Source organism: Hippocampus bargibanti, linkage group LG14 (assembly GCF_051943395.1).
Source record: "Hippocampus bargibanti isolate YZ-2025 linkage group LG14, ASM5194339v1, whole genome shotgun sequence".
Taxonomy (NCBI): Eukaryota; Metazoa; Chordata; class Actinopteri; order Syngnathiformes; family Syngnathidae; genus Hippocampus; species Hippocampus bargibanti.
Window position 1 is genome coordinate 9,551,128 of NC_142747.1, and position 72,089 is coordinate 9,623,216.

The 72,089-nt window shown below is 40.6% G+C and overlaps 2 protein-coding genes across 2 annotated transcripts in view; both read right to left on the reverse strand.

Annotated features, from left to right (window-relative positions):
- Positions 1-5,859: 5,859 nt before the first annotated feature.
- si (sucrase-isomaltase) lies at positions 5,860-59,632 on the reverse strand. The gene is made up of 49 exons (XM_089012984.1): positions 59,564-59,632; positions 59,222-59,284; positions 57,386-57,509; positions 56,993-57,078; positions 56,435-56,555; positions 54,707-54,816; positions 54,330-54,481; positions 52,991-53,162; positions 52,712-52,811; positions 52,512-52,624; positions 52,185-52,310; positions 49,236-49,367; positions 48,724-48,843; positions 45,997-46,110; positions 44,913-44,997; positions 44,306-44,423; positions 43,792-43,963; positions 39,876-39,992; positions 39,087-39,241; positions 38,556-38,640; positions 33,406-33,462; positions 30,870-30,994; positions 29,910-29,998; positions 29,419-29,468; positions 27,531-27,722; positions 26,179-26,328; positions 25,898-26,104; positions 25,444-25,598; positions 22,197-22,365; positions 21,363-21,459; positions 20,160-20,272; positions 19,488-19,613; positions 19,263-19,391; positions 18,952-19,065; positions 18,779-18,841; positions 17,999-18,115; positions 17,802-17,892; positions 17,558-17,696; positions 17,052-17,185; positions 16,856-16,890; positions 15,253-15,369; positions 13,269-13,417; positions 12,997-13,081; positions 12,846-12,902; positions 11,541-11,665; positions 11,181-11,269; positions 9,514-9,563; positions 6,287-6,454; positions 5,860-6,173 (listed from the first exon to the last, which is right to left on the reverse strand). Exons 3-49 carry the CDS (start codon positions 57,507-57,509, stop codon positions 6,096-6,098), a joined length of 5,472 nt encoding a protein of 1,823 aa, XP_088869110.1. The 5' UTR covers positions 59,222-59,284; positions 59,564-59,632; the 3' UTR covers positions 5,860-6,095.
- A 12,150-nt stretch (positions 59,633-71,782) lies between these two features.
- slitrk3a (SLIT and NTRK-like family, member 3a) overlaps positions 71,783-72,089 on the reverse strand; it is a 7,970-nt gene continuing 7,663 nt past the window's right edge. Inside the window, exon 3 of the mRNA XM_089014158.1 lies at positions 71,783-72,089. This exon is cut by the window's right edge and continues 3,522 nt beyond it. The gene's annotated coding sequence lies outside the window, so the exon portion shown is untranslated.

The following is a 72,089-nucleotide window of genomic DNA, read 5'->3' on the forward strand; positions in this document are numbered from 1 at the left end:
TTACAAATAACGATGGAAAAGCGTTCAACATTTTTTCATGACATTAAATGAAGGATAATTTTAGATATTTCTGACATGAATAATTGCCTTTACTTTTTTCAAGCACATCAACTTTGTTTTTTTTTTGGACGAGTATGTGTTCATGAATGGATGAATTATTGAATGGATACATGGATTCACGGATGAATGAATGAATGAATGAATTGATAAAGTTGTCAGTAAATACTTGAAAGAATGGATGAAGGAATGAACAAACGAATGAATGAAGAATGAATAAATGAAATTCTGCCTGTTGCTGAACTTAACCTTGAATTCATAAATAATTATATTAATCCTTGACATTATATTATTGTTATGTTTTGATGACGATGGTCAATATTTTGTATTTCAAATCTAGTTTTAACCTTCCCGTGTGTTTTTTGAGCAAAATGTCTTTGCATTGATTGGCAGATACTCCCTGCCATTTTTTTTTGTATTATCACGCAAGTGCGTCCCCTCCAATCTCACCTTGTTTTCAGTTCTCTTATTCAGGCTCAACCTGTCACTCATCTTCCTGTTTCGAAATTGTTTTTACCCACTTCCACTGACCCAATACATTATTCACATCCCTTTCCATCCTTGCTGCCCGCTACCTTGAAATTTTGTGTGGCCACGACGAAGTAAATTGACAATCCAAGTCTACCATTTATCCTCATTTGCTGTCAAACATCTGAGTGATTCCTATTGAGGTTGATGGAGGAGGGTGGATGCTTTGGAAGGAAGGGGATGCGTTGGGTCAGGGAGCTTGAGGACACCTTATCTTTATCGCTCTCCACCAGATGTCGTTTCGCTCGTCTACCTTTTCAACATGTGAAATGAAGTCTCATTGAGGTACCCAAAAATACGACTTGATATGTAGTTACAGAGGAGGATAGAAAAGTGAAAATCCAACATTTATGTTGTGATTTATTCCCCTCCCTCATGCTCCTTGAAGTTATAAAGCTCAGAAATCCCCCTTGAGTGATTATTTGCAAGGCAAAAGTGTTTGGATTGGATTGGATTTGCCTTTATTAGTCTTGCAGTGGAGAAATTTACATTTTACAGCAGCAAAGTTATGAAAGGAATGAAAGTAGAAAAACAAAATACATGAGCTGATGGAAAGGCAGCCACTCTTGAAGTCAAAAGAACAAAAAAAAACCCAACTCGGAATTAACACACAAACAGAGGCACAGACACTCACAGCGCTTGCCTCGTCACTATTTTCAACACCAAAAAAAAAAAAAGGATTACTTCCAAATGGGCATGGCGACCACTGGCTGACACATCAGCTACCTATTTGTAAACAATTACCGGTACCCATAATTTCACATCAATATTTTCTGCCACCATTTCATGGTCATTATGCCATAAAGTTTGGCCCGAGTCTTAGCCGAAGACATTTAAATGCAAACTCCTACTGTACAAAGTAATCCCCTTCGTAAAGCCACATTCCCTGAATGCACATACGATGGCACCCATCTCAAGGTTAAAACGGGGACGGATGCACTCAGTTTAACCCAGCATGATGAATAAAAAATTATAACTGCACTCAGTAAACAAGGAGCATCCTGTCATTTTGCAATGACGCGCGCACACGCACACAAAAACTAAAAAGATGTTTCCTTTTTCCGCTCATGTGGACAGCTATGCGCGAAATCAACCACAAATCTACAAGTCAGCCATTAGATTAGAAGAGATGAATTGTCACAATGTCACATCTAATTACTCAGACATTTCAAGTGCCAGGTGGCCCAGTAGTCGAGTGGTTAGCAAGCCGACAGAGTTCACGAGTTCAAGAAATGGTCCGGCCTCCCTGTGTGGAGTTTGCATGTTCTCCCTGGGCCCGCGTGGGTTTTCTCCGGGTCCTTTGGTTTCCTCCCACATTCCAAAAACATGCATCTCAGGCTGATTGAACACTCCAAATTCTCTCTAGGTGTGAATGTGAGTGTGGCTAGTTATTTGTCTGTTTGTGCCCTGCGATTGGCTGGCAATCAATTCAGGGTGTCCCCCAACTAGTGCCCGAAGATGGCTGAGATCGGGCACCACCCTTGACCAAAGTTCCCTCCAAGCAGCGCGCTTGCGCAATTGCGCACTGCTTGCACAATTGCGCACTGCTTGCACAAGAACATCTATGCAGCGCACATTTTGCAATGTAACTCAATGAATGACAGGTGTCCAGCCAATAATGCCGTACAGTTTATGGAACAGAACTGGCGTGGTGATACTGGCGTTATACTGGTGTGTGGCCACAGTGTACACATCGATGTTATCGATGTTATCGATGATATCGATGTTGCTCACAGTAGTCCTCAGTGTGCTCAGGGAGCTTGTGTGTCTGCTCAGACACATGAAAAATTAGAGGGAACATTGCCCGCGACCCTAATGAGGATCAAGCGGTCTGGAAAGCGGATGGATGAATGGACTTCAAGTTCCTGCGTTTTACTATCCATCTATCCATCCATCTTTCTATCCATCCACCCATCCATCCATCTATCATCGACCATCCATCGTCTACCATCCAGCCACCCATTCATTCATCCATTAACAATTCATTCAGTCAAGAACCGTCGCAACGACATGACTTCTGTCATGCATAAAATGTATGTCTGAATGCATGTCCTTGTCCCATAAGTTAATTGTGTTGTAAAGCTACAAGACACGGTGCTGTTATGTGAATTCGCAATAGCATTTAGAAAGGAGGCACTTTCTTGCCCCACCACTTTCAGACATTGCTTTTGACAAACGCCTCGACTTACACGTTCATCAGCGGCTGAGACAGAGCGAGTCTGTGTAATGGGGATGTTATGAGATGTTCTGGTGGAGTGCAAGTGAAATCAGGAGTTTACGCTAACTAGGCTCTCCATTGTGCTATTGAAATTTAATGATGTTGTTAATGTTGCACAAATTAACGTTTTATTTACTGAGAGACTGGCGAGTTACTTAGCTTGCTTGTGCTGAGCATCATTTTAATCCTTCCAATTGTTGAGGAATGCATGTAGCCCTCATTTTTATATTTTCAAATTATTGTTAGAAACCCAACACTGCTATCACATATCATCAGTGGCGGGCCGTGGATTTAATCTCTGGGCCTTCAGTAGTGCTACGTCTGAATCAATCTAAACTGAAAAAAGTGTGCTGAGATTTACCACTAGAGGGTACCATTAGCCAGGCAATAACTGACCGACCTTTCTTAGATGTCAATTTTTTTCTTGAAAAGTTCATCTCGAAATTTTCTTTAACAGTAAATCTCCAACCAAATCCATTTCTTCTCATCCCTCAGCCATTGTGAGTTGACAATTATGCAATTAAATCAACACAATATATTTGTTTATGCACCTCGCTACTGATACACTGTGCTAGCTCTGGCCAATATGCTCTTGTCTCGGCTTGTGATCAGAGCAATTTTCACAAATTATGATTGACTAGTGACTAGCCAATCATAGTTTTCGAAAACTTTGAAGTTGACCACCACCTTCAAGAAGGCGTTGGTACCCCTTTTGGGTTGCCAATTCGAAATCTGATTATCTGAGAATAAAAATATCATACTGCATATTTTGGGTATTTTAGATGCTATAAAACGTTTTTTCTGATGTCAGTTAAAAAACAAAAAAGTGACGTTGGTTGTCCTTTAAGATGGTGGTATGTTGATCAAAGATATTGCCACAACCCTATCAATATACCTACACTGTAATTTCTCAAAAAAAACGTGTCTTTGCTTGTAAAATGTACCCTTTCAACTAAATTATCTCCACCTGTAAATGTTCTTAAAGCCTATTAGCCAATTTGCTGTTGATGGATTATGCCCCTTCATCTGTATTCTCGATTTAAGTGTGAGAAAAGCATGTTTAGAAACCACAACCACCTCCAAATATTGTAGAATTGATCTCTTCTGAAAAAATTCTGCCTTTTTTCCAACCGTCCCTTGCTCGTGTGATGACACCCCCTTCCATGGTGATGAAGCAGACGGGGGTGATTAAAGTGGAGTCTCAAAACTGACCTCAATCACAGCCATTCTAGTAAGAAGACATCCACCTTTTTTCCCCTTCATCCATGACATCCCTGACAATCATCCTCGTTCCTTTTTTCCTGACCCACTTTGTCACCATTTGATTGTTTTTCCACGTCTCATGTCCCCTCTTTGGGTTTCCACTCTCATTTCTCATCTTTCAGGATCCACTCTCGGTGATCAACCTCGATTTGTCATCATTGCCTCTATTGTCTTGTGATGTTAATCTGCTCTTCTCTGGAGCAGAAAAGAAAATCAACTGGCGAGGAGATGACACGAACAAAGCTTGTTCCAATTCCTAAAATGGAGATGGTTTGAGTTAACAGTGCAGTGCAGCTTGGGTTTCGAGGTTTATTTTTATGCTCTATATTCCTTGTTTTATACTAACATTCACAGGATATAAATTAAACTTCTAAAGTCGAACAATTTTCTTCCAATTGATGCATCAGGCCTCGTCTTTGTTATCCATCCTTTTATTCTGTTTTTTTAATCCATTTATTCTCACGAAGGTCTTGGGGCAAGCAATCACTCTTGTTTATTGTTACTTTTTATCAGACTCTATTTTGTCGGTCAGGAAACAGTCTTTTCTCGGAGGAGGTTTATGATAAAGATGCCTGTCCTTCCAGTTTACATTAAATTGAAATTCATAATTAAGCAGAAATGCCTGATACAGTATAATTATGATCATCGGTCCTGTGGGATCTCTCAGTTTCCTGGTGATAACAAGTGCAATGCAGGCTTATTTTATTTATGTTCATTAGATTAAATGAAGTATTGAATTACTCGGTCACCAGAGGCGTTTCAGTATCTCTACTGAGCCGGAAGTGATGCAATCACGCTGGCCCCATTTCCAATGATATTTAAATCATTTTCTGCGTGGATGGTCGAGCCAAATGGCAAGCAAGTCGTATTTTTTTTTTTTGCTTAATTTGATTCGTAAAGCATGTTTGTGTGAGTGTATAAATACGTGGAAGATGCAGTTGAGCTATTTGATATGATTTAAATAGATTTGTATGTGTGCGGCTATCCTGTTGTACTTAATCCACAGTCTGTACAACCTACTGCCAATATTTTTCTTATTTGGCTCATGCAATAAAGCTATTTTTAAAGCAATTTTACTTTATCTTCTTGCTTTTACATTGGCACTAACTGCACGTGAAGCGCAAAGCATTCCCATAGAGCATGGAATCCGTTATAAACAGAATTTCGGTCAGTACGCAATGTCCACCTCTGGTCAAAAGTAAAATGCCACTGCTTTCTCTCTGTGAAAGCCGGATCATAGTGGAAATGAAGGACCTACAGCTAATTTAATGCCCTAAATTTAAAAATCACTCAACCAGTCATTTTACTACATTACTAATCAGAGCACAAAAATTGGTCGATGGCTGAAATTAATTAATCCATTGAAAACCATTGGTCCAATGAACAAAAGCTATTTGAAAAAAATCAGCCAGTAGGATGGTGACCATACAAATGTATGTGGTTGACAAGACATGACATAACCCAACCTGAGCACTTCTGATATTTTAAAGCTCACTGAACTGACTGGTGTTTTACTGTGAGTATATTTGCCCATAATTATCAAAGCATAATTAGTATAATGTTAAGATTTCTGGAAGAGCTCCAGTACTTGTGTTGAAATCTGGAGTCCATGGAAATGAGCAAATTAACATTTCCTCCATGGTAACGCTTTGCCGACGGAATGATGTGAACATGTGAACATAACAGCCTCACAGTGTAGGTGGGCAGGTTTCTATCCTGGCTCTGACCATAGTGTGTTGGGTTTGCAAGCTATGCCTGTGCCTGTGTGGGTTTTGACAGATAAACGTGGAAAAAAGTCCCCATTAAATAATTTTTAATTTCAGAAGGTCTCTATTTGAAGGAAAGCACTAATTAATTGGCAAATTTCAGCATGTTTATTCTTACAAATTGTCATTGTCAAGATCTACATTAACAACCTCAGACTGGAAAAAAAAAACTAAATCCACCAATTCGTAGAGAAATGTAGAATTGTATCAATTGACTCATGTACAGGATGTTAAATATTCATCAACTGAACAGAGAATATAATTCAGACATTGGTCCTCCACGTGATAGTATATCCTTGGTGGACACGGACTGAAGTTGCAGTTGCATCAATAATCAGCTCCTGTTGAATTAAGACAAATACAACCCAAAAATTTAAAATTACACTACAGCTGTAAAAGACGGAAAGCAAGGCAGGTATAAAGGAAGGTGTGTGTGTGTTGGAAAAATACTCACCTCAGTGTCAGCATTATACTGTGGTGTCAGAGGATACACCGTGTCAGTCACATCTTTCAGAATCACTTCTGTGACATTCGCGCTGATCCCCCACACCTTCACGATGCCAAGCATCAAATGGTCGGCTTCGAACAAGCCATTGTGGATAGTTTTACTCGACAACGTGTTCTAGAGATAGAAAAAAAAGATATATATATATATATATATATATATATATATATATATATATATATATATATATATATATATATATATATATATATATATATATATATGTGTATGTGTGAATGTATGACACTATGACACGCATACATTTGCATTGCCAAATACATGTTTATTTCTTTGGAAAAGACAGAGTGCTTACAAATTACTGACAACATCATCAAATCTCTATGGGCACTCGCTTTAAGTGTTTGCGGCGATTATAAATTAAGTTACATGTAAACCTTGACATAGTGATTTCTCGCATTTTCTCAGACAAGCGTTGGATAAACGGCACTTAAATGTTGTTATGTACATGTAAGTTCGTGTGCTGAGTGGAGGGCGGACGTGTGTTTGTGTTGGGTGAAAGTTCCTTGCACTTCAAAAAAATGCTTTCATTTGCTTGCTTGTTTTTCCATACTTTGAACTATGTTCCCTCAAGTATAAGCAAGCAGCAGGAGGCAGCATACACTGCCTCCGAGTTACTTCGAAGAGACGATGGGCAAACACCGGGTTGAATATGCATGCACTTGACAGGATCCAGCCAAATGCTCGTCACTCAACTAAAGCTGTAATCGCTATTGGCCTAACATTGCACGCTGTCTCACTTGGATGAGACCGTCAACCCCTAAAATTGACTTTGGCAAGACAAGAAAAAAGGCTGAATAAACTGTGTACGGTGTCTGACAAAAGTGAGACATTTGTAAATAAATGGCCATCCAAAGAAATTGGGAGCACACGCTCAGCTTCATATCCCAATTTTGGCAGAAAAAAAGCCTTTTGAGAGTTACCCGCATAAAGGATTTAGAGCTTACACAGGGGCTAGGGTTACGTTTTATAAATCCCAGCATGGACTGCGCAGTACTTCTTCTACACGGGGAAATGGAGTCAGTGGCTGCTGACAGTAGTTGCGAGACCTATTGTGGCTCAATATTACTTCACGTATAAGGGGCACCAGTGTATAAGCCGCAGTGTCGTCTTTTGAAAAAGAAAATTAAGGGTTTTGTGTGCAACTTATACATATACCGCAAAATGTGGTAATACTCAGTGACATGCAGTCAGGGGAGGCAGGTGAGGCAGTGCCTCACCTGTCATCATGGAAACCTGTCATGGGAATATCAGATGAAAAAATAAATTAAACCGTTATATGTATTTAGTGATTTGTACTTTAAAGTTCTTGTCCGTTTAACTTCACTGTTTCTTCACTGTTGATTCCAGAGACACTTGCGACTACACGGCGATGAGATTGTCATTCTCAGCACTGAAAACATACAGTCGGAACAGGACTGATCAAGGATCACTTTCTTCACTGGCAGTGATCTCCATTGAGACAGAGAGACTTTTAAGGATAAGGAAGGCTTCTACAAAGAAGATATCGATGCCTTTCTTCAGAAGGAGCGGCGCATGGACTTCATTTACAAGTAAATGTAACACGATAATGTTTTTTTTATTTGTTTTTTCTATGCTACAGTTTGTATAAAGAATACTGACATGACATTTTGAACAAAACACGTTAACTGTTGCCAATCAAATGGTGACTAAGCTACTCTGTAGAGTTCATATGTTTGTAAATCTGACTATGATGACGTCAGTGCCTCACCAGCCATGAACCTCACCGCACGTCACTGATAATACTTCTCATTTACAATATCATTCTATGTTCTTGGTCCAAAAATATTAAATCAAATCGACAGAGGAATGGACACACATTTGTGGAAATAAACACACACACACACACACACACACACACACACACACACACACACACACACACACACACACACACACACACACACACACACACACACACACACACACGTACGCACACACGGGCGCGCATACGGTCAATGTTCAGCATCCTCCAAAATGGCATGCGACGTGCTAATCTGCAAGGCAGCTTTGGCCCCGTTGTCCAACTTTCCTCATCTCCTCACATCTGCCCGTTCATACTCATCGGCACCCAAACACGCACACATCCACTGAGTCTTTCTTTCCCTTTCCCATCCCCTTTGGCTGACAGACAGTGTGTCTGCTTTATCGCTGTGTGAAATTGCTTTGGAATGAGCCTGATGGTAGGCAGAGGACAGCCACAGATGTTTGGCACTGGTCGCTGCATGTGTGTCTAATATAAAGTGCATACGGGTGTGTATATTTGTGTACGCCAATCTGTGAATGTTAGAGATTAAATGGATGCTCATTAATGTTTTATGAATCCCAGTGGATTTGTGACACGTTACATTGAAAAGGGGGCATACTGAAATCACTCGTATTCATCTAAACATGCATTTGCCATTCACAATATGCTGTAAATGTGGTGAGCAATTGTTGTCGTTTTGTACAATGCCTCGACTTTTGGACTCGGGTTATACATATAACATTGTTACACCATAATGATAATGTACTTTTGCAAGTGAATATCAAAAAAGGATAATAACTAAATGTTCATCCTAAATCTTCTTTTTCTTTAGGCTTTTCCCTTCAAGGGGTCGCCAAAGCGAATCAGTGTCCTCCATCTTCGGAGGTTTTATCCGCATGTTTGTTTTGGCCAAGCTTTTATGTCGGATGCCATTCCTGACACAAGAAGACGTATGTCCCTTTGTGGCTACAGAACAAAAAATGTTCATCCTAAATAAGAAACATAAATCAGGATTGCTGCTTCACAATAAAGATGATATCAAAGATGATATCACAGGGGAACCGCTGATCCAGCACGATGACGACAAACCGGAAGCTTTGATGGCAAGATTGAGACATTACAAAGATGTGGCAAAGCCCGTCATCGATTTATACAAGTCGCAAGGAATCCTAAACTCATTTTCTGGGACAAATCAGGCAACTTTGAACGTGAAAAGACGCCACATAAATGCCATTTCCATCGTTTGGACTTATTTCTATGAAGGTGACTTGCGACCATTCACATTCATCATCCACTGCTCTGTGGGAAATCAATGAATTAAAGTCTCACTGTAATAACAACAGCGGCAATGAAGAAAAGAAGAGACGTGGCATTTAGCCTCTGAACTCACCGATTCTACAGCACACGAGGTCAGCAGATATTGTCCTTTTTCAACCGTGTCTGAGGGGAGAAATATAATCAAGTGTGAATTGCGGAAACTAAAACTGCCAAAAGTGAGAAATAGATCTAACTACATCGTTGTATTAAGTTCATCCTGTCTACTAGATACTACCTTCGTCCGAGGACTCGGACGAAAGCGGAAGTATACGCCGAAATATGTCAGGTATTTGAACACCTACAATACACTGTCTGTAAGTAAAGAATTTGTTTTAAATTAGATCTAACTACAGTCTCAACGGTACTTTAACCGTGGACATTTTATTTTCCAGCTTCAGAAAATGTTTACAATAGAAATACAAACTTATAGAGAGTTATCAATAAAAGAACCGTTGACAGTGATAAAATGGATAACCTAACACTTGAAATTCATGCTGAGGGATACGATGCACATCGGCCCGTCTTTGAGTTGTCTTTTCATTCTCACACAAAAAAGGAAATATCCGCACTATTTGCCACGTTTCTCTCACCACGCTCCCTACCGTAGATCTCTTAAGGCTACAACCAGGCAATATTTATTTGAGTTCTTTCGGCTTTTTATTTGGATGCTAACATGCACAAAGTCCAGCCCGGAACCACCGGTGGTGGCTCAGTTTTGGTTTCTTGTCTCGTACACCACCACAGCATACATGTGGCAGTTTAGCCGTGATTACCTGGCTGTTGGGAGCTTAAACTGAAGCAACCAGGTATGGCCTGGATGAAACTGAGAAGAAACACTTTTGTTTTTTTTGTGCCCTTCCAGCTACCTCTTTTTTTCTTTTTATTTATCTTTTCTTTGTCTTTTTTTCTACCCTCCCTCATATGAGATTCCGCTGATCGAATACAAGTGGAAACTTCGCAACCCACCGGTGCTTGTAGTAATTGAACGTACCTTTTATCAACTGAATGGAGAGCTTTGTTTGTTTGAGTTTGCACTTCCTTTGACATGAGCATCAAAACATGAGGGTATACTTTTTAATATGACATTATTTGCCTATGGCGTAATGTGGATGGAAAGTCAAAATAAGTATAATATTATAAATAATTATTGTATATTTTTTGTTATTACATTGTATTTATGATCCCTTTTCAAAACTCTCAAGGACACTTCACCATCACAGGAAAAGAATTGTGAGCTAATAATGGATTTATGCATTTCTTTAGTTCATGAAAGGGGAGCAATTAATTAGTTCCATGGACTTGAAGATTTAAATGCATTGCTTATGTTGAAAGTGAGTGGAAAGCCAATACATAAATAAATAAATAACATTGATTAAGAAAAAGACAAATTAGTCCGGATATTGAAAAGGGAATAAGAGGAAGAGACACAGGAAATTAATTCATTAATTTCTATAACTACCTTTCTTTGCAAAAAAATAATTCTTCACATATTTTGAAAGGCATTGAAACATGACTTCACGCGCCTATTTATATGTGAGTGCTCTATAACCACTTGTGGTTGCGGGAGGAAGGGGGGGTGCTTTGAAAAAAATAGACAAAAATAAATTACCTATTAATGTTCATTCATTGGCAAATGATTCATTGGAAAAGAATGTGAATTTTTTTCTTGGTTCAATTGCGCTCAGCCACACTCAGGCCGTGAACAAACCAGCGAATCGCTTCAGATCACCTCAGACTCACCTATTCCGTCGCCGTCATCCCAGAAGAACGATCCGTGAGCCGTCCCGTTGTCACTCAGGGCAATGATCAGTCCCAAAGGATTCTTTCGGCTAAAAGATATGTGACGGTCAGGGTTGCAGCGGTGAAGGGCCACTGCTGAATCTATAACATTGCTGTCAGGGATGCACCTGAGCTTGATTTCGCTCAATCGCTGAACATGTAATTTATTGGCTTTCTCAAGCTTGCTATAACTATCCTCTCGTGATCAAGCAAAATATTTCCTTTGTTTTTGGATGATGCGTTAATGTGGCAAGGCAGATTATTTAGCCACCCATCCATTGTCAACATCAATTATCCTAAACAGTCTTGAAAATATGATACCTGTGGTATGTTGTGTTCTCTGGTTTTTGCCAAGGTAAGATGTATCCTCCTCTTATGTGAAGATTGATATGGTCCATAGGAGTGGGCATCAAAACCTTTTTTCCACGCACTTTCACTTCTTTGGCCTAATAAAAAAGGATGATAGTTTCAACAGTTGTTGATTTGGGAGGAATGTCAGTGCCATTTGAATATCATCGCTGGAGGGCTCTGGGGAGATTCTGCTTTTTTTGTGCCTGCAATGGGCAGCATTTTCACAGCCCCGCATTGTTCAAAGCAAAGGTTGGTGTTGTTGGACAGTCTGCAGCTGGATGGATGCATGGCTTGAGGAGCCCACGATGAGAAGAAAGAAGTGTCAGCGTAGAGCGCCGATGTGTATGTGGAACTGTCACGGCTTGGAAATGAAGTGGATTTACGAGGGACAGAAGTTGTGAGACAATTTATTTTCGTCAATGGATGCTACAGCTTCATGTTTGCTTTCAACATTTAGCTTGTAGCAGATGTGCACATTTCACCATGACATCCCTGAGCCACTGGTGAAAAGGACACTTTGATCCTCTTTTGCGTTCTCACATTAATTGTTATTTAAGTTTGTTTTATTGTTTTGACTTCAAGATGGCGCCGCGAGAGTGGCTGCCTTTATAGCAGGTCTTGTATTTTGTTTTTCTCCTTCTTCTTTTCTTTTCTTCTTACTTTCATTACTTTGCTGGTGTAAAATGTAAATTTCTCCACTGTGTGACCAATAAAAGCTAATCCAATACAATACGATCCATCTCATGAAGTATATCTACAAAGTGGAATCTTCAAGTTCAAGATGATCGATGGCAAAATAATGATCAAAAAGCCATTGCAAGATAGGTGGTATATTGTACAAGTTTAAGAGGATAGCAGTCATAGTACCCGCCGGTTTCTTTACTCTTCAATCTATTATTTTGCACAAATCGGATTACACGCATGTTATATTTCGAGTGAAGAACTGAGTTGAAACTATACTGTACTTTGCCCCCAAGTTGGTCAAAGCATTACGAGGTGACAATGTTAGAAATACAATGATACCAACTGCTCACAAAAATGAAGAACATCTGTTCTCTTGGAATCTAATCATGCAACAGAAAAACATCTGCAACAAATCCCTCAGGTTTTTTTGCCTTATAAAATGTTTTGAACAAATGCGCTTGACTTCAGATGTATTTTAATCCTCATTTATGATTAGATATCACTGTACAGTATGGATAGCTTTGTCCATTCACAAACATTTTGTTAGAGAGTCACTGCATGATGTACAGGTTGCTTATTGTTTTAACTCACCGTATGGAAGTTATACCAGCGTGCATCAGGAACATAGGCTTTGACAAGCATAGCTCCCTGCCAATCATAATGTCAGGTGAGTATTGAAAAAACAAACAAACCAAAATCAAGGAGAGAAAATAACACAATAAAAGCAGAACTGTTTACATACCGGGTCAAGAGCAGGGGTGATCAGAAGAGCAGGTCCCCAGAGGAACTGTTTGTAAATGTCCCATGTCATTCTATCATTCACAAATCTGTGAAACAACCGCAAAATGTAGGTTGAACTGGACTAAACAATTAATTACCAACAATTACCATTCAAATATAAAGATTTATCGGTTCCCATTTTTAATTTATGAGGTGCCTTGAGTTTTCTGTGTTGGCGGCATCTATTTGTCCATCCATTCGAATGGACACCAAAGCGAAAAGTAGAACACTTACTCGTGCAGAAGTGGCCTGACGACTGTGTTTCCTTTGGTATGCGCTTCATACATCAGCGTATACAAGTATGGCAGAAGCGTGTAACGGATGTTGAGTACTTTCCGAGATGCCTCCGCAAAGGTGGAGTTCCAGGAAACAGGATCTTGTCTCTGAAAACAACAAATGCTCAATAAATCTATCTATAAATAAATAAATAAAATAAATACATAAATACACAAATACATAAAGAAATATATTATAGTAGTCGAGTGGTTAGCACCCCGGCCTCTCTGTGTGGAGTTTGCATGTTCTCCCCGGACTCGCGTGGGTTTTCTCCGGGTCCTCCGGTTTCCTCCCACACTCCAAAAACATGCGTGGCAGGCAGATTGACCACTCCAAATTGTCCCTGGGTGTGAGTGTGAGAGTGACTTTTGTATGTCTTTGTGTGCCCTGCGATTGGCTGGCAACCAATTCAGGGTGTCCCCCGCCTCGTGCCCGAAGACAGCTGAGATAGGCTCCCGCGACCCTAATGAGGAATAAGCGGTACGGAAAATGAGATGAGATTATTATTATTATTATTACTATTATTAAGAATAAAAATAACACATAAGAATAATATGACTTATGGATTCACTGTTCCTTCTGTTTTGAAATAAATGAGGAAAGTCTGATGATGATGTTTTGTTCAAAGATCATAGTTCCCGAACTTGTATGGGTGACAATGTAAACATTATCCTTTTTATGTCTGAAAGCAACTTTTACCAGGGGATGAAAATCATAATTCAATTACTCATCTATCACTATCAAGTATGATTAGCCTAGTGCAGTGGAACATATTGCCTTCACAAAATCTTAGCATGACTACTTCTCTTCAATGGCTCGATGAAGATGGTGATTAAAATCATTGCCTTTTAAAAATTGTTGATCCAAAGCATCCCAAAGTGCTGACTTGGTGCGGAGAGTAGTTTTTGATAAGATGTTTGCATAATTTTCCCCAGCAGAGAAGTCCAATGATTACTTACTGCAGACATAAACATACAGTAACTGAATGTAAAACAGTTCCTCGGACTTCCGGCACAATTTGAATGCCTTTATTTTTTTAGGTCAAGTCTTATCTGGAGTGGCATAGTGAACCAGTGGTTAATATGTTGGGCTCATAATGCTCAGGATGCAGGTGGTTATTGAATTCCTTCCCTCCTAAAGCATAGAGAAGGGTTTCCCCATGTTGCTTTTCTCTCTGATTCTATTTACGTACTGCATGGCTTTCTTGTTCTTTTCCTCAAAGTTATTGATTCCAAGCCAGAATCTGATATCTACGTTATCATCCTCCAAATGTTAACCCATTTGCAAGCGGTTACAAAACTGCTGGAATGATGGGGTTCGTGTGTGTGTTGGTAGGGGAGTGGGTGATGTGCAGTGGCGCTCGGATCACCTTGAGAATTCAATTAGGTTCCTCAGCACCAATATACGTATACGTACACACTGACTTAGACACACAAACACACGCGCACACGCACACACAAAACACACACACGCTCACGCACATGTGCAGTCCCATCGAGTACTTCAGACTCTATTTCAGAGAAATTTTGCCTCGTGGGATCGATCCCTGGATGGACCTTATTGGATTTCTTAGATGTGTTCTAAAGCTCTTAAAGGTCACTGGAAAAAAATGAATGCCAACAACACAACATCAAGTGTATCTCTCTGGAGGTGTATGTCTGTGTGTACGCAGCTTGATATTTTTTTGCAAACAATAGGCTTTCTCCAAGGGAACAAGAACATGCTCTGTCAGGCTTTCTTTTTTTTCATTGAGCACTTGTGCTTAAAGTGATTATTCAAATGGCGTGGAACATGTTAGGTCAAAGACAATCCAATCAGGGCTGCTGTTCGACCTTCATTTTGTTCAGATTTTAAAACATATGCACCTCGCATAATGCACGGGGAAACAAACAAATATATGAAAGAATTAATTCATTTTGGTGAATTAATTGAATTTACTCACCGGGTTACCCTTGCCGTTATGGTTACGTGAATAAGGATAGAAGGCACCAAGTTGCATCCAGCGAAGGCACATCTCATACTTAGCTGCATTGAAGAACCCGCATATGTCTGCTCCAGTCTAAAACCGACATCCCATGTAACAAAAGACAATGGTAAAATAAACAATGAATAACTCATTTACTGCCGGACTTGGAAAAATGCGTCCACTCAGTGCCAGGGTTTTTGTCATTGTCACTCGAATTCCAGGACGCACAGTATATTGGGTTTTTGGACTACAGAAACATTCAATGCAGTGTAAACAACTTTATACTCTCTTATTTCATCAGGAAAAAAAGAGTTAATTCCTAAATGATATGGGTCTGGAGTTACATGAAATACTTGAAATGAGGGCGGCTGTCCAAATACAATGCAATACACACATATTGGTTTAAATAGTGCTTTAACAACAGCTGAAGCTGGAACAAAGCGCTAACATGGGAAAAAAAAGGAAATCCTGCCCCTTGTGGAAGGGAAAATATTGCCAGGGGCCATGGGCAGCGCTTTATCGGCACCAAAACAAGAAAAAAACAAAACCTGAACAAATTCGGGAATGGTGCCCGACGTCATATGTTCCCGAATAAATTTGTGAATGGCTATGAATGAGTAAAAAAAAAACTACCGTATTATCCAGTGTATGAAGTCCACCGAAGTATAAGGCGCACACCCAATAATTGATATCTTTTCAAACCAGGTACACTGGAGTATAAGGTACACCTTCAATGACTGACATATTTTAAAAACCTTCCATGCATCAGGCACACCACGTTATAAGGGGCTACAGTAGAGGCTGGGGTTGCATTTTATATACACTATCTTAGCAGTTTTTTTGACGACGATACTAGTGCAGCGTGTTCTACCGGAAACAAATTCCTTGTGTGTTCTACATACTTGGCAATTAAGATGATTCTGATTCTGATTCTGATTCTGATGGACCGTACACTGCTTTTTCTACTGGGGGTGAAATTGAGTTAGTAGCTGCTGACAGTAGTTGCGAGACCTGTTCTGGCTTAATCTTACTTCACGTATAATGTACTGTAAGGCACAACTGCGTATAAGGCACAGGGTCATTTTTGAATCAAATGAAGGCTTTTGGTTGTGCTTTATACACCAGGAAATATGGGAATCAAAATTCAAAAGTTGTCCCTCAGATAAAGCTGTTGATTGACAAAACAACTCGTTAAATGAATAGGGGGGAAATTATTTCCACCCTTGTAATATAAAGATAGCATCAGAAGAATTGAAGATGATTTCAGACACCTCCCTTCCCCCCGGGCGCCCTGCCAACACACAAACACACCACCTGATCATCTTAACGCATGTTTGTAGCAACCTGCTTTTGGAAATGTTATTTTATTGGAGAAGTGACCTATTTTTTTCTTATGTTGACTGACAACATTAAGATCCTTGTCCGCTCTTATAATAACATGCCATACAAGATGTCCTTTGATCAAAGTGTCCAACAAAATGAAATAACATCTCTATGGCCATGTAATCTCCTTTTAGCAGACAAGGTCACATCAATAAGATTATGTCTTATCGAAAAGGAACAAAATGGTGATACTTACATAAGGGATGCCAAAAAGACTGAACTCCATCATGCCTGTGAGAAAGGAAAATCTTGTGTGACTTCTACAGTAAAGGTTCTTTTTTTCTTTTGACACAAAAGGTTTGGTTGTGCAACATTTCTTTCTAACCAAATATGTTTATCGCGGTTTGTTAAATGCTTAATTATTGCATGTGTTTGTTCCTCCTGTACAGCACCTATGATGGATTTATACAATTGGTCCCAGCTGGCATTGTTGTCTCCCAGCCAATGTCCAGCCCATTTTCCAGTGGAGGGGTAAGTGGACCTGGTCACCACGATACCCCGTCTCCCAGTTACATTCAGCAGGGCACTGTATGAACCGGATAAAAAGATGACGCATCCACAGTTATGAATTTCAGAAAAAAAATACTCGTGTACTTATTACGTATTAGTGAAAATGTCATTATCTGACATGATAAATATTGTGTGGAACACTACACTGACAAAGGACCTGTTTCTTTCATGAGTGTAAAAAAAATGAGCTCAACAATTTTGCTGTTAACTATTTATGCCTTCCATAATAACCAAGTCATGTAATAATTATCTCATTCATCAATCCAGTTTGTTTTCAAGGATTGCATCGTTCTTAAAATTGTATGTCATCTATGACATACAATGTCATAGAATCTATGATACAGACATTGAGAATCAAATTCTGACAAAAACACACAATATAGCTCACTCATAAGTCGGCTTTGTGTGGGACCAGCCATAGATGCTGTGGACATCGTAGTGCCTGACTGCCGTCCCGTCACTGAGGATCTGTTCGCTGTTCATGCACAGAGTCTTATGATTTAAGCCGAGATGTTTAGATTCCAAGGCTGTGAAGACAAACCCACAAAGCACATGTAGAATGAAGTTATTATTGCTAACAACAACAGAATATAAGCATAAGATGCATAACGTGTTGTTGTCCATGTCCTTACCTGGCATATATGGAGGGTTCTCAAGAAGTGGGTCACCCAGGCACTTCCCCCCGACTGTACCATGTACAAAACTGGCAGGCTCATTCATGTCCTTGAGGGAGGGCAAAACATTTGAGCACAAACGTCTCAAAGTCAAGTGGATGCATTTAGGCAGCATAAAAACAAGGTAAATTGATCTTATTTTCCATTTCACTCACAATCCATAGGCCATCAAATTTCATCGTGTTCTGATAGAAATCCATGATTTCTTGATGCCACCACTCTGCCGTTGCATTACGGAAGAAGTCAGGGAAGGCAGTGTAAGCCCTGTAGAGCTGAGAAGACACGGTCACAAAGTAATGAATTCCGGAAAGTTAGGTGACGCTGTAGAGTTCGATGAAAAAACATGGTTTGGAAATGAGAATAACGGTATTGCATCTGACATTATTGATTCAATATTCACCATAAACTAAATAGCCAGTACGTCGGCGTAAGTTCTCAGTCGTATAGGAGTGGTCCATCGATGAAAAGGTTTCTTCAGCCATCATCTGTACTTCTTTGAAGGTGTCGGACGTTTTTTTATATATATATATATATATATATCCCTACTGTCCAAATATGGCGGTACCGGACTCTGTTATGATAGGTCCCTGCTCTCAGGTTGGGGGGAGTAGAGGACTACTCCCTGCAGCTGCTCCACTGATAGTTCCTGTCGTACTGACTAACGACTGGCCTGATTGCCCGACTTAGACTGGTATCACCTCATCAGTATTACTAATCCTATGTTGCCTAAGCAGGCTATTGTATGAACGATCAAAATTGAACCTCACCCCAACAAACTGGTTTAATGAAGGATTTAGTTGTTTTATGAAAATCGCTTCTTTTACTCCCCTTTCAAACCATCTATGTTCTTTCGCTAAGATTTTAACCTCGTTGTCGTCAAATGAGTGGTTGCTAGCTTTTAAATAGCCAGTATGCTCATTCTCTTTGAATGATACCTCTACTTGGGTGTCCCAGTCCAAAGACTCATTTACTGTGACATTTGGGTAATCTGGCCAAACCTGCAAGGCAAAAATACCAATGACATCAATACATATGTGTACACATGCCTTATATAGTGAATGTATATTAGCATTTTTTTATTTATATATGGCTATTCAGGCCAATTTACCTTTCCCCACACAATGTCGTTGCTAAGTGTTTTGGGCCATTTAATGAAGACATCTTCTGCATTACCCCGATCAAATGCAGGGTAATGAGTCTCATTGCCTGAAATGGCTGGGTCCTGGAATTTTAAAATAAGCAACATCGGATATCAAAAAAAAAAAAAAAAAAAAACGGCAAGTATCATATGTGTGTACGAACTATTTTTACTGTATGAACTATTCAGATGCAAAATACAATACAAAGCCGACGTGCTTTTATACATAGTTATGTGCGGTTTTCATAAGTATTAAGAATGATTTAAATTTTGGGTATTACCAGAATGAAGATGAACCTCATGCCCTCTTTCCTCATGGCATCAACTAGGGAAGGTAGTTCAGAGAACTCTGGGTCCAAAACAAAATCCAGCTGCCGATTCATGTAATCAATGTCCGCATACTGTACATCCTGGAGTTTCCAGTTCGAAAAAAAATAGGTACATAAGACATATACATATAGCTTATATATTAATGTCTACTTATGCATTAGTGTCAAATGACTTACATAGGGAATACCTGCAGCCCTCATTTGAGAGTATAGATCTGCTATCTCTTTGTCATTAGCATATCCATAGCGACAGAGCTGGAATCCAAGGGACCAATAAGCAGGTAGAACAGGTCTTCCAATCAGCTATTATGATAGCAATCAAAGAAAGAAGTCCAAACTTATCAGTGGAGAAAAACACTGAAAATGAGTGTGTGTGTGTGTGTGTGTGTGTGTGTGTGTGTGTGTGTGTGTGTGTGTGTGTGTGTGTGTGTGTGTGTGTGTGTGTGTGTGTGTGCGTGCGTGTGTGTGTGCGTGTGTGCGTGTGTGCGTGTGTGTGTGTGTGTGTGTGTGTGTGCGTGTGTGTGCGTGTGTGTGTGTGTGTGTATGTGTGTGTGTGAGAGAGATAGATAGAGAGAGAGAGTGAGAGAGAGAAGTAGAGACACACACATATGCGCATGTGCCAAGTGTGTTTAGACTGTCCAAATAAGGGAGTGCAATGAAGCGAAAAACTCCCAGATGCTGTAGTCCATCAAAGGAAGCCCAGGGCCAGACAGGGCACGCACACGCACGCACGCACACACACACACAAACACATATATATATATATATATATATATATATATATATATATATATATATATATATATATATATATATATATATATATATATATAAGGAACTAAAACTTACATCAGTGTATTGCTGCACCACATTTTCAGGTGTTGGTCCCAGGACCATGTAGAAATCCAGAATACCTCCGACAGTTCGATAGGTTAAAGCTGGGGTCGGCTGAAAAGTGACATCTGCATTCAAAAAAAGCAAGATTATTTGGGAGGCGGGTTTCAATTTATACAATTATTTGGCCTTGTGTCCAAATCTTGGTTTTGAACGTGTGGGGATGATGAGAGCAGAGGGGAACGGTATGAAAAGCAAATACATGTACATGACTTGTATACATTTATCTAGTTACATTTTATGCACAATTAATGAGTGGGTGCATTTGTTAATGTGCGTATGTGTGCATGTGTGTGTGTATGTGTGTATATGTGCATGTGTGTGCGTGTGTGTGTGTGCGTGTGTGTGTGTGTGTGTGTGTGTGTGTGAGTGTGTGTACTTATTCTCAGTGTGGTACATTTTACTAAAAGACAAGACCAACTGAATTCTATTATATAATGCAGGAAAATATTTTTTTACATTTTTATTGAATAAGGAAATGCCAATTATCACTGTTTTTTAACCAATTGGAGTGTGTATGTGTGTGTGTGCATGTGAGTGTACGAGTGCATGCGTGCGTGTGTGCGAGTGCGTGTGCGTGTGTGTACACGTGTATTTTTTATCCTCTATTTGTGTGTTTTAACACTGTGTATCCATTGACCACCAAGTCTTCATTTGAGTAATGGATGAACTGGCACATATCCCACCTGAATTGGTATCAGAGGTCGGGTGAACCCTTGACTGGTTGCCAGCCAATCGCAGGGCATAAATAGACACTTTCACACTTCTAAGGCAGGATCACATGGATGTTGTTTGGAAGTGAGAGATGTTGGATGGGATGTTGGAGTAAAAATCCAAGACAAACAAATCTAAAGTGTGGCTGAATGTAACAGCATGATTATTGTTTTTCACTGCAGAACGGTGTCTGTTCCTCTTGACTATAAATGGATTTTAATGTGGGGATAAAACGAATCAAGAAATGCTCATTGAGTCGCATTGAGCTTTTAGAAGGCTTCCTGTCATGCACGATAAAATATTCCATTAATATTAATACCAACAGTAAATGCCCATTGCATCCATGTCAAGGCTTATGCTGACATAATGCGTTTCATCACGCGTGCACCAATGTGTATGCATGTGTGTGTGCGTGTGGACGTGCAAGTTCTTATTTCCACTCACCCATTGCGTTGCTGTTGAGAAGAAGCACACCATGAGCATCATTAGTGGTCTCGAGGCCCATATAGAATGGGTGGACTCCGTAGCAGTTCATCTTGTACTGTAATAAAGAGAAACACAATCACATTTGGAACTTTTATTTTTCATTGCTGTGTTGTTTATATTGCTTGTCCAAGAGCATTTTTTTATTTTGCTAGATTGAAAACAGCTTTAATTGCTAAATGTAGAATTTTGAAAGTTGCATACCCAGATGAACAGAGACTATGAAACAAGATAGATTGGGCAACAGGAAACACAGTGATTTGCTAGAGACAGAAAATATGCCACTTTGAGATGTCAACATCTATGACAAAAACTCACGGGCATGTCAGACTCCATCAGCTTTGTAGTCTGCTGGTAACTAGCTGTTAAAAATTTGTTTGTGTGTACGTGCGTGTGCATGTATACATGTGTGTGCGTGTGTGATTACATGTAGGCTGGGCCTGGATTTGTGCGGGTGGATATTGCGTTGCTATCTGTTTGACATAACTTAAGAACATTTTTTTTTCTTTTTTTAAATGCAGTTACATCTACAATCAATCATTGTAAAAGAAATGATGGAGAATTCCTGTTCTGTATTCAATTAATCCATACCAGCCAACCTCTTTGTAAACCCATTTTGTGACGTGGATGGACATCCAATTATTAACATTCTTTTGCTCTAGGTAAAGATATATTCTCTCTTATAAAAAAACAAAAAACAAATAGCTATCCCAACTACACTGTATGGATTGTGTACTACGTCGAGGATTTTCTCATCTTAAAATGATCAAATTAATATTTATGGACAATACTTACTCCGGGAGGCTGATCTTTGGAGAACATACCCCAAGTGTGATAGTTCAGGTCATGTTTGTATGTTAAATGTTCCGTCTCACCAAAGCCAAAGACATATTTGGATGAGAGAAGTGTGGATATTTGAATAAACCTGTCAGAGAAGGTAAAACCTGGCACCGAGGAGTCCCAACTGAGATAAAGTGACAGAGACATCAATCAGAAGCATGATTATAAAAAGAGTTAGTCACATCATAATGTTGAATGCAACACAGTTACCGCCCAAGGTAATAACTTCCCATTTTTCAAATGGATTAATTGGCAACGTTTCAGTTGACACAAAATTATTCGAGAGGTCCCAAGATATGCAGGAGTTGCTAATTTTTTAAGTACAGTGAGACCTCGGTTTACGAAGACCTTGCCTTACTTATTTTCGGTTTACAAACATCAAATTTATGAAAATTAAACCTTGAAATACGGACTACTTTTCGTGATACACACACCACGGCTGGCGGAGTGATCTTCGGATCTTTGGCGGAAGCACACGACCGAACAGCGTTCCAGCTGGCGCACCTTTCCACACCCCTTGATGAGAAGGTTTCTTCAGCCGTCATCTGTACTTTTTGAAGGTGTCGGACGTTTTGCCTCCTATCCAAGAGGCTTCGTCAGCGAACTAAAGTCTGACTGGTCGTATCGGCCCTATTTATATATCACTAATGTCCAGACATGGCGGCGTCAGACACAGCTATGATAGGTCCCTACTCTCAGGTTGGGGGGAGCAGAGGATCACTTCCTGTGGCCCCACTGATTGGACCTACATTCCTGACTAACGACTAGCCTATTTGCCCCACTCCCAGCGGTATCACCTCATCAGCATTCCGAATGTTGCCTAACCTGTGTTGCTTAAGCAGGCTATTGTATGAAAGATCCAAATTGAACCTCACCCCACCCGACCGGTTTAATGAAGGATTTAGTTGTTTTATGAGAATCGCTTCTTTTACCCCCCTTTCAAACCATCTAGGTTCTTTCGCTAAGATTTTAACCTCATTGTCGTCAAATGAGTGGTTGCTAGCTTTTAGGTGCAAATGTACTGCCGATTGAGGCCCACTAGTATTATCCCTTCGATGTTGATGAAGTTTTTTGAGAATTTGTTGAGTCTCCCCAATGTACTGCTCTTTACAAGGAGCTTTACAGGAGCTTTGCAGATAATTTTACTCTTATGGGACCGAAAAAAAAAACACCACAAGCTTGAGTTCAGCCGAATGCTAAAAACAATTTCTCTCTCTCTCTCTCTCTCTCTCTCTCTCTCTCTCTCTCTCTCTCTCTCTCTCTCTCTCTCTCTCTCTCTCTCTCTCTCTCTCTCTCTTCATGCTTCCCCTTCAGCCGGCATCGCAATATCTCCGCTGTCTTCAAGATTAAACTGCCCTTCTGTCCAAAACCTGGCTTCCTGCTGATTTAAACATCCTCTGCCATCAACGCTCATAGAAGCAATGAACCAGGGACGAACGATCAAGATAAACCCGTTAGTTCCATCCAGAAAAGACTGTGGCTGTGACAGTCATCAACATGATGAACGAAAATGTGATGCCTCAGCTTCGTAAGACCTTACAAGTCAGAAAGCAACAGGTGTCAATTAAGAGGTTTTTAATCAGCAAACATGATGAGGAATCCCCAAAGAAGCAATAAGAGAAGCCACACCACAGGTGTGCGCACCAAATCCAGCAGACATTTAAACAGCTTCTTCCCCCAAGCCATTAACTCTTTGAACTCTTTCAACAGTAGCCAAAATGGAACTGTATAGTGCCACTTCGCAGTTTTTTTTTTTTTTGACAACGATACTAGTGCAGCGTGTTCTACCGGAAACAAATTCCTTTTGTGTTCTACATACTTGGCAATAAAGTTGATTCTGATTCTGAATTACCAACCGTCCTTATGGAACGTGACTCTCTTCCATAAGCCATCAACGACCATCACAAGGGGAAATAAAACTTTATTTTACAGTACAGTTCCATCCATCCATCCATCCATCTTCTGCCGCTTATCCGGGGTCGGGTCGCGGGGGAAGCAGCTTCAGTAGGGAAGCCCAGACTTCCCTCTCCCCAGCCACTTCTTCCAGCTCGTCCTGGCAGTACAGTTTATTTCTTTAATTACAGTCGTCATGTAATGTGCCTCTCTTTCCAAACAGCAATTCCCTCTGACCTCCGACCTCCAACGCCATTGCATCAAGCCATCAATGACCATCACAAAGGTAAATAAAACGACTTTATTTTATAGTACAGTTTATTTCTATGATTACAGTCCTTATAGAATGTGACTCTCTTTCCAAACAGCAATTCCCTCTGACCTCCAACGCCATTCCATCAAGCCATCAATGACCACGACAAATGTAAACAAAGTGACTTTATTATTCCGTGCAGTGTATTTCTTTCATTGCAATACAATAGCACATTTATTATACATAGAATAGGTAAGCTGTGTGTAGGTTTAAGCCTTATTTAGTTGAAATTTATATTTTATGGAAACCTGGGAACGGATTATTCTCATTTCAATGGTTTCCTATGGGAATTTTTTTTTGGGGGGATACACACTTTTCGCCTTACACTATCAGGGAACCAATTAAGTTTGTAAGCCAAGGTCTCACTGTACTGTGAAAATTCCATGTTTTTTTTTTTTTTTTACCTGCATGGGGCTGTTCCTTTTTTCCCCGATGGCACTAAACATGGAGTGGCTGAGCTTTGTATAAAAATCTCAATGTACCAGAATATTTCCACATACCCCTTGAGATAAAACATAGTGTGTTTTTGTTGTTGTCAATAATGTGTTATTGACAAGTTTTTAGCAGTATCATGACTTTTCTTTGATGATAATTTTAACGATAATTGCAATGATCATAATTTCACGATGTGTCACGTTTTTACATGGAGGCCTTCATTTTTACATGATACTTATGATGGTTTAACATAAGAACGTTTTACACTTCAAACCATATATTTAAATACAAATAGTTTTCTGTTATTTTTTTTCTGGTATGTCAGCAATATGCTTCCGGACTGATGCTGACTTTAGTTCCAAGAGTCACATTCAATGATGGTGTGAAAAATAGAGTCATTGGTTAGCAACCAGTCTCGGAAGGGTTGCTTTGATGTCTTATATGTTCCCAAAAAGTCACAAAAATGCAAATCAGCATTATTTACCACATATTCTCATTGGTACCATTCACCGTAAGCAGGTCTGGCTAGTCTGAAACAAATCTGCTTTCACTTGCACTCACATCACGGTCCCTGTGCTTCTCCGTATCACCTGGATGCCAAATGGATCACTTTTATAAAGGACCTTGTAAAGCCGTCTCTCTTCATTAGTTTCGGGAACAGCTGGGACAGACAGCGGAACTGGAACCTCATAACGAGCTGTGGCTGGGTCCCAGATCTGGACAGAATGGCACATTAGTACATATGTGATGGCCATGCAGGATGGTTGTACTGGTGGAAACGAAAAATGATTCAATATATGGCAAAAGGCTATTAACAGATGAACCTAATAAACAAAAGTTATATATATTATATGTTATATATATTCAATAGTTTTCTGAGGGAATTAAGTTGTCTCGTTCAGCTATATGTACATACACATTTATACGTGTTTATTTAATTTCATTTGATATATACTTCAGTATGGTAAAATGTGGTACATGAAAGGTGACATGGCACATGGACAAATAAACATACCTTAAACTGCAACATGTTACTGCTATGATAGGTGACCTGAACATGGAGGTCATCCACATCAGGTGACTCAGAGCGGCTCCTTCTCTGGTACCTTTGGTTCCGAATGATTTGGAACCAAATGCCAGACGCGGTTTGTTCATTTATTCTGACGTGGTATCCATAGTCTTTTGGATAGAAGCACCATGGAACTCGTTCAATGTCACTTTGCTGAATCGAGAAGAAAGAACATTTTAAACTGAGAAAGTGAAAAATCAAGTTGTGATGGGCCGTTTTCTCTGAACCTTCCAGATGCAGCCTCGAGCCTTGCACTTTGCCTCATCTGCATGCTCCTCAGGGTAACAGTCAAAGCGCTGGTATTCCTCTTGCGGCACCTCCCAACTCACAAGATACGTCTCTCCCAGAGTTAAAGACAGGTGGCGTAAAACCAGGACCTGCATTTGAATAAGAGTGCCAAGTGGGGAAATTTAGCAAAATGTTTTCACTGTCGGCCGTATTTCTGTTTTTTTCTGTACAGCAAAGCTTTATACAGAAAGGCTTCCTTGAGACTGACTAACGGATGTGCTTGATGTTGTTTATGCTTCCGATTAAGACACATCTGTTAATTTCCAAAACTGCTTTAACAGCCTCTACGGGGAACTGAGTCACATCAAATCTTGGGGGAGCTACACAGTCACAGTCCCACACTCAAGTTTTTTTTTCATCTGCTTGCTCCACATGAGTCATGTTCTTCACAATGTGTCCTTGTCTTTTGAAGTCATATTCACATTATTAAACAGAGTCAAAATATTTGATGGCGACCGTCTGAGCATAGACTTCAGTTGGGAATTGAAAGCAAGAAACTGGAGCAAGACACAAAGCGCAGTGAAGGTGTCATGAAGACAATTCAGCTATCTTTCACGGATAGTGAATGCAGCGGCGTACTGAGAAAAGAATCCAGCCAGGGAATATTCCTTGAGCTTTAAAAATTAGAGTTGAGAACATTTTTGTCCTTCACAGGGAGAAAATGATTGCATAAAATGTGATAAATGTATACTGTGTTTCACCAGAGAAACCTTGAGCATGTTTTTGTCTGCGGAAACTTCCTGCAATAATGGTTAAATGGGTGTTTTCTCATTTCATAGACTCTTGTCTTGTGGCCTTTTAACTCATAACCCCGTTTGCACATGGAAGGGTTGTTGGACTCTGAATTGTTTTTTTTTTTTTGGGGGGGGGGGGCTGCCTCTTTTTATATAAGCATACCGCCCACCGTAAATTGTTCCCATTTCTCACACTTAGTGCCTAACCTTGAAATGTTACAGCCAGGACTGTAAGTCATCCACCTCACATCTTTCCTGCATCAGAACAACACTTTCCCAATCTGAATTAATCCAATAATAATAATCAAACTGAATTAATCATTTTTTTTAATTGAAAGTAAGCCATAAATAAAAGATATGTGAAATTATTATAATAATTGGCAGAAGTCCATCATTGATTGTAGGATAGTACTGCATGCCGTTTTTATATTTCTGTACCCCAGCAACAATCATTAGCATCACATGGCTACTGGAGCGCGAATAAAGCAGCAGCTCTTCGAATGTTAATAATATGGTATATACGAATGTGATTAAGGATGAATATGAATAGACAGTACCTCCTGGGCTGGATCATACTCGATGCTGGAATCTGGAACGATTGTCGTGGAATTTTCATGTGATCCAGAGTCCACGTGTGTCACAGAAGCAGAAAGGGGCGAGTGAGGGACGCCTAAGATTGTGATGTTTTCGAAATGAAGGTTGTAGAGATCCCTGTAGCCAGCATGCATCACCTGCATAGTCAGTACCCCCTGTGAAGTGGAAAAGAAATAGCCTGAGTCACCAGATCCTACAGCCACCATTGCTTCTATTTCATCACTGGACAAAACATTCAGCAACTCTTTTCACTGTTATGCCTGGAAACTTGACACCCGTCATCTTCAGCAGAATAACTATCATCAGTCACCCGAAATATACTTGTTTTGAACTTTGCCAGTGACGTGAAGTCAGGGGAGGCAGGTGAGGCAGGTGAGGCCGTGCCACACCTGTCATCATGGAAATATCAAATGAAAAAATAAATGAAACAGTTGTATTTATTGAGTAATGTGTACTTTAAATTTCTTTTCCATTTAACTTAACCAATTTTGGATTTTTTTTTCAAATTGCTGAATTTTCACATTTACCGTTCAAATACTAAGTAGAGACGAGCGGTGAGGCAGCAGCCGGCTGAGCCTCACCATGGATTGCGCAATGACTATGCTAACTGTGCTGGCTTGCTCTACAGTGAGACAGCATTGCTGTCCCTCTGCATGTTGCTATTAAAGTGTTCAAACACTTTTAGTATATGAACTCAATATCTACAGTTTCGCTGTTGTATAAAATGTACAGTCACTGTACATAATAAACACTGTACTGCAGTGTTTATTTTATTTTATTTTTCTCAAACCTGTATAGGTGCACAGTTCTCCTGCCTCATGACAGGGGGCACTGGTGATTAGAGATTCTTCTTGTGACTCCTCGGCTGCAGAATAATAGAATTTGTGACAGCAAGCTACAGTAAAGAGTTATCAAGTTAGATGCAACCATCCAGTCATTTTTTTCGTGTTGCTTGGCCTTATTTTCAGAATGGAGGATTACATATCTAAATTGAAAGAATTTTCTCAACTGGACTTTCAAACGAAGCAGGAGATAATAATTAAAGGAACTGGACTGTATAGCTCACAAACGGTGAGGGATGGATATAAATCTCCTGGACAGCTTCTCAGCTATTTGGCCCAGAAGGATCTCATTGAAACTATTCCTGAGGCAAAAAGTTGCTACAGCTCGGGCTAACTGTTCCAGCTACTACAGCTTCAGTGGAGCGGTCATTCTCAGCACTGAAAAGACTGAAAACATACAGTCGGAACAGGACTGATCAAGGACGACTTTCTTCACTGGCACTGATCTCCATTGAGACAGACAGACTTTTAAAATAGAAGAAAGATAAGGAAGGTTTCTACAAAGAAGTTATCGATGCCTTTCTTCGGAAGGAGCAGCGCATGGACTTCATTTATAAGTAAAGTTAACACTGTAGCCGTTGAGGAAAGAGCACACACGACTGAATGTGGAGACGTGTTTATTCCAACGGCTAACAAGTGGATCTAACTCAAACAAAAAATGCAGTGAAATATATGTAACATAAACCCGCCCCCACCTGTGCACCTGCTGGGTGAGATGCCTGGTCCTAGTGCCCGCCACAACACAGGGTTTTTTAAATTACATTTTCTATGCTACAGTTTGTATATATAAAGAATGCTGACAGGACATTTTAAACAAAACACGTTAACTGTTGCCAATCACATGGTGAATAAGATACTCCGTAGATTTCATATGTTTGTAAATCTGACTGTGATGACGTCAGTGCCTCTTCAACCATTAACCTCACCGCACCTCACTGAACTTTGCATTTGATGAGATGGAGAGTAAAGGCTGGATTGACAAGAAAACAGGTAGGCAAGGGAGACTTACATAGATAACTGTGAATTTGTAGTGGATGTAGTTGCCTTTCTTAACCGTGTCTGTGAAAAAATAAAAATAAAGCAGAACAGATTTCTGAGTTTTTTTCACAGAATTTTTCACAGTTTTTTTGTCACACCGAGTGACTGACCTTCATTTATTCATCTGTGTGAGCAGACTGTTTAAACAGTTCTGGCATAAGCATTTTCATTTTGTAAGTTGCGCATCCCTAATGGGAAAGCGGAATACATTTATCAATCAAAGCAAAACAGTCAAGTGCAACCGAAATAGTCATTGACCTTTGTGTGACTGGACATTGCCATCATCCTTTAAATACATATTGCAAGATTTAGATTTTATCAGCGACTCACAGGGTAAATTGAAAGATCAAATATGAATAAAACTATACACAAAAGCACAGAAAATGCCTGACGAGCGGTCAAGTGACATGAAGTGGTTTTCTTATTCATATTTGTTAATCAAAGCTATCTGTGTAACATTACCTCTGGAATCTCCATCATCCCAGAATAATTCCCCAGCGGCTTGGGCTTCGTCATCGAGAGCAATGATCAGACCCATTGGATTGTGTCGACTGTACATCAAAATAGGACAGAAATAACATTCGCTTGTATGAATGAATATGCAATAGATTGTTGTGACGTTACGTTTCATCTTTATATTGTGTTGCTAACAAACATGTACATATCTTGACCGTTCAATCTGTAGTCAGTTGATATTTCCTCTTTTTGTTGTTAATATTCCAATGTGAGATACGTCTGATGAATAATTCCGATTTGTGGGAAAGCTACAGTTCTTGGCAAGCCTTCAGATGACCAAACATTGATTAAAAAGCACCTCCATGTTAATATATACAGCATATTGTCTGGATCCATTTGTTTCCCAACAATTTTAGGCATAAACAATTGTGTAGTTTTTTTTTTTTTTTTTTGCATCTTATGCAAGTGTCATCAAGGGAGCAGGGTGATTCGTGCTAGCCAGATCCCCCTCTCCCAGCGGCATCTCCCACCTTTTCCAAGAGAGACAATCTTCTAGATGTTCAAGTTTGCCACGGGTAATCTGATACTTGGATACGATGGAACACTCAATGTGCTGGTGACTCACTGACCCCGAATGTAATGGGAATGTCACATTTTCTAATAAATGTTCATCAGTCTTTCCAAGACCATCAACATGGTCAAAAGCGTCCAATGCCTGGACAATTTATAGTTATATGTCGGGCCTTGCCAAAAATTTGTAATTGTCATCCTCAAGTCTATGGATGAGGCTTCCATCTTTTGTATTCCCCTAATGAATTCTTCTGTCAAGATAAGGAGCTTTCTCCTAGTTTAAGACCCTAAATGCCCATATTGGTCATGGAGGCTCTCAAGACCGCCGACAGCCGCACCCCGGAGGAGGGAGGTGGGTTGCTCTTCTTAAATTTAAAGTGTTTTCAGAGTCTGTACCTGTACGTGGTGGTTACAGCTGGTTTTTGCGTTGGGAGAACTGCACCGCCTCTTATGTGTAAACCAAGCTTGTCACCCGGTAGATGCAGCTGAATGTTTTGTCCGCGCACTGCCAATGGCTTCATCTGATTGATAAAACAAGAGAAGACGTTCGTCTGTGTAAGCTCTCAGTCGTACAGGAGTGGTCCATCGATGAAAAGGTTTCTTCAGCCGTCATCTGTACTTCTTTGAAGGTGTCGGACGTTTCGCTTCTTATCCAAGAAACTTCGTCAGCAAACTAAAGTCTTACTGGTAGTTTAGGACCTATATATATCCCGACTGTCCAGACATGGCAGTGCCGGACTCTGCTATGATAGGTCCATGCTCTCAGGTTGGGGGGAGCCCAGGACTAATCCCTGCAGCTGCTCCACTGATAGTTCCTGTCGTTCTGACTAACGACTGGCCTGATTGCCCCACTTCGACCGGTATCACCTTATCAGTATTACTAATCATATGTTGCCTAAGCAGGCGATTGTATGAACGATCCAAATTGAACCTCACCCCACCAAACTGGTTTAATGAAGGATTTAGTTGTTTTATGAAAATCGCTTCTTTTACTCCCCTTTCAAACCATCTATGTTCTTTCGCTAAGATTTTAACATCATCGTCGTCAAATGAGTGGTTGCTAGCTTTTAGGTGCATATGTACTGCCGATTGAGGCCCACTAGGATTAGTAATACTGATGAGGTGATACCGGTCGAAGTGGGGCAATCACGCCAGTCGTTAGTCAGAACGACAGGAACTATCAGTGGAGCAGCTGCAGGGAGTAGTCCTCTGCTCCCCCCAACCTGAGTGCAGGGACCTATCATAACAGAGTCCGGCAACGCCATGTCTGGACAGTAGGGTTATATATATATAGGGCCTAAACTACCAGTAAGACTTTAGTTTGCTGACGAAGTTTCTTGGATAAGAAGCGAAACGTCCCACACCTTCATAGAAGTACAGATGACGGCTGAAGAAACGTTTTTATCGAAGAGAAGACGCTACCAGGACACTAAATGATTTTTCTTTGCATACAAATGTAGCTTCCTTTTATTAAAACGCTTTTTGAGGAGTCCTCTTCAGTTGCTCTCACTCTTGTTGCTGCAGAGGCCTGGATAGTGCGCACTTCATTTCTGATCTCCCGAGGCCTGAACTTTTATAGCGGGCCAAAACAATTTAAAAGGATCTTCTCTCAATCTCATTTTATTCAGCATTCTATTCTAGGTTCTGTTCTCCTCTCATATGATGCTCTAATTTTCTTTTTCCTCTGTTCCCACCGAGGTGTGTGCCATTTTATGCAGTGCTGTGGATGCGTGTGTGTGTGTGTGTGTGTGTGTGTGCGCGTGTGTGTATATAAAAAAACTTCATTAAAATGTAGGAATTTTGTGTTGCCAAAGGACTATTTGTAATTTTTCAGAAACTCCTGCAATGTAAGGTACTACTACTCCTCTCCTTTTTGTATCTTGAGAATTGTTGGTTTCATTCCCTATTCTTTCTTATTGGCATTTGTTGAATGACCACTGAGGGTACCCTCAGTTGTGTACCCACAGTACATTGGGGAGACTCAGCAAATTCTCAAAAAAAGACTTTATCTACATCGCAGGGATAATACAAGTGAGCCTCAATCGGCAGTACATTTGCACCTAAAAGCTAGCAACCACTCATTTGACGACAATGAGGTTAAAATCTTAGCGAAAGAACATAGATGGTTTGAAAGGGGGGTAAAAGAAGTGATTCTTATAAAACAACAAAATCCTTCATTAAATCGGTCTGGTGGGGTGAGGTTCAATTCGGATCGTTCCTACAATAGCCTGCTTAGGCAAAACAGGTTAGGCAACATTCGTAAGGCTGATGAGGTGATACCGGTGGGGGTGGGGCAAATAGGCCAGTCGTTAGTCAGGAATATAGGAACAATCAGTGGGGCCACAGAGAGTGGTCCTCTGCTTCCCCCATCCTGAGAGTAGGGACCTATCATAGCTGTGTCCGGTGCCGCCATATCTGGACATTAGGGATATATAAATAGGGCCGATACGACCAGTCAGACTTTAGTTCGCTGACGAAGCCTCTTGGATAGGAGGCGAAACGTCCGAAACCTTCAAATTTGTACAGATGACGGCCTATTCATGATCAGTTTCTACTTTTGAGACAGTTTATGATATTTACTCTTTGTTAAGGCTGTATCAAGGAGATGCTAATTTAGCCCCACCGACATTTGAAAAATCGCTACTTTTTTATTTCTTTTTTACAATGATCATTAAATAGCGGCAGCTCGGTCACCCTTAAACAATCTAACTTTTGAGGTGTGATCATTAATACAGTATACACAAAAATATTTATAGATCAATAGGTCAAGTTGTGTATATTTATAAGAGCTTGCTGCATTAGATTACATTCATTCAAATTACATTTCAAGAATGTCAGTAAATTATCCCTCCAAAATAAACATGTTGCATTCATTTGATCATAAAAAAGGTGATGCAGGGTACAATAGAACTTGTATTTCAAAATGTCTTACCGTCTCGTAGTCATACCACAATGCATCCGGGATGTATGCATTCACCATAACCACACCCTGGGAAAAAAGAGTGTTTGTCACGTATAAGCAAATTTAAGTTTCAACATGTTTTCTTCCATTCATAGTTTTGGGATTTGAATTACAGGGAGCAAAGAGTAATTCCTTAATCTTTAACTCGCTGCCCATCTGCCGATAATAATCTTAAAAGCCAAGATGGTCACCACTAAAGTTACACCACAAGGGAATCATTTAAACAATGTGAGCATCCTGAGAATCAATTATCTCAGAAAAGTCGTTTTAAACATTTTGCAGTGTAGGTACTACACAGCTTCTCATGACATTTCAGTTTGCAGCAATATGATGGAACTCATGATGTGAAACACCACATTCAATGACATCTGTTGACATTTTTTTTTGATGGCTCAAGATGGCTGCTCGCACACGCGACAGAAGAGCACCAGGCTGTTCATAGCGTTGGCTCTGACTGACAGAGAGGAAGGCAGTACACAAAGTGCATTGAAGGAAGGAGTCACCCTAACCCACCAAATCATTAATAACATTAGGTCAATTGCTGTTGAGTCACAGTGCCGACCAAAAGCATGTCAAGTGTCATCTCTCTAGCTTTAGCAGTGTGTTTTATTTTTTGTTTGGATGTTTTTTTTACCGATAACTAAACAATAAAAATACGATTATACAGTCATCTTCTTTTCCTTTCGGCTTTTCCCTTCAGGGGTCGCCACAGCGAATCAATGTCCTCCATCTATCCCGGTTTTGTGCATCCTCTTCTCTCACACCAGCTACCTTCAGGTCATCTTTGACCACATTCATAAACCTGCTCTTCGGTCTTCCTCTCGGTCTCCTGCCTGGCAGTTCAAGATTCAGCAGCCTTCTCCCGATATACTCGTTCTCTCTCCTCTGGACATGTCCAAACCATCTCAGTCTGGCCTCTCTGACTTTCTCTCCAAAGCCTCTAATATGAGTTGTCCCTCGAATGTACTCATTCCTGATCCTATCCAACCTGGTCACGCCCAAAGTAAACCTCATCATCTTCAGCTCTGCTATCTCCAGCTCTGCTTCCTGTCTTTTCTTCAGTGGTACTGTCTCCAGTCCAAACATCCTGGCTGGTCTCACCACTGTTTATACACTTTTCCTTTCATCCTAGCTGAAACTCTTCTATCACACATCACACCTGACATTTTTCTCCAGCCGCTCCAGCCTGCCTGGACACGCTTCTTCACCTCTTTTCCACACTCTCCATTGCTCTGGACAGTTGACCCCAAATACTTAAAATCCTCCACCTTCTTTATCTCTTCTCCCTGTAGCATCACTCTTGCACTTGGATCCCTCTTATTCACACACATAAATTCCGTCTTGCTGCGACTGATCTTCTTTCCTCTCCTTTCCAGGGCATATCTCCACACCTCTAGTTTCTCCGCCACATGTTCCCTGTTCTCGCTACAGATCACGTTGCCATCTGCAAACATCATGGTCCAAGGAGATTCTTGTATAACATTGTCTGTCAGCCTGTCCATCACCATAGCAAATAAGAAGGGGCTCAGAGCTGACTCCTGGTGGAGTCCCACCTCCACCTTGAATTACTCGGTCACACCGCAGCACACCTCACAACTGTCCAATAGTCATGATACATGTCTTGCACTACTCTGACATACTTTTCCGTCACTCCAGACTTCCTCATGCAATGCCACAGCTCTTCTCTGGGCACCCTGTCATACGCTTTCTCCAGATCTACAAAGACACAATGCAATTCCTTCTGACCTTCTCTGTACTTCTCTATCAGCATTCTTAAAACAAACACTGCATCTGTCGTACTCTTTTTTTGGCATGAAGCAATGCTGCTCACAAATGTTCACTTCTGCTCTTAGTCTAGCTTCAACTACTCTTTCCCAGAGTTTCATTGTATGGCTCATCAACTTTATTCCTCTGTAGTTAGTACAGCTCTGCACATCTCCTTTGTTCTTAAAAATGGGCACGAGTACACTTCGTCTCCATTCTTCGGGCATCTGTTCACCATCTAAGATTTTGTTAAATAACCCAGGCAGGAACACCACCACCTCTCCAAGACACTTCCATACCTCAATTGGTAAATCATCAGGCCCGAGTGCCGAGTGCCTTCATCCTCTTTTCCTCCGGGCACACCTCTCTCCTCTCCTTCTTCGACCAACAGTAGTCCATTTTCCACTGGCACCCTGAAGGTCAACAGTACCAATGGCGGCCGTTGTTAACCCGGGCCTCGACCGATCCGATATGGGATTCAGAGGTTTGATTCGCATATTTGTTTTGGCATTTTTTTTCACGTCGGATGCCCTTCCTGACCCAACCCTCTGTATTTATCCGGGCTTGGGACCGGCACAACAAGACACTGGCTTGTGCCCCCTTGTGGCTACATTAAAATATGATCATACAGTATAGTTGTAATATTGTAATTTCCAAAACGCCGCAGTCGCGGTGATGTGATGCAAGTCAATACATCAACTCTGTTTTTCAGAGATCAAGGTTAGTCCAGCGACTGATCTGAAGCGTTGTGCTTGAACATCATTGGAGCAATGGACAGGCAGATGGACGGAATGATGAACCAAGAAAGAGAGTGAATTAAAGTTAATGTAAGATTGAAAATGAAGGTGTGGGAAACAGAACAAGTGGGAATGAGGTCTTTCATTACTTCGTCCTCAGTTCTCTGCCCACAATAAAGTTTAATTATAACATTTTGCATTTGCAGCCTCCCTGATGGAAAAAAATAGTGGCTGAGCCGCTGACAGGCGTAAAATACACCGGCCATTACGATGACGCCCTGCAGAGAGATAAAGAAGAGGATGGTCTGTCACTGTAAATTGTGCAGTCGCTGCCTATTATTACTTCAACATTTGAAGACAGTGGCTTGGAGGGTACAGGTACTCTGCTGGCCTACTTGCTGTCATCTTTCTCTTTGGGACCAACAAGTGGCGCTGTTGGTCATTAAGTGATGATGGCTTTAAAAGGACTCCCGGGCCCGAGCACTCAGTTTCGGGTCATTGTTTGTTTGTTCTGTGAAGTTGGTTTATGTCATCGTTCCTGTTTGCTTCGTCTATGGGTTTAGTTTGGTACTTTGATTATTTTTTATTTTCAGGACTTTGTTTTTGATTCAGGACTTTGTTTTTGATTCCTCAATCTTTGGTCAATAATTGGGGTACACCAGCACCACCATGCATTGTGACACCCGTGAGATTCAAAGATGTCAGACTTTAAAGGACAACCGGCATCTCCGGACAAGTTGTGTTCATAATTTGTAAAATCGCTTCAAATGACTTCTACTGAGCATATTTTACAAAGATCCCACCGCGTATAGCTATATTTTACGTTTTAAGACTCTCACTGAACATTCCGGAAGTCTTGTTTTTGAGTTGGTGAAGAGTCCTCACCCTATGTAACTGAAGGAACGCCCCTGACCGAAAAAATGACACATTGTAGCAGTCTTTCCATCACGTCAATGCATTTTGCTGTACTTGTGTGGTCTGAAAACGTTGTATTGCACCAAAAAGAGGCAGAAGAGGGTGACAAAGCTCCATGTAAGGAATTTATCAGCCTGTGGAAACGGGCTGATTAATTCCTCACACGGAGCTTATTCGCCACTTTCTGCCTCTTGGTTGGTGATACATTTCCCCCCAATGTTGACACAAAATGGCACGGAATAAATTATTTAATCAATTGCAAACATGTATGCTTTCCTCTTCAGAACTATTTGAATCATATTCATAACTGGATGTGTAACAAGAAAGCCTATTCTCCGAATCTGAAGCCATTGTTTTGATTCTCGAGCAATGCAAGACGTCTTGGCGTGACGTCACGAACTGGGGGCGGGACTTTCTGAAAATGCCCAATTCGCAGCTAAATTTTTTTGCAGATTTTGGACATTTTAAGTCATTTTTATTGGTGTTTTGCGTTTGACTAAAAATATCATACTGCATGTTTTTAGTATTTTAGATGCTACAAAACGTTTTTGTGATGTCAGTTAGGAAACAAAAAAGTGATGTCGGTTGTCCTTTAAATTTGACAATCAATGGCAACATTTTACATGTTTGTAATCATGCGTACTTTCCAGCCATACAACCTCTGTTGAAAGAAGTCAAGAAAAACTTGTGTTGTTGCAGATGTGTTTGAACCATAATTAAATGAAATTTTAGCTTCAGCTGCCCTAAATTAACAGCTTCTGCCAATATAGCAGTGCGTAGACGCCCCCCATTTCCCCTGAGACTGATTTGCCGAACCCCTTGAGTTCAATCGACCCCAGGTTATGAGCCACTGGTTTAGGGTTATTAGCCTACTAAAAATGTGTCTGGAGTGCTGATATAGTTGTGACATTTTTTTATGAATATATGTTTATGTTAGGTGAAATCCATAAGGAAGATGGATGGATGGATGGATGGATGGATGGATGGATGGATGGATGGTTTTGGATGGTTTTGGATGGAAGTTTTCTGCAACCACACCAACTGAAATAACTTGATACACCTTTGAATCCAATTTACGATCCATAATTAACCAGGGGACATTTTAAAGTGCTCATTAATCAGGCCACTTTGACACGACCAGAATTGGCAGTATCCATGCACATACAGATGCCTCTACAGCGCAGCCCAGTACAGGAAACTTACAAATTGCACATTACTCTGCACACTCGTGTACAGACACACACTTCCATCTACACTTCTAATCTGCTTGTAATGAGGTCAGTGCTCTCATTAGAGCTGAGAGAAAGGAGGGAGAGTATGAAAGAGGAAGAAAGAGGGATGAGAGGAGGGGAGGGCAACAAAGCAAATCCCGTGTCATGTTTTCCCGGTGGAGGTCAGTGTGTGTGTGTGTGTGTGTGTGTGTGTGTGTGTGTGCGTGTGTGTGTGTGTGTGTGTGTGTGTGTGTGTGTGTGTGTGTGTGTGTGTGTGTGTGTGTGTGTGTGTGTGTGTGTGTGTGTGCGTGTGTGTGCGTGTGTGGGTGAAGAAGAGAGAGACAGATAGATAGAGAGAGAGAGTATGGCACATACGTATGGTATTAAACATGTCTTATTTGAACTGTCCGGGGTCTCTAGGGTTCAGTGGTTGTCGTGAAAGGTCCAAGGACATGTGTGATTGTGCAATTGTTTGTGGATTGTGTCGACTAACCGGGTCCAGCACGGGAGTGATGAGCAGGTGCTTCCCCCAGAGAAACTGACGATCCACACCCCAGGTGGCACTGTCTGAGTAAAACCTTAAAAGCAAGAGTGAACAAGAGTGAAATATCGGTCACGTAGTATATTGGATTGGATTTGCCTTTATTAGTCTCGCAGTGGAGAAATTTACATTTCACAGCAGCAAAGTTATGAAAGAAATATTCAACACAAAGATTATACAAGAAAACAGCGTTGAATTGTATTTGCCAGTCAATGAACTATTGAATAATGTTTTCCTAAGAGCATAAGAATGGTGGAAAAATATTAGAACATATTCTCGAATTAAAAACATATAGGGGTTTTATAACACACCTAAATAATGAATACCCTATTATATAGATGATATATAGTTAACTGTGTTTGTATTTTAAAATAAATGCATCCAGGAATCTTAATACACATATTCTTCTGAATATAACTTGTTTTTATTTCCTGGAAGTACCATTTGTGTTATATGGGATAAACAAAATGGAAAATGATTTACTCATGCATGAGGGGACGTACTACGGTCTCCCCCGTGGTGCTGGCTTTGAAGAAAAGTGTGTAGAGGTACGGCAGCAGTGTGTAACGAATCCTCAGGTAGTGTTTGGAGCTCTCCACCAGAGCTGAGCCCATCCCGTATGCTGCAGGATCCTGAGGCTGCAGACAACACCAATTACTGAAACCGGATTTGACCAGAGATAACCTTACTTCCCCTCTGATTTGTTTAAGGGGGAAGCACTTGCATGTACCTACAAGCCGGTCTTGCTAGTTGCCTTACATTTGTCATGTCTACAAATGGCTATTTTTTTTTGTAAAAGGTTTACAAAAAAAAGAAAGAAAAATATCTTATTTTTTTGTTATGCGAAAAGCAGTGTTGGCGTTGAAATTCCTTCCGCCAGACGCTCCCAACAAACACTCACAATGCATTTGGGTCTGCCAGGTTTGACCGGCATCTTTCCCCGCCAAATCACTACCAGGTGGTGATCAGTTGACAGCCCCTCTCTTCATCCGAATGTCCAAAACATGCAGCCACAAATCCAATGATATAATCTCAAAGTCAATCCTTATGTTTGAACAAATGATTTCCAAATTCCCCAATCTCCTCTATGAATGAATAATTAGTTGTTTTAGGGATAAATAATGTTGCCAATAAATTCCCAACACCTTCCACTTCTTAATAATCGTTGATATGAAAACATTTCATTCTATGTGATATATAATATACAGTATATGTCAAATAGATGGTTTAAATAAAACAAGAAAAGTGCAACATGACTCAAGAGCACTCTACCCTGTAGCCCTGGGCATTGTGGTTGCGGCTGAATGGATAGAAAGCTCCCACTTGCATCCAGCGACGGCATAATTCTTCACTTGAGTCATCAAAAAATCCACAGATGTCAGCTCCAATCTGAAATGTATGAACACATTGAATGTCAAATCTTTATTCTTGATTAATCTTGCTTTCTTCCGGGGATAAAAAAAAAACATCCGTAATGTTAAGATGATGGCCATAGGTATTTGGACATAGTCCAGCACAGTGGAAATTTTTCAATTTTGAATGATTTGGCCTAACCAATAACTATATAATTTAATACTTCAGGAAATACAGGCAGACAGGAAAAATAATCCACTACTTGAGGAAACATTGGACAGTTATGTACTGGAAATTGCTGAGGTGCTTGTTTTCTGGACCCTATAATGTACCAACTTTGCTTTATGGACCTTTCTGAGAAGACGTCTGTGTAAGCTCTCAGTCGTACAGGAGTGGTCCATCGATGAAAAGTTTTCTTCAGCCGTCATCTGTACTTCTTTGAAGGTGTCGGATGTTTCGCTTCTTTTCCAAGAAACTTTGTCAGCAAACTAAAGTCTTACTGGTAGTTTAGGCCCGATATATATAATCCTACTGTCCAGACATGGCGGTGCCGGACTCTGCTATGATAGGTGCCTGCTCTCAGGTTGGGGGGAGCAGAGGACTACTCCCTGCAGCTCCACTGATTGTTCCTATTGTTCTGACTTGATTGCCCCACTTCGACCGGTATCAACTCATCAGTATTACTAATCCTATGTTGCCTAAGCAGGCTATTGTATGAACGATCCAAATTGAACCTCACCCCACCAAACTGGTTTAATGAAGGATTTAGTTGTTTTATGAAAATCGCTTCTTTTACTCCCCTTTCAAACCATCTATGTTCTTTCGCTAAGATTTTAACATCATCGTCGTCAAATGAGTGGTTTCTAGCTTTTAGGTGCATATGTACTGCCGATTGAGGCCCACTAGGATTATCCCTTCGATGTTGATGAAGACTTTTTTTTGAGAATTTGTTTACTTGTACTGCTCTTTACAATTTTCATTCTTACAATTTATTGAATGAACTACATTACTTTGTTTTTCATTTGACAGCCTGTCTTTTGGATGCACTAATTTTTGCCTAAAAGTGTTTATCGGTTTGAAATAAGTAGGAATTTTGTGTTGCCAAAGGACTCTTTGTAGTTTTTCAGAAACTCCTGCAATGTAAGGTACTGATACTCCTCACCTTTTTGTATCTTCAGAATTTTTGGTTTCATTCCCTATTCTTTCTTTCTGACATTTGTTAAATGACCACTGAGGGTACCCGCAGTTTGTGAGAGCTCTCCTGATATGTTTTGACTCCTTTTCTCTACCTTCAACGCTTGTTGGTATTAGTTTAGCCCTATGCTGGAGGGTTCTGATAACTCCTAGTTTGTGTTGTAAAGGGTGGTTAGAATCGAAAAGTAAGTATTGGTCAGTGTGCGTAGCCTTCCTGCGTGAATTTAATGTTTATGTCTACCGAGTTGAGGTGATTTGTGAAGGATTGAATTTCTTGTTTTGTAATTATGACAAAAGTATCGTCCACATATCTAAACCAGTGTGTAGGCTTTGTCCCCGGGAAGGATGTGAGTGCCTGTTTCTCCATCTCTTCCATTTACAGATTAGCCACGATGGGTGAAACTGGTGAACCCATAGCACAACCTTGAATTTATTTGTAAAATTTCTCCCTAAATTGAATTTTTTTAGTATTAAGGCAGATTTCCAATAATTGGCAGATGTGGTCCGGTTTAAGTTTGGTTCTTTCATGCAGAGAAACGTCCGCCAGCAGTCTCGTCCTCACCACTGAGACTGGTGCTGGGCTTGGGACAAATGTAAAGAGAGAAGTCACATCATAAGATGCCAATGTTTCCTCAGGTTCCAATATGAGGTATTTGATCTTCTCTACAAACCCTGTGGTGTTCTCTACGTGATATTCTGTGTTACCAACCAACGGAGCTAAGATAGTTTTTAATTTGGCTACATTGTATGTAGAGGAGTCAATAGGTCTGAGGGGGAACCCTTCTTTATGTATTTTTGGCAGGCCACAGATACATGGTGTGGCCTCCCCCGGGTATAATCTAAAATACATCTGTTTGTCTATATGTTTTCCTTTCTCTAACGTTTGGAGACAGTCGATCATTTCTTTCTTGTATCTATTCGAAGGGTCCCTGTTTAGTTGGTCATAAGTGGAAGAATCACTGATTAACCTATTTATTTTGTCTTCTTAATCCGATGTGTTGAGAAGCACTGTACACCTACCCTTGTCTGCTGGCAAAATAGGGATATATAAATAGGGCCGATACGACCAGTCAGACTTTAGTTCGCTGACGAAGCCTCTTGGATAGGAGGCGAAACGTCCGAAACCTTCAAATTTGTACAGATGACGGCTGAAGAAACCTTCTCATCGAAAGAGCCACTATACAATTCCATTCGGGCTACTGGTCAAAGAGTTAATGGCTTGGGGGAAGAAGCTGTTTAAATGTCTGCTGAATTTGGTGCGCATGGATCGGTAGCGCCTGCCTACTTGAGAGTTTTGAAAGCCGCTTAGAAAGAGGAGTCCACATGGAACTGGAGCAAAATATTCAGCAAGAGATATTGACCATAAATTAAGCAAGGGAGCATTGGCGGTAAATACAGTGTGACCATGGCTTACGAACTTAATTGGTTCCCAGACAGAGTGTGTCAGGTGAAAATTGCATATCCCGAAAATTAATTTCCCATCGGAAACCATTAAAATGAGAATAATCCGTTCCCAGGTCCCCATAAAACATAATTTTCTACTTTCTAATTTTATAAGCCTTAAAACTACACAAAATATACCTTATTTTATGTATTATAAATGTGCTATAGTATTATGATTAAAGAAATAAACTGTACTGTACAGTAAAGTCATGTTATTTACCTTTGTGATGGTTGTTAATGGCTTGATCGAATGGAGTGTCCGGTTTCCTCAGCATTAAACACTTGATGAGGAACATAGGCTACTTTCACCATCTTGAGGAATGATCCCTTCTACGTGCTTTCTCTGTGATAATTGTATCTAGTTCTTCATCAATTGTGATCTGTTTAGCTGGTTTGATAGCTTTTTGCATTAAGTGTACAGATGACTTGTGCGGGTTATTTGTGGAGCCTGACCAAAAGTGTGAGAATAGTGAGAAAATGGATATAAAACAGTTAAAATGTCCCATATATTTTAACTGTTTGCTATCCATTTTCTGACTATTCTCACACTCTCACACTTTTTTTTTTTTTTGTTTCAAGCTCTGTCATCTCTCTTTCGTGTGTGTTTTCTCACTCTCTCTGTCTTCCTGTCTCTTTAATGTTTAACCCCCGCCCCACACTTCTGGGTTCTTGACCAATCACGTGGCTTTAACCGAAGACACCATTTTGTTTTTTGGAGAACGGCCTTACTCTCTCTCTGTCTGTAACCCGATCTCCCACTGCTGCGTTCTTGACCAATCACGTGGCTTTAACCGAAGACTGGGGGCAGGGAATAGAGGACAAACACGGTGGCCACCATTTTCTTGTTAGAACGGGCTCGCTCGCGAACGACACATCACTCATCTTGGCAGCTCCGTGTGTATCCCGAAAAATAGTTTGTCTGCCAAGGTAAAATTTTCATAAATGTAACATTCGTAAGCCAAAAAGTTCGTAAGCCAAGGGGTTCGTAAACCGAGGTCTCACTGTACTTCCTTAATTGTTTTTTTTTTTGTGATTAGTCATCTTATTGTGTTTCAATTTGTGAAAAATCGGGCAGGCAACTTTATGGCCAGGCTAGCAACTTTTCAGAGTTGTCTGGACGGGTGTCCACTCACTTTTTGTCATGAGTTTCAGACACCGATAATAGCACAATGATCTTGAGTGAAAGTTCAGAACTCACATATGGAATTCCAAACAGACTGAATTCCAGCATGCCGGGGATTGCCCATTTGATGTCGTTCCAGTTGGCAGCATTGTCCCCCAGCCAATGACCTGAATATTTCCCAACACCTGGAAAGGACGAGCGGGTCAGCATCAGAGTACGGTTGCCACCAAACACACGCTGCAGTGCCCTGAGGAACAGAATAAAAAGGCATATAGGTCAAAGATAATGGCTAATGGAATAAGGACAGGTGGCGTGGTTGCATACACAGCCAGAGATTGTGATTGTTGATGCAAAGTCATGCCCCTCACGAGGATGCGATTTTAACATTCTTGTGTCCCTTTGTTGTCGGTGCAAAGCCAAAAGGAAAATAATTGCTCTCATTCATTTAAAACAACAATCAGTACCCTATCAAAATGTACATTGCACTATTTTTGTAATCTGATGTTGTGTTTTCATGCAAATTCTTCATTGATCTCAAGGGATGTCAAAGCAAAAGTTTGCAAAATACAAACATTGATTCTGCACTCACTTTTCAGTCGCCAGTACCATGGAGTAGCCATAGAGACTGTGAACATCATAGTGGTTCCCCCAGGCTTGCTTGGCATCCATACACAGAGTCTTACTATACATCACCTCATCCAGAATCTCTGTTAGGGGACATGCATAGAAATGATGGACAGAAACAGATTCATATATTTATGGAATGAATTTTGGACACCTAGATGACCATTCAAGTGTTCCTTTGAATCACGTGATTAACTGTTTTTGTTCCTGCTAATGGGAAGACCCAGTCAATCGGAATAAGAACAATGAATATTTTCTTTTGTATTTTGCAAATCTGGATGTTTGTACACCACTTCCACTTGACCCATTCAAATGTGAAACATGAATCAACCAGATTAACGGGTACAAGGCAGACCAAAATAATCAGTGTATTGGGGATTATGGTAGGTGTGTTTATCAGAATTTGCATAAAATGGTCGTTAATGTATACAGCACACCATTGTACATTGTTTGCATGATCACTTGAGTAATCGAATGGAAAGGGTGAACACGACTCAGGAGACAGGCACTTGAAGAGCTGAAATGAGGTAGATGGATTTACAGATATAAGATGGGTGGATCGAGTCACTTACTTGGAGTATATGGAGGATAGTTCAAGTTGTTATCAGCACAGCCCTTAGTTGAGCCCTTCTTGAAGTTAGCCACTTCATTCATGTCCTGCAACAGTATTTTGTGTTTATTTATTTTTTTTGCACTTCAGAAGAAGGTGTGTAACCAAATACAGTAAAGTCTCGTTATATCGATATCGGATATATCGATAGTCCCGGTTATATCGATACTATTTCTATGCACGCACGGAGAAAATTACATGCAAACAGGGTCGGATATATCGATAGTCCCGGTTATATCGATATTTTTTCCGACTCCCTTGAATATCGATATAACGAGACTTTACTGTAGTTTGACTCTGACTTTGTATGTCGTTTTATACTCATAACTTCATGGTTTCATTTTAAATTACGAATGCTTCCCGATTTACGGACATTCAAATTAGGAACAAGGGGAAATACGAACATGTTGGCGGGTATATCGAAAAATGTTCGGACAGAGATACTGTAAATTAGATTTTGTATTGCGCACCTTTTTCCGGCTGAGCTCGCTTGCGATTGGCTGTGTACTGTGCTTTGCTATTCTGAAGTGTTACCAATGAGTTCAGGCCCCGATCCACCGAGCTTGCTGATTGGCTGTGTAGAGTATGTGGGCAGGGAGGAAATCCCTCTTTCCAGTTGATGCTCCGAGGTGGAGGCAGTGAGCTCGCTTACGATTGGCTGTGTAGAGTATGTGAGCGGGGAGGAAATCCATCTCCCCAGGTGACGCTCCAGGAGGATGTGATGCATAACACAAGGTAATGGTTGCTGGCACGTAATTCAGTGATTACATTCCAGCAGCTTCAGTAATGGCTTACTGATGACCGAAGGATATAGTCATCGTCCGACAGTAGGTGTGAATTTATTTTACGACTGTTAGAGCGTCTGTCTTTTATACTTCCCCATTCAGTGTTTGACTTAAACATACATTCTAATCAAAATATAACACTGAAGCAACTTACGAACAAATTCACCTTACGAACAAACGCTTGGAACGTATCTCGTTTGTAAGGTGGGGAGCGTCTTTACTTTCAACATTCAATTACTGAATCCAAATGTCCAAACTCACAATCCACAGGGCATCGTGTTTAATCTCCCGGGAGAATCTGTCATACTCGTCAACCCACCAGTCAATGCACTTTTGGCTTGTATAGTCTGGAAAAACGGTCTCTCCTGGCCAAACCTGGAAATGATTCAGAGAGTGTCGAGTAAACAGCAACAGTGGTGTTGTCTTCTGACAAAATCAGAACTCTGAAAATGTTTTAAAAAAAATGCTATGGTAGAACCTGAAGAATGAACAATGATCGATTAAAATAAAGTATTTGAGCTCACGAGACCATGTGATCCGAGTACATTTGTATATCATGTCTCAAGGAAAATGATCCACTAAGAATAAAAGTGATTCTATTTCTTGGTCACAGTGTATAATTGATGTGAGAGAAATGTCCATGCGGACATAGTAAATCGCAAGGTTTGTTCACTTCACCCTGACTTACTTCAACAATAAAGTAGTTAGAAGTCTTGGGATGACTCACACACATACCGCATTTTACTTTTAAGCCAGATGTTTCTGGCAGGTGGTCAGAACCGCAAGGTTGTTTGGTGCTTGCTACTTTTTAAAATCAGTGCTTCTTCCCTTTTCCTGTATTTTTTTCCCCAGCCCAAATCTTTTAGCTTTTGTAGCTCCATAGCATATGTGTGTTTTTATACTCCTTATCTATAATGCTGTAATATTCCAAGTTTAAAGAGGGGTATTTTTTTCTGGGAGTTGGCAGGGGGTACAAAGTAGGATGAAGTTGTACTTTTAATGAGTTTATGTGAACTGCCCCTTCAAAACTTAAGTGCAATAAAAGTCTACAGTAGATGCATGTCGTAGAAGGGATAAGAATTTACTAGTCGTGTACTCATTTATTGTTATAGCTCCGTTGTAACAATGTTTTGACTTATTTTTGTAGGGCCTCAGATGCACATTTTTTTCTATTTTGGTTGCAGTCAGATATGGACCAATGGTGAGGGTGAGACATGGCTCTTTTTCATGAGACATGACTGTAGCAACTCACCGCCCCACCCCACCCTCTAAAAAAATTGATGATAAGTCTCATCTCATCTCATTTTCCGTACCGCTTATTCCTCATTAGGGTCGCGGGGGTTGCTGGAGCCTATCTCAGCTGTCTTCGGGCACGAGGCGGGGGACACCCTGAATTGGTTGCCAGCCAATCGCAGGGCTGATGATAAGTCTTTATAGAAAAAATGTTTTAATTCCGAAGTTTATCTTATGTTTTTTTTCTCTTCACTCTACTATTTACCTAATTTGGACACACAAGGATCTCTCATAATCACATCTTCATGAACTAACGGCAGCTATGTCATTACACAGTATTTCGGTGCCCCCGCCCCCCCCAAACCCCTCTCTATCGCTCTATGCTTAATCTACGAAGCAGTAATGCAGAACATGTTAAGATTAAATCCTAATGTGGAATCAATGCATATGTTTGACCTGTTATAAGCAGCATGAAAAGGCGATTAGCGGTGGGAGGGATCTAATCGTGTGCATAATCAAAAGAAGGCAGTAAAACCATGAGAGCAGCACAAGTTTATCCCTCATACATCTACCCTTCACAGCGGGTATGAGCTTTTTAAAAACAGGCTGAGCGGGGGGAATGGCTTGAAAAAAAAAGCACACTGGGGGTTTGAACTTCCATTAGTGTGTGTTATGGTTTGATGGAAATTAGGACAAACTAGTCACCCAGACATCAGTGTACACACAAATGCACTTGCTTGGTAGATGAGCTACTGAAATGCATCTACTAGCACGACCCATCTGTCAATCCATCATCCTTTTAACACGGAATTTTAGTTCAGGCACAGATGTGTTATGAACAGAAGTGTTATGTATTATCCATCTGGTTTTATCCATCTTGTCTTGTTGTTAGCTTCATTTTTTTTGTTCCACTCACATTGTTTGACTCATTTGGCCTAGTAAAGGACATTTTAAATCAACAGAGGAAGGCATTTGGCTATCCTATTGCCTTGTGAATTTACAGCATTTTTTTAGAGTGCTTGTATGTTTGGCCAGTGGGTTTTTAAAATGAAGAAATGAATAAAAATGTCATTTTTGGTCATTGCCAGAATAATCATACAGATGTAAGTGCAACAATCTATATTTTCAGTTTTTATAATTGAAATTAAAACAACAAAGACCCATCGGTTATTTTGATTGCTTTGTGTCATGTTCCGTGTGCCAAACACGGCATGATTTTTGTTCATGCTAACCTATTTTTGGTTTATGGCACAATTTTATCAAGCACTCTGACTGCAATCGGCAGTGTCTTTCTTGTGAGAGGACATTTCAAGCTGCTGATTGCAAAAACGGAGTTTCCGCACCGAGTGGTTGTACAAACTCTTAAAAAAGGCATGTCGCATATTCCTTCCACTCTGCGGCCACTTTTAGCTTGTCGCAGGCCACAGTATGCATTTTGTCGATGACGTGTGATGAAATTGTTCAGTGAACTCTATAAACTACAATGAACGAAAGTCCCTGATTAATTGTGATGCTGATTGCAATGTGCATATTTGCAATTTTGTAATTAACCCGTACAGTGTGATATTAATCTCCACACCTATCTGATCTTGTTTACCTTGATTTTGCATACAGAACATAAATTACGCATTTCATTTGGACACATGGCTAATTCAAAGCACTCATTAAGCAGTCACGATTGAACGGAGATATGAACATCATAACTGGCCCACAGCCTGTATTGCTTTGTGCATCATCAGCATATCTTCATCTTACCTCTCCCAATAAAGGAGTATTGCCATCTTTTTCAGTGACCCACGCTTTCTTTTCAGTCCCACGGTCATATGACTTGTATGGCAGACCCCCGACTCTTTTGCTGGTGGCAATAGCCGGATCCTAGTGTACACAGACATACAGTCGGTCCATGAGGGGGGAAATGCATTCATCAACTCACAAAACTGCATCATTTGGTTATCAAGTGAATATTTTGTAACAGTCAAAATATGTCAATGTTATAATTGACATGTCAGAGCTCAAACAAGGATTTTATGTTTTTGCCCATGTTAATAAGTTACTACATCTCTCAAGGTCATTTGGTCAATGTCATTTAGATGTTTTTGCTTATATCACTTCACTTAACAAAAAGTAAGAACAAATAACATTTGTTTCGTTAAAAAAGACCAATTATAATTTCTGCTGCTGTTATGAAATTACATTATTCTGAAATGCACCCCCTTTCTCTCTATAAAATAAATACTTTGCTTTATTGACGCTGAGGTGTTTCCTACCAGGATGAGGATATATTTCTGTCCCTTCTCGTGAAGGTAATCGGCAAACTGGGGCAGCTCCCTGAACTTGACTTGATCATAAGTGAAGTCTTTCTTCTCCTCCATGTAGTCAATGTCGGTATACTGGATGTCCTGCGTAACAGATAAAACATGCCATTCTTGAAATACATTCTTCAGGTGTGACCGCAGGATGTGATATAAAAGGAAATAATTTGGTTTGATGTCACTGAGTTTGCATGAAAGGGTGAGAAAAGTGTGCAATTGCTCACTCCCTTAGCTTTGAGGGAACATGGGTGCAAACTGACAAGCTGTCAGTGATTAAAACCACATTTGACATCTTGCAAAGACTGCAAAGTGTTCAGTGGTTATTTCAATCCATGCATCATCCCTGGACTGGTTACCAATCAAGATTAAGATTCACATAGAGTTTTTCCTCCACATTTCTAAACACGCATTTTATATGCAATCATGAACACCTTGTTCACTCTGACTTCTATTTCTATTTCTTGTAGTCACTTTCAATCCAATGTTTAAAATTCTCTAAATGGTCATAAATTCCTCCCTTTGACAGAAGAGAAAGCAGATGTATGCTGAAATCTTTGGATGCACAGGATATAAAAGATTGAGCGTAGTTATGATGATGTATTTTGTGTTTACTAATCAGATAAGGCGTCGAGACGTTGATTAGTGACAATACTGTCAGATCAAACGCCGATGTTGTGATACTATTTTGTGATATTTTTCCTCTGCTAGATCCTCTTAAGTTTGCCTACCGGGCAAACAGGTCTGTGGAGGATGCAGTCAACATCGGACTGCACCACATCCTCGACAACACCGAGACACCTTGACAACACAGGAACCTACGCAAGGATCCTGTTTGTGGACTACAGCTCTGCGTTCAATACCATCACCCCAGAACTCCTCATCCCCAAACTTCTCCAACTTGGTGTGTCCCCTACGATCTGCCAGTGGATCCTCAGCTTCCTGACAGGATGGACACAACAGGTCAGACTGGGAAATATATCATCCTCAACAGGAACCACGAGCACTGGAGCCACCGCAGGGATGCATTCTTTCTCCATTGCTCTTCTCTCTCTACACGAACGACTGCACCTCAACGCACCCAGCTGTCAAATTCATCAAGTTTGCTGACGACACCACGGTCATCGGTCTCATCAAAGACGGTGACGAGTCTGCGTACCGACAACAAGTCGAGCAGCTGGAGCTCTGGTGCAGCCGTCACAACCTAGAGCTGAACACGCTCAAGACAGTAGAGATGGTTCTTCAGGAAACATCCATCACCACAGCTACCCCTCACACTATCCAACTGCTTCGTGTTAACCGTTGAGACCTTCAAGTTCCTGGGAATCACAGTCTCCCAGGACAGGAAGTGGGAGGTCAACACCAACTGTATCCTGAGAAAGGCCCAAAAGAGAATGTACTTCCTGCGGCTGCTAAAGAAGCATGGCCTGCCACAGGAGGTGCTACAACATTTCTACACGGCTGTCATCGAATCCATCCTGTGTTCTTCCATCACCGTTTGGTACGCGGCCGCCACAAAATTGGACAAAATCCGACTTCACCGGACAGTTAGGACGGCGGAAAAAAATAATTGGCACCACACTACCCACTCTCGAGGACTTGCACACTGCAAGAATTCAAACTAGGGCGCGGGAAATCCTACTGGACCCTCCGCACCCTGCCCACCACCTTTTCCAGCAACTCCCCTCAGGCAGGCGCTACCGATCCATGCGCACCAAATCTAGCAGACATTTAAACAGCTTCTTCCCCCAAGCCATTAACTCTTTCAACAGTAGCCCAAATGGAACTGTATGATGATACTGATGGTACTTGTGCAGCGTGTTCTACCGGAAACAGATTCCTTGTGTGTTCTACAATCTTGGCAATATAGATGATTCTGATTCTGATATGACGTATGAAGGTGTAGGTCAAGAGTTTGCCTTATCAATTAATTTAAAAAGAGGTGTTAGTTCGTGTGAGCCAAGCAACTTCGAAATCAAAGTAAATGTTTGAACCGAACTGGTGTTTATCAAGCACCAGTGAAGAGGAGAGATAGCCGAAGTAGGTTTAACACTTTGATCAAGATGATTGATGTTTGATAAGCATTGACATTCACTTTAAGTTTAAAACCAAAGCTCTCACATTTGAAATTGAAAAGAGCTCAGCAGAAGCTACATCAGTGGGCAGAAAGCTGAACCACCTTGCCTAAGCGAACGGCCATTACTATCACCCAGACTGTCTATACAACTGCTGCTTCCACCTCTGCATCATGCCTCAGCGATGTAACATGTCAGACCCATGCAAGCGTATCACCTTGCGTAAACTGTTAAATAATAACAGGCCGCAAAGGTTGTTGATAGGTTTCACCGAAAGCTTTTTCTCTGTGCTCCTCAAGAAACCATTGGCCGCATACCTTCTTACACATGATGTTTGTATTGGATTGGATTGGATTTGCCTTATTAGTCTCGCAGTGGAGAAAGTATTGTAAGTAGTGGAGTGGTATTTTCATGATTTGAACGCAGGTTATACATTCATGCATCCTATTTTTTAACTTCATGGAAATATGTGGAGTTGATGGCAGGGAAGAATAATTCATTCATATTGGTGTTACTACGGTTGGTATAGTCACTCTGTTTCGATTCTGTTGAGGAAGTATTAGGCACTGTCGATGAACTTTTGTGAGTCGAATAAATGTTTGTTGTTGTTTTTCTCCCACTTTTATACTGTTTCAGTCTATAATCCTTTGCAAAGATGGGGTGGAATGGTCCGGATACAAATTTTTGGGATGGACAAATTTAATGTGGATTAACAACCATTCACATTCATGTTTATGACAATTTAGTGTCCTTGTTTTGAAATGTGAAAGGACTCACAATGCAATCACAGAAACAACATACAAATTTCCAGCTGAAAATTACAAATTCTTACATAGGGAAGGTCCACTGCACGATTCCTTTCCACTGTTTTCTTGACTTCACTCAAACTACCATAGTCCCACCTGGAAAGCTGAAATCCAAGCGACCAGTAGGGCGGAACGACAGGGCGGCCAATCAGCTGAAAGCACAGTTGGTAAATTTAAGTCAGTGTCGAAAATGTGTTTATACCCATAGACTGCTCATAGAAGTCTCTCCTCGTTCCAAACAAGTGGGTAAGCGAAAAATCCATTGAAGTTGTGTGAAAACTGCATTTGAACAAAACACATAATAGTCTGTAATGCTAGAATTTGGTTTTCATAATGTTCGAAGTATGTATCACCTCAAGAAACTCCTGCACCACTTGTTCCGGTGTATCTCCAAAGAGAATATAGAAGTCAAGGATTCCTCCAATTGTTCTGTACGTCACTGCGGGTGCAGGTTGCAAAGTCACTTCTGTAAATAGACAACGTGCGGAAATAAAATAGTCAAATTAGCTCAGGAGACATCTCTTTTTTTTTATATATATTGCTCGTTTTTTACCCATTGCATTGCTGTTCATGAGGAAGACCCCAAATGACTTTCCACTCGTGTCTTCTAGAGAGAGGAAGAAAGGATAGTGTCCATAGAGATTGTGTGAGCCCTAGAAAAATACATAATTATATTGAACAAACACAGAAGAGCAACGTTACACAGATGTAGAACCATTCTTATTTCTCCTTCTTTTAACTTGAGTTTTCACTTAAGCTTTGTTTAATATAGAATAACTTTTAGCTTTGTTTCTCATATTTGACATATTCGCTCATTTAAAAGTTTTCTCACCCCGTTCGGGAAAGCATCTCTGGTAAAGATGGGCCACGTTCTCCAGTTTGTGTCATGGCGAAACTGCCTGTGTACGTGCTCTCCAAGGCCATAAATATTATGGGATGGAAGTTTTGCAGACAGCTGTAGGAGCTGGTCGGCGAACACCAACGGTCCCATCGTTGTATCAAACCTGTTGTTAAATAGTGACGAGCCAGTGGAAAATTTTAGGCAAATTTTTAACTGAAAGTTTAGAATTCAAATGTACAAATGAGCCGAATCTCGTAGAAATACAGTGTAAAATGTAAGCCTTTCGACTGAATACTAGTACTGCTGCAACCTTTCAAAGTCACAATTACACCTACGGACTATTTAAAGCAATCAATTGACTTCCAAACAATTATTTTTGCAATATGGGAGAACCCAGAGAAAACCCAATGCAGGCAACGGGAAGATCATGCAAACTTCACAGGACACTCAAGCATTCCTTCAAACAAACAATTCCTCTTTTGAATTCTGTAGTGATCATTTATAAGGTGAATCATTGTGAAAAGGTTGTAAGTGCTCCAGGGATAAAAAAATTGCACAAATGACAAAAGTTTTCCTCAGACATTGGCGATTTACCTCTACGGCAGGGGTGTCAAAGTCATTTTTTGCCGCGGGCCACATTGTAGTTATGGTTTCCTCTCGAGGGCCGTTATGAATTTGGGGAACCCATTAGAATGTTTAAATCCCTTCAAATATTACATATAGAGCACACAGCAAATTAATGAATAACTCGTTTTCAAATCTGAAGTCAAGAATAATGACTTTTATTGTGGTTGACATCCAAAAATATGACATTTTGGCTCAGATTTTAGCAATCATCATGGAATTTAACAAGTTTGATTTGCTTTTGCGGGCCGAAAAAAATGATGTGGCGGGCCGGATTTGGCCCGCGGGCCTTGACTTTGACACCTGTGCTCTACGGTATACACAGCATGACGTGTTGTTTGTATTTTATATCCGTTTGACTGAATCGATGAGAAGGTTTCTTCAGCCGTCATCTGTACAAAAGTGAAGGTTTCGGACGTTTCGCCTCCTATCCAAGAGGCTTCGTCAGCGAACTAAAGTCTGACTGGTCGTATCGGCCCAGTCAGTTCGCTGACGAAGCCTCTTGGATAGGAGGCGAAACGTCCGAAACCTTCACTTTTGTACAGATGACGGCTGAAGAAACCTTCTCATCGATGGACCACTCCTGTACGACTGAGAGCTTACACAGACGTTTGACTGAATGTGCATAAGAAAACAATGATGTGCTGTTACGTCCACAGACAATATAAAAGGAAAAAAAAAACATCAAATCACGATGAGAACTCACAGCACTTTTTTGTTCTCCTTCCTGCGGACCCGCAGCCCAAAAGGTTTGTGTGTGAGCTCCAGGGTGTTGCTTATGGGACTGGTCGGGTTCTTGCTAACGCTGTTAACGTGTTCATGGGGCACCTCAAACCTTTGCAGGCTGGCGTCATATATCTAAGTACACAAAAAAAGATGTTTTTAATTTAAAATAACGTGTGTGTATGTGTGTGTGTGTGCGCGCGCGTGCGTGTGCGTGTGTGTGTGTGTGTGTGTGTGTGTGTGTGTGTGTGTGTGTGTGTGTGTGTGTGCGTGTGCGTGTGTGCGTGTGTGTCTGTGGGTGTGTGTGTGTGTGTGTGTGTGTGTGTGTGTGTGTGTGTGTGTGTGTGTGTGTGTGTGTGCCTTAAAACGAAGTCGATTGCTTGATTGCATTTCTGCATGAAATGACAGTTCCTGTATATCTGCTCCAAATAATGAAGGGGAGGCCATTCTCTTCAGATGTGCCTGTATTACTGCCATAAAAACACAATAAAAGCAAGGTCCAGGTCAGAGTCCAAAGGAGATCATGGCTAAACATCGAGCAGGTCATGTTCAAACAAGAAATCAAAAATAGTGAAGATTTTGGGGAAAAAAAAACAATCAACTTTAGAAGAATTTATACTAATTATGTGCCCCATCTGTTGCCCCATAGCTCCCTGGGAAAGCTTTCAGATCACCTGAGGCCAACCACAATAAAAAAAAAATGTATGCATCACACTGGACATAGAAAGCAGGGGGGAGGAAATTTAGATCTTTGACGGCATATGATCATTTTTTTTCCTGCCTCGATCCCTGGCCAATATTTTTTTTCCATTGGATTTCTGCTACCATTGACGTCATTATTCAAACAGTGCAAGTAAGATATGATCAAATTATATCTTGGTCAGTGGTGTTCAAAGTCAGGCGCACCACATAACTTGAATCAAGGATGCCTTTTAAAGCAAACTTGCTCAGCCTTTTTTCTTTTCAACCACCTCAATGATGTCAACTCTGGATGATATGAAAGAGCCGACCTCAGAGTCCCCAAACTGTGCTTCAGCATTGCTAGGCATGTCACTTGAATTGAGGAGGTAGTATTGTCTCTATTTACCCATAACGTCCAGAGTCAGCAATTGTCCTATCCCCAGTGAACGCAGTGTTGATGGTGTAAGACTGAATTTTCTGAAAGTCATCTGGGGCTTGTTCTTCACGGCCTCACCAAACTATTTCCACTACAGAGCAATTTTCCTTAGGGACAACCAAAGCCGCATTTTGTTTAGCCAGCATCATAAGCCACAATATTTTTCCCAATGGACCAAAAAGGTTTCCCCTTTTTAAGCATGTGCATACCAATGGCTTTGGCTTCCCCATGCCATTCACCTTATACACAGATCTAATCAGCCATTTCAACTATGGAGGCATGGCGCATTTTAGGATCTCGGGGGTTGAAAATACATCACTTCTTACAAACTGTTCTAATTCCAATTTCTTACAGTACTAATATTTTTTAGGACAGCTACACCTCTAGTGTATCACATTCATTACAAATTCCAAAACAACAGCTACAAATGTGTTTGTTCATGCTAAGAAACCAGTACCCAAGATCACTTAAAGCAAAATGACACCATGTAGGAAATGGAAAAATTTGCATTTTGCAAATTCAAACAGGCTCTCTTGGAGACTGCACGCCATGTTTCATTGACAAAAATGCCCGAGGCAAAGTGCGTGATAGAGGGGGAAAAAGTTGAGGGTAAAATAGACAGATTGCAGTCATATGTCCTCAGTTGGCCTCCCAACTAGACTGAATAGAAAAGGATGTCAAATGAAAAACTGGTCAAAGTGGAAATTGTTTCATTTTTAAGTGTTCCTCACCTAAATTTAAGGGAATCGAGCGATCAATCATCCAATTGTTTTTTTACTTGATTAAGTCATATGCAGTATAATAATGTTGACTTCAAATAATGTACCAAAATTATTATTATTTTGAAAGTTAAACAAAAGAAGACAAACAGAGGGAGCTTATTTGAGATGTCGTATGACAGTAATTGAGAAGAAGTTAAATTTCACACCACAAGGATTTCAATGTCAGGTACTTTGCCATTACCATCTTACCAAATGGATCTGGTTGCTGCACTGACTGAACGGTGTATCCGTGGTTGGTGGAAAAGAAACACCAAGGTACATTTCGCTCATCCAGAGGGCCCCAGCAACATCCACGCTTCTGGCATCCTTTCTGTGGAAGCGACATGACTATAAGTGAGCTATTTTTGGTCTTGATATTACTGCAATGACATATACTTGGATTCAAATAAAAAGGTGGCTCATACTGAAATCAATTTACCACACAGATGGCAAGACAATAAGGTCCATAAAGCAAATTCCGAAAATCTATTTTTTAAAAGGCTTCTTGTGCAACTGAACATTTGCAGGAAACCAAAAACTTAAATCAACAAAGTCTGTCTGATTACCGTTTTACAACACCCCAGTGCTAATGCCATAATCTCACAATCCCGGGTCATATTTTTTTCTGTGTTTGAATAATCATTATAACCAGGTAAGTAGATAATATCGGTCAGCTACAGCACCGGTTGTAATATGAAAGAGAACTATGAAGGCCGTAAAGTATGTCCAAAGTCTTATAAAACTTGACGTATTAATTGTCACACATACCTTGGAGGCTCCAGCATCTGGGAAACAGTCGACTCGTTCTGCAAGGGGGATATTTGGACACTGTGGAACAAACACCTCTGTTGTCTCTGTCAAAAGATTGGACATTTCCGCATGACAAACAGACAATAGACAAATATTAAATAAGATTCTCATAATTGGTGCTTTATAGACTCATGGGATACAAAGTCCAAAAAAATAGACAGTGCTTGATATGAATTCATTCACTTAAACATTCTTCTAAAATATAGGCCTAACTCCAACAACACATGCCATTGTAATATGAGATTACACAGAGTATTTTCAAAGCTTCTAAATTGGATTCTCTCATCGTTTTCCAGGTGTGCTTAATCTAGTGTCCCCTGAAACTAAATATCCATGTATAAATTCCCTTACCGTCCACAATGGCGGCAGGTTCGCCGGTAACAAAAAGAACGATGAGAGCAATTGCTATTGCCAACATCACTGCAAACATGACCATTAAGGTCACCTCTAAAGCCGAGAATTTCTTTTTCCCCATCTAAAACACAAAGACCGAAGGCGCGCAAGATGAGTGATTACACAGGTCAACAATTTAAGAACCATTTAATGACACCATGATTTAAAAGGCTACTTCTCGAAGGTCAGATATAATTTCATGTTTAAAGAGGCCCAATGGCAGGACGCTTACCTAGAAATAAAAGCTGGACACACTCCCATAAATGACATACATGTAGAATAAATGGACATTTTCCTTCTGAACAACCTTTAACAAAGCCATTTATGAAATATGTGACTTCAGAGATCAGGAAAACAGTGAAGCACTTTATACGTCTTTTCAATAGCTGCTTGTCACTGACACAAAGCATGGACAATATTTCTGGCACTATACGGTGCAGTGGAGTATTAGATGCACCTTCAATGAATGCCACACTTTAAAACCGTTTTTTTTTAATATTTCCAGGGCACTGCATTATAAAACGCATAGTATATACATTTTCATAGGGGCTATGGTGCTAACGAGAATACAATACAATTAAGCTGTATTTAATTTATATTAAACCTTCGCAACTACTACAGCTGCAACAAAGAACTTTACAGCAAATTGAAAGTACTACATCCAAGAAATCGGAATATTAATCCACACACACACACACATACACACGCACACACACACACACACACACGCAATCACACACAAACAAACACTCATAATTTTCTCTTTAACCTATTCAGGGGAATGCCAGGGATAGGTCACCACAAAATCAAGTTAAGTTGTGATAATAGAATAGCGTAGCAATTGATCCCATGCCAGCTGCAGTCTAGTCAGCTTCGTGAAACACTATACCACCAAAAGAACTGCTGCTCAATTTATTTAATCAATGTTCTCTTCCTGGAATGATCACACGTCCGTGAGCTGTCTACATATTGTCGCAGAATCTCTATACAAGTAATTTCAAAGACATTCATCATGTCACTCAAGCCATTAAACTTGCCTCCAATTTACTATTGCAGACAGAAACAAGGTGAATGTCAAGCTGCCTTTGTGTGTTTGTGTCTTGCTTGAATTAGACGTTTATTGCCATGCTGTTTAATGTGCTACGAAGCTCAAGCGAGGGCAAAAAAAAGAGAGGTATGTGCCTATGCCACTGTGTGATTCACAGTCATATTCACATGATGCAACAATGAAAACATTCTAATTCAAAAGAACATAGAATGTAAAAGATTGATTCTCAACTCTTATGACACCGGGAACCAAATCTTGGTGTTGATATCACATTGAACCCAACTTTAAAAGAACCCGCACTCTTCAAAACAAAGCTTTAAAACCATATTTGTATCACATTTTAATGAAACACACTTAGGTTACATGTTCACAATTCCTTTTAGGGCGCCTTTTAAAAATAGCTGAAGATGACCATTGCACTCGGAAATAGAAAATGCATTTGCTGAGCATTAATGTCTGTAACAATTGAAATGTTCTGGTGTTAACCTTTGCAACCTGAGGAGCCCCTGCAAAGTTTTAAAACCTGTCCATGACCCACCCAAAATGGCCTATAGCCACCATCCTGATATCCTTACCAAAGGTATTTGAACATGTATTTTTTGAAAGATAGACACTGCAAAAAGCGAACCAATTTAAAGACAATCTGATTCCAAGATACTTCATCTTGCATGAAAAAAATGCTGAAAATGCAGTCAAAACTACAAAAGAAATCATACCTGAAACCTCCTAACAATCAAGCATTTTACCTTTTAAAAAGGAGAAGGGTGAAACCTCCAAAATGCACAAATCCAAGAGACTGCCGTTCAATCCTAGAAAAGCATCCCAAAAGAGAAATGAGGCTAGAATTGGTGCGGACAATGGAAGCAGAGAATTCATGTTATTTGACCAAAAAGTAATCATTACTCCTCACTTGCACCTAAAAGGAATCCTGCTAGCACTGAGTCCTTTGCTGTGAATCATTTAGCGGCAAGTGCGACAGGCTATAATGAACACAATTCACTTATTGTACAAACTAATAAAGTACATTAAGTATAAATGGTGTCTTCCTTTTTCTTAAAGTGTTAGATCGGCTATATCTGTTGTCTTACCTTGGCTCTCTTCACTGTGTCCTGGACAAAGTTCTTCTCCAAATGCCTGATTCGAAAACAGATAGCACCTCATAAAACACATGGGCTATTATGGCCCCTGACATAAACACGCACACACACATGCACGCACACACACACACACACACACACACACACACACACACACACACACACACACACACACACACACACACACACACACACGCACACGCACACACACACACACACGCACACGCACACGCACACACACGCACACACTGTTTGAGGATGACGGACCACGCATGAAAGACCACACATGACTTTTCCATAGATTAATGTATCAGGATGAGATGAAATATACAATGAATGATACAGAGCCCATTTTATCAAAGTTCACAGTGCTCACAACCACATACACAAGAATCATTAACAAAATGAAACACATTGGTGATGTATTTTATATTGTTACCAGATGAAAAAGGTAGGGCGGCACGGCGGGAGACAGGTTAGCACGTCCGCTTCACAGAAGGGAGGTGCACTATTTGATTCATGGTTTCATTTCAAGGCAAAAATAAATAAATCAGAGAATATGAATCTTCTCACTAATGATGGTTTGCCTCTGTTGGTTGGATGTGCATTAGATACGCAATATTTTGAATAGAATCCTAAAATCATGGACTTGAATCATTTTTTATTTCATTGTTTAAATGAAGCTTCAAAAGACAAAATACAACAAAATAGTTTGTGGAAGATATTGGCGGTTGCCTTGGTGGATCTTTAATCATTTGTGATCTCAAAATTCAGTGAATGCCGACTGGGATAGATTTCCTGCCTTCTTCACCTGTTGCACTTGCATGCATTATATTTGTAATCACTGTGCTACCATCACTCTACTGATACTCACTAGACACTTCTGAGGGCAGAAATGTTTGCGTGTGGCTCGCACTCTGATGCAGTCTAAATTTAAGCTCTGACATCTATATGCAAAGTTGTAACACTTATCAAGTATCTTCCTTACCTTGACTTTACCTTTGCCAATCTGTAAAGTATTTCAGTGCCACCTCTTTTTTTGCATTAAAGTGTGAGTGTCATTGATATAAGACGACACACGGGGGATTTGTTAGCTTGTTTAATGAATTTGGGGTCCCTGTAGAGCTCCGCCGTTGTTCATCTATATGTAGTTTTTGTTTCCTGGCTTCCTTTGTTTTTTTCGCTTCCATCTCATTGCAGGAAAAAAAGTAAAAGCAGATTTCTGTCACTTGATTGTGACACGATCTCAAAGACAGTTTTCATTTAGCAGCAGCAAATATACAACACACTGATCTCTCTTCTCATATTGCGCCACAGTTCACGCAGTTGAGATCTGTTTTGGTCTTTGGTTTGCCTGGACACTATCTAATGAAACACTGTCTCGGATCGGATCATCATGATTATGTTGGTGATCAGGGTGCCAGACTAAAGTTAGACTTATTAGACTTACTGATACTTTATATTTTGAGTGTCTTTAGGTGATTTTGAGAAACCCTAACTGTAGATAGTATAAGGGTATAGTCGGCATATTTTGCCATTCATCTCGATCACAACACACTTCGTGTTCAGTGAAAATAAGTTTTTTTTTCTTTTGAGAAAAATGTTAAATATGAATCCCCAAATAGTGCCTATCCGACCCCGATTTCAAGTCACCGTTGGTTTCGAATGAAAGATATTTTTTCAGCCCTATATCTACCTAAACAACGTTGCTTTTGACAAACACACATTTCATTCGAAATAAAAATATATATGTCTGCAAGAAATAAAATTATTAGCATTTAAATTTCATAACTCCCATTCATCTACTATCACATCCATTTGGGTTCAACGATGCAGTGCGAGATAAAAAGACTGCATGTGGTGTTTCAATGTATTTTTACAATGTGTAGGTGTGTCAAACAAGAGCATTAGTACCTCTTGAATAGCACCATTTTCCTAACCCTTCTCTGATCATTCTGCTCACTCATCAACGCTTCTCTCTTTGCAAATCCAATTCCACTCCGCCAGTGCCAATTTGAGGTTGCTCTCTCGGTGGATTGCAGCACTGTGCCGATTTCAATAGAACAAACTGAAATTGGCTATTCGGTCCCCCTGTATCGATCATGTCATGTTAAAAGGAGACACTCAACGTGGAGAGCTGCCAACCAGTCAGCCATAGTTTAGGTATCACTCTGTGCAAAAGTGGGCTATGTGTGTGCCTTTCTGTGTTGGTTTACTCGAAAAAAAAGTTTTTTTAAAAGTATCTTGACCCATTTGTTATGCAAACGTGAACCACTTATTAATATTTCCCTTATACATTCCACTTCCCATTGTTTTGGAGGGCATGAATCTGAACCCAATGAGGTCCCAATAAAAGACTCTGCATTTAAGTAAAAAGTTCCATCCTTCCACTTTCAGATACATTTCATCCTCACAATGGTCGCCAGGGGTGCAATTACAGTATGTTGTGCCCATTGTCAGAGGCCAAAAACAAACAATCGGATATTCAGACGATTTTGAACACTGTACACAATGTTTTAGTAAGACACAAACTGTCCTGTCATGTTTTAAATAAATTGTGTCTTCTTTTCTATCCAGCATTTAGTTTATTCCTTGGTCTCATCATTCTGTCTGAGCGGATGCTATGCGGGTAGCAACAAGGGATCTCCTCGTTGCCATAGTAACTCTGAGCTGGTGAACTTTTGTCAGGTGCCAAGAGCTCACTTGCAGTAGAATAGTGTTAACTATGTGTGTGTGTGTGTGTGTGTGTGTGTGTGTGTGTGTGTGTGTGTGTGTGTGTGTGTGTGTGTGTGTGTGTGTGTGTGTGTGTGTGTGTGTGTGTGTGTGTGTGTGTGTGTGTGCGCGCGCGCGCGCGCGCGCGTGTGTGTGTGTGTATATTTGTGTATGCCACCACAATCTTTCAGATTTTTATGGCAAGAAAGGAAACAGTGTGTATGTTTATCTTTGAGATATACTCAAATCCCCCTTCGCTCTGTCACTCACTCTGGCAGTAGACTCTTTCTCTTTCTGTCTCCCTCTGTCTCTCTCTCTCTCTCACTCTCTCTCTCTCTCTCTCTCTCTCTCTCTCTCCCAGACTCTCTATCTCTCTCTCTATCTCTCTATCTATCTCAGTCTCTCTCTCCCTTCTCTCTCTCTCTTCATCTTCCTTTCTTTTTATTGGATACATTGATGTTGTATGCATTGCTTGTTCATTAAAAAGGTATTGGAGAGAGTTGTCATCTCCGGGGTGCCACTCTGCGCCTGGCAGTTCGACGTCCGCGTTGAGCCATGCGTCGTCGCGTGAACGTGCGAGAGGGATCACACTCACGCCCACGACGATCCGTGCCGCGTCTTCGTCCACCCCAGGCCGAGTCCCGTTCGCATCAGGCCGCCGCCCGTCGTATGCTGGAGAGGCAGCGGTTGCCATCTCCACCATTGTTCCCTGGCGAGTGGACCTTTTGGGAGACTGTTGGGACTTCTGGAAGCAGCCCCTTGAAGGGGGGGGTACTGTCATGATCTGTTTGGCGACCAACGGGTGCCGCTGTCGGCCGCGCCTGCACCTGCACAGGTGCTGGTCGTCCCGATCAGTGGCGGACTGCCACGTTCGGATTGGCGACCAACGGGTAGCAACGTCAGCCCTGCCTGCCGCTTCGCAGGTGCTGGTCATTTTAATCAGTGACACTTAAAAGGACTCCCGGCACGACCATCCGGTGTCGGTTCATTGTTTGTTGCATGCTTTGTCTGCAATCGCATGCATTGTATGCTGTGCATGTGTCCGTTTAACCTTGGCGGACTTTTACACTTGGTTTTCTTTTGATACTTTTTTCTGTTCAGATCATTTTGATGTTTTACATTTTGTTCCTGCTGACCTTTATTTTAATAGAATTTGTCAAACAACTTCCTGCTCCCTCCTGCCTGCTTTTGGGATCCGCACCCGCCATCACCACCTGGCAAAACGTGACAAGTATATTTGGATAATGAAGCAAAAACATCTTAAGCAGCAGAAGGAATCTTGCTTTCTTGAAACGTTAGATGAATTAGCTGGCCCTTTTGTGCGTGCGTGTGTGTGTGTGTGTGTGCGTGCGCGCGTGTGTGTGTGTGTGTGTGTGTGTGTGTGTGTGTGTGTGTGTGTGTGTTATGGGGTGAATGGCTTTTTGTTAGGTCTGTGGGGGTGCCTGCCATCACAGAGGCCTTCTCTCAGAGTTCAGGACTTCAGTTCATCAATATGCAGCTCCTTCTTTCATCACTGTCCTTGTGTTATAAATACGTGTACACACACACTCGCACGCGGACGCACACACACACACACACACACACACACACGCGCGCGCACACACACACACACACACACACACACACACACACACACACACACACACACACACACACACACACACACACACACACACACACACACACACACACACACACACACACACGCACACATGTTCCAACCAAAGCACACACTTCATCTTCTGGTCCCAAAATCACTACTGCCCTTGTTTATAAATAAAATGTACAAAAAAAGATAGAGGACTCAAGGTAGGTTTTAAAATGCCAAACACAAGTGGATGTGTTGGACTTTGTCTGCCCCTCACAAACAAACATGAGAAAGCAAAAGATACCTAAAGAAATGTAATGAAAGGCAAAACAATCGAGCCACAACAATTTAATAGGACATTACAGGTATATACACTCTCCATGATACTATTAGAATTGCTCCATTTTTCAAATTACAACAATGCACTCTGCCTGTTATCTCCTCGGGCTTCCCCAAAAACGTCAATGAATACTTTTTCATGGCACATTACCTCCCCTAAAAGAGGTGTGATCAAGATAAACCAACAAACAGTCAAATCACAATGTGTAGTTGACCAGGCCATGCAGAGAGAATCACAGTGGGTTGAGGAAAAGGTTGAAAAAATGGGGAGCTGCAAGGATCTGCTGCCTAGAATAACCCTTCACGTCCACAAGCGGGCCATGTCCTTCACTCTCGCTGTCTCTTACATCACTTGGTCTGTCAACCCTGTTGACCCGAACGATCCATCAAGTGCTGCTACTGCCGCTGCTCCGAGGGATCTGGAAGGAGATAAGGTTGTAAGACGAAGGAGAGAAAGACCAGGCTTAGAGAAGGTTGTGAAAATTGAAAAACATACTCAAGAATGATAAAAAAAAATCATAATTTGTAATGCTCAAAAATAAACAGTGCCGCTGTATTATAGGCAATGGCTAGAACATCCAGTAGCAATGTCAGTATCTGTTTAAATGGCCAATGGGCTGAGCAATTAATTAAGGCACACCGTCACCGAGATTGACATGGCTTGTGCAGATTAGGAAACCGTGAGAAGTGTTCAAACAAAGAATGCACCTCATTGCAAACAAGCTTACCCTTTTCCAAATTAAATATATACATACTAAACATTATGCACCCTAAATTGGCCCTCTGATGCATCCACCATTTTAATGCGGTTGCCCTCTTTCCGCGTGAATGCTGTGAAACATGTTTTATTCTTATGAAAAATAATTTGCTGTAATAACTAGTGATCGTTTTTTTTGACAGATCACCTGTGCATTCTCGAAAGATCCTCGAACTTATCACCTGTTTGCTTTAATGCAGCGCAAAAAAAAATTAGTTTGGTTGTTCTCACCCAGTTTTTTTCGACACTGTAGCCAAAGCGGACTCCAAATTACACACAGAAAAGGCCAAATATTTACTCAGGCTCATACTATAAGTTAAATTTTTAAACTGCGCACAATTGAGTTATTTGTGTCCATGGCTATGTTTTACAATGGTGTGTTTCCTGGTGACTCCATCTCATCTTATTGCACTTTTCCTTCTCATTGCCTCGTTGAATGGAGATAGGAAGAAAACCAGCGAGAATTCGGAGATAGTGGACAGACGAGTGACATGAGCTCAAAACTGTAGAGGGTGCGCAAGTGTGTGTGTGCGTGTGTGTGTTTGGGTTTGTGTGTGTGTGTGTGTGTGTGTGTGTGTGTGTGTGTGTGTGCGTGTGTGTGTGTTTGTGTGTGTCAAAGTCAAAGTAAAAGTCAGCTATATTGTCAAATATCCTAGTATGCATGACATACAGCACACATGAAATTAATGTCCTCTCGGACCCAGCGTGCAAGGCATGCAAGGCACTTATAACGTGGCTAAAAAGACATACAATTGACAACAGACAATACATGTAATTTCTGAATGTAAAGTGAGGTAGTGTCGTCTGGAAAGTGAGGCCGTGACGTATGTAAAATGAGGTAGTGACATATGTAAAGTGAGGCAGTGACGTACATGTGTGTGTGCGTGCGCATGCGGGTGTGTGTGTGTGTGTGTATGTGTGATCTGATTTTATTTATTCTCAATTCAACTGTCTGTCTCTCATGCTTTTTTCCCTCGACTATACACACACAAACACACCAACACAAACATGCACACACAGCAGGGGGCCATGTTCCTCTCTGTCTAGTTGTGTTTCCCAAAGGGCTCTCCTCGCCACTCATACATATTTGAGATCTGGTGCTGCCCTCTGTGCCTGACAACAGAATATATTACATATTGGGCCAAATACCGCACACGCAAATCAAACTGAATGCCTAGAATATACTGCATTACTCACTCGGCACCACTGATTTAACGGGTAAAGCAAATAGGAACAAGGAAAAGCTAGTGAATGTAGGTTGCCTAGTAATTTCTTGCACTTACTCCTTTGTTGTCATTGTGAAAAACTTGTGAAAAAGAGTGTCAAATAAAAAGCAACATCTGATGAAGTTGCAAAATAATTTACTACTATTTTCAGTCATTTGTTTCAATTTTGATCCTTGAATATGTCTTCATGCTAAATTTGACAGGATCACTAAACTATTTGGAATCTTGCCTGTCACCGTTGATTTGTTTGGGACCAACAGCTGGCTTCGTAGGCTCTTCCTACAACGGCAGAACTGTTAGTCGTGATATCATCAGTAGGTTTTCTATTAAATGGACTTCCGGCCCAACCAGTCCGTTTTGGATCATTGTTGCTGTCACTGTTTCTGTCAATGGCTCTGTTGCTGACTTTATCCCTGTTTGTGTTTTGCTTCCGCCATGGGTTTTGTTTATTAGTTTGGATTCTTGTTGGTTTTCAGGACTTTTTCTGTTCTGATTTAGTTTTCTCACTGGGTCCTGTAGATGTGGGAGTAGAATAGTGTTGCAATTTGAATGCATTTTGTGAAGTTAACCTGATCCTCCCTCTTACCTGCTTTTTGATATATTTTACCCAAGCACATGACACTGCCTTTATTTAAAACATATATGTGTATCGCAGTCCCGCTATAATGTTCCTGAAAGAACCTTAAAAATACGAAAAAAAAAACATACAATATTCAGGAAGTGATTTTCTAAAGATTGTCAGGTTTTAGTATGCATTTCCCAATGATTCATGAATGCAATTGAATGGATTTGAATTTCCTGAGGGGAGCATAACTGTACATGACAGCTAAAGATAACTTAGAATTCCATGTGCGAATAGGAACTAATATGAAGTTCCTCACAAGGGAGCTATTTCTAAATAGACAGATAAAGAAAGATCCTGTATACTCAGTGGCAAGAATCAGATGCAGGCTACCAACACCCAAACCTTGCCAGTCATGAGATATACCACGAGCATAACAACCTTGCCACAGAAAGAGTTTTCCACCCAAAGTCCAGCATCATGAGGCTGTAAACAATGAGAACAAATATTGGGTGACTCGTGAACGTTTCAAGAAACACAAACTTACAAATGTGGAGCCAGATGGTACTGTGATGGAAAGACTGTCTTGCATGGCATGCATTACCGAGAAACTGGAGTGAAGTGGCTGACATCGGGAAAACATATCGGTGGGAAGGCTGGACAGAAAGACAGCAGAGAGGCACGAGTCACGACCGCACAAGAACCGGCCCTTATGCCACAAGATCAATCAAGGTCGCGGTCTCCCACACCAGTCAGGACTGGGTAAGGCTGTGTAAGGCTGTGGTAAGAAGCCACAGAGACAGTGCAGCATATCACAGTAGGGTGAAATATGCTGGCAAGCAACGGCAAACATAGAGCGGCATAACCAGGTGGTCGGATCAGCGTGATGAAAAATCGCAAGTAAATATGGACTGTGGGTCTCAGAATCAAGATGGTAGAAGAGCAGAATTGTTTGAGACTTCCAGAGCTGGTTTGACGATCTTGTTGCAGCCAATCAGCCTGACTAAGTGGTGATAGAAAAAACATCAGGAGACAGTAGCAGATATTGTGGTGCACATATTTGAAAAAAATAAACAAAAAAATCAAGACGATTGGGAAAGGCTGCTGCACTCCTCACTCACCAAATAAGGATAAAGCAGATACGAAAAATGGACGGATACATGCGAGCATGTTCATTATTACATACAGTACAGTAAACCTTTTATGCATTATGCATGAACACAAGGTACAATGTGCTATTGAAGGCAATTGACCTTATAAACTCATCAACGTCACGCTGACCTCGCTTCTAGCATGCATATTTTAGAACTCATGTAAGTGACCTATACTTTGCTTGAGTACATTATACGCCGTTAAGTGTGTTTGTGGCATGATTGTGTGTTTCCAACTTGTATATATATTTATCACTTGGCATCATTTTGACCTCCCCTTTCTTTGCTCACCAGTTTTCATTCATCACATGCACCCCTTATTCTTTAGCAGAGTTTCCAAAGCAGGGTTAAAGCAATCACCAGCTAGTTGCATGGGTAATATAACCAAACGAGCCGTATTCACACCTATGCTAACTTAGAGGTCACGTCAATCCCTAATTTCGGTCACCGAAAGATGTTTCAGAAAAAAATATTTGTGTAAATTTTAGTTAGAGCACTGATCAACATAACAACCATGTCCCAAAAAAGGACAACAAAACCTCATTTTCATACCATCTGTGTCTTTGTGTTGTCATTTGTTTTTTTTTTTTCTTCCCCAAGATGGCGGCGCGTGAACACGCAGCGGCTCCCCTCTCATGGCAAATTGGCGTTTTCATGTTTATTATGTTTGTTAAAGTAATTATAAGTGCCTTGCATGCTGGGTCCGAGAGGACAGTAATTTCATCTGTGCTGTATGTCACACATATTAGCATATTTGACAATAAAGCTGACTTTGACTTTGTGCCCAAAAGATGTCATAACGTTATCACCACGTAAAATGCAATTGTGATGCAAATTAAACTGAATTGTACTCTGAGTATATCTATTATTTAAGATTAGCTCAGTGAGTGAGCTAAACTATTAAAAAAATTAATATCCAGTAAAAAAAAAGCTCATTTTTTATTTGACTCCTTCAAAGGGGATAAAGCCTTGGGCTCAAGTTTTCTGGTTGTAGTATTTTTGTAATAAATCTATATATGGCTAATTCATAAAACAAAAACAATAGTTAACTAAAATATCACAAAATTAATACCGTTCAGGTGGTGTAAAAACAAATATATATTATGTGTGCAAAGGTAAAGTAAGTAAAGGCGCCTGCCTGTCAGTTTTTGTAGTACTGTCACGCGGAAATGCTTTAAAGGAACTTTGTTGGGTCCATTTAAAAATAATCAAACTTTTAATAAACCCTTTGCGACGCATCGAGAAAGGCAATACACATACACACACACGCGCGCGCACACACACACACACACACACACACACACACACACGCACACGCACACGCACACACACACACACACACACACACACACACACACACACACACACACACAAAAACAGGATTTGGCATATTTGTATGCAACACCTGCCTGAACTGCAGCTTCAGCATTACAGTCAGACGGATTGGCTTCTTCAGCAAACTGGAGATAATTTCCTGTTTCCCCAACGGCATCTTGCATATCTCATGAACAAACACGCAATGAAATGCAATGCAATGTACTTTTTTTTCTTTTTGAGTGGTCACAGAATTCTCCTCATTGCCTTTGCTATTGGACTCTTGTTTTACCGAATTGGTTGATGACTGCTTTTCTCATTGACCAAAGATCAGAAAATCGTCAGTTTTGCCAAGAGGCGGATCCGTCGCAATCCTCGCATGAATAACATGATGTTTTCTCATCCTTCTCTAAACCACTTATGTGTTGGCCCTCCCATCAAACGTTGCCTCACCTCGAGCTTGTTTTCAGTGTTTCGCGTCAATCTTTCGATCTTTGCCAGCAAATATACAATATAGTATAAAATATCATCTTACAAACTCAAAATTATTGTGAACAAATACAATAAATAGGGCAACCGGCGTGTTTTCGGATAAAGAGACAGAAGCATAGGCACCAGAGGTACACGTACACGTACATGCCCACACATGCAAACAAACAACGGAATAAAAACACACACCCACATTCAAAACAAAACTGATTGGATGTTTTTGTTCGAAAAATCAATTCAATGTGACAATTGTTAAAATTACTGATTGAATCATGAAACTATTACTTCAACACGCACACACTAAAATCCCAAAATGTAAATCCCAAGTGGCCCGCAAATACCTCTCTGTAATTTAACAATTGTGGCAAAGTCCCCATATTTTAACCTTAGATTTGACTTTGAACCTCTCGCTTGTGTCAATTGCCATGTTAGGAACCCTTAAGGTGATTTAAGTTGACAGAACCGACATTCAGATCGGTGGAGCAAGTACATCATGCTCACACTTCACTCCATTTTCCATTCTCAAGTGTTGTCGACACGCAGACCGAACGAGCAATATCCAAAGGCAAGGTTAACTTCCCATCAAAATTCAAACATCTCTCACAGAACAGGGTACATTTTTATATTTCACACCTGAGAGAGGATCAAGCTGTTTCAAATGAATCCCACCGGTTGCCATTATCTCATATTCCTGCAAAATACGAAATCCATCGACGATATTAGTGAAGGAAAACAAGAGTATTCATGAGGATCAAACCACTCGGCATGGTGCAGTTGGTCATAACAGCAGAGAGTGAACCATAAGATTGCGGGGCGTGTTGGGTTCATCTGGTATAGGATGGAAGGTGGCCAAGATGGATAAAACCAAGAAACTTCCCCACCCTTTGGCCATCCCCGAATCATATTTATTTATTTATTCATGAGAGGTTCACGGTGAAGGTCGGGGTTCACTGATGCATGATGGCTTTAATCAAAGTGAGTGCAGAGTGAAATTGCTGACTGGTATCGTTGTGGAAAGGAGAGGCCGCGTGGGTTTGGGTGCAAACCGGTAAAACATCATGTGCAGAACAAAACAGTTGCTTTACTGTTGAAATAGAAATGTTTGCTGCTAGCAGTATTTTGCAAGCTACTATCATTCAACACTGACATTGCAAGACAATATTTTTGTCTTGCAATATTTCGATTTGGAGCAAAGCCACATTGATGAGGTAATGTGCAAGGAAAAAAAAACTTATGTTACCTCGACGCATTTCTGTGATGAAGAATCGACATGTTCGTCAATTTCAGCTGTGAACTTGTGAGAGGAAACAGTCAGTGAGTTTATTAGAATGTACCTTGTTCGTCATGTTTGTAATATTGTTATATTTCCTACTCCGAAAATACAAAGAAACCCCAATGGTTACCTCACATTTTCATGCACGTAAAGGATCTAATTAGTTAATTCTGCCATTTTTTACATTGCAGGAACATATTGCACTGACAATAAACAGCAAACACGTAAGTGTAAAAAAAGCTGGTTTTGCTCTCTAAATTAATTGTTTAGTATTGATTAAAATAACAAGAACTTAATCAAAATGGTCAGTATTCAGTTTTCAAACACTACAGTGTTCAAATACTGAATGAAATCTAAGTGTACATCACACTTTTGCCGCCCTCTCGTGGACAAAAACAAGACGCTTAGGGCATTTTCGAAATTAGCATTGAGATTCTTATAATATAGTGAGTATATAGTATAATATAGTGATCTTGCTTGTCATTATACACCGTTAATCCCGATTTTGGAAAATGAAGATCGGCAATTATGATTTCCTCCCTTATCTTGTTCGAGAATTTAGTACAATTTAGAGGAAAACTAAAAGTTACTCAAGACAAACCTCTTTTTTGTTAAACTTGTACATGGACACCTGCGCAAATCAAAATGTGTCCGGTACAAAGGGGAATTTATTGTGTGATTGTCAACTTCTCATAACCACAAATAGAGTTTCAGGAATTTACCTCAACCAGGACTTGAACAATCACACATTCCTCCGTATTGTTCAACATAGCTTTATGTGACATCAAGCCTCCATACATCTGTTTGAAGAGCTTCTTTTTATTTAAGAAGGCTATACCAGACGCATAATCACTGTACATTGATTTAACATTACCTTTACAATTAAAGTCGTCACTGAAATTACAGAATAAATATATGCACATTTTTCTTCAAATCTTTGTGTGAGAGAGAAAACATTAAAAGTGCGCCTGACAAAGCTGTTAGTGGGTGATGGTGGGGCGAAGTTGGGGTCAGGGGCGGGATACAGAGGCAATTGTGTGGAGAGTAGGGGGATATTTCCACACAGTGTGTGGAAATATCCAGAAAACATTAGCCGGTGTCTGATA

Bases quoted from the DNA above. Each gene is read 5' to 3' on its own strand.
- si (XM_089012984.1), bottom strand. From the start codon at position 57,509: ATGGGGAAAAAGAAATTCTCGGCTTTAGAGGTGACCTTAATGGTCATG. The intron at 26,105-26,178 runs GTTCAGAGAAAA...TTCTCGATTCAG, and splicing joins CTCGAGGCTGCATCTGGAAG to CAAAGTGACATTGAACGAGT. The intron at 25,599-25,897 runs GTATGTTTATTT...CATTCTGTCCAG, and splicing joins GTAACATGTTGCAGTTTAAG to ATCTGGGACCCAGCCACAGC.